General features: G+C 38.4%; 3 protein-coding genes, 1 non-coding gene and 2 pseudogenes across 6 annotated transcripts; 3 read left to right on the forward strand and 3 right to left on the reverse strand.

The window, feature by feature from the left end:
• The window catches only part of LOC143548607 (seipin-2-like), a 2153-nt pseudogene extending 1869 nt beyond the window's left edge, over positions 1-284 (forward strand).
• A 1407-nt stretch (positions 285-1691) lies between these two features.
• LOC143548613 (aquaporin NIP1-1-like) lies at positions 1692-3806 on the reverse strand. Its single transcript, XM_077039725.1, has 5 exons — positions 3630-3806; positions 3314-3538; positions 2267-2464; positions 2109-2170; positions 1692-2019 (listed from the first exon to the last, which is right to left on the reverse strand). The coding sequence occupies exons 1-5, from the start codon at positions 3804-3806 to the stop codon at positions 1854-1856; spliced, it is 828 nt and encodes a 275-aa protein (XP_076895840.1). The 3' UTR covers positions 1692-1853.
• A 12823-nt stretch (positions 3807-16629) lies between these two features.
• Positions 16630-18699, forward strand: LOC143548614 (seipin-2-like; annotated as a pseudogene). Its single transcript, XR_013137988.1, has 2 exons — positions 16630-17768; positions 18212-18699. The product of XR_013137988.1 is annotated as a seipin-2-like (transcript).
• A 1406-nt stretch (positions 18700-20105) lies between these two features.
• On the reverse strand, positions 20106-22220 carry LOC143548615 (aquaporin NIP1-1-like). Its single transcript, XM_077039727.1, has 5 exons — positions 22044-22220; positions 21728-21952; positions 20681-20878; positions 20523-20584; positions 20106-20433 (listed from the first exon to the last, which is right to left on the reverse strand). Exons 1-5 carry the CDS (start codon positions 22218-22220, stop codon positions 20268-20270), a joined length of 828 nt encoding a protein of 275 aa, XP_076895842.1. The 3' UTR covers positions 20106-20267.
• A 10614-nt stretch (positions 22221-32834) lies between these two features.
• Positions 32835-32908, forward strand: TRNAI-AAU (transfer RNA isoleucine (anticodon AAU)). The gene has a single exon. It is a non-coding gene; the product is annotated as a tRNA-Ile (tRNA).
• A 902-nt stretch (positions 32909-33810) lies between these two features.
• On the reverse strand, positions 33811-37785 carry LOC143548608 (BES1/BZR1 homolog protein 4-like). 2 transcript variants are annotated; one of them, XM_077039720.1, is made up of 3 exons: positions 37261-37776; positions 34815-35500; positions 33811-33980 (listed from the first exon to the last, which is right to left on the reverse strand). In XM_077039720.1, the coding sequence occupies exons 1-3, from the start codon at positions 37474-37476 to the stop codon at positions 33977-33979; spliced, it is 906 nt and encodes a 301-aa protein (XP_076895835.1). In that variant the 5' UTR covers positions 37477-37776; the 3' UTR covers positions 33811-33976. The 2 variants fall into 2 exon arrangements, with proteins under 2 accessions (XP_076895835.1, XP_076895836.1); XM_077039721.1 differs by lacking the exon at positions 33811-33980 and having other exon boundaries at positions 34811-35500; positions 37261-37785.
• Positions 37786-72089: the final 34304 nt, after the last annotated feature.

The following is a 72089-nucleotide window of genomic DNA, read 5'->3' on the forward strand; positions in this document are numbered from 1 at the left end:
TGTCGTTGAACAACGAGCCGAATTTGCAAAAGGGGGCGGTGTTCCTGAAATATACTCGGCAGTTATAAAACTGGAGTCCCGGTTTTCGTTCTTGAAGAGGATGTTGTGGTATTGGAAGTGGTTGATATATATGTGGATTAGTATGATGATGTTTACAGTGGAGTTGTTATTCACAGTGTTATGTTGTACGCCTGTTATATGTCCATGGGTACGGCGTGCGGGTGGTTCAGTTAATATCGCATCTCACAGTCATAACAAGCCTCCTGAATAAAAATGGTTGAAGCTAGTAAACATTGTCAAGGTTAAACATTTCATGTGGTTTTTGTATTTGTTTCCATATTTGTTATGCATATATAGGCAAAGTTTTAATTTTGGTTTATGTAAATTGATTTGTAAATTACTCAATTAGTTTATGTATATATCAATGTAACAGATTCATCTTGTAATATAATGGTTTCCAGTATATGTATATAATTTTTGTACATGTATATATAGTAGGCCGAGGTAGGTTCCACTACAAAGTGGTATTCCTTAAAACCGACTGTGGATCATCGATTAAAGAAATCAATGGTTGAGATCATCAAAGTGTAAGAAAGTAAAAAGCGCCAAGTATTTTAGAACAAATCTCCTAACTTTTTATATGATATTGTAATTTCAAAAAAAAATTAAACTATAATCGTGTTAAAGGAGACAACGCTTCATGTTAGCTTTGTGCATTTGTGCTAAATCCGAATGGAGAAGGGCAAATCTGGGCATCCAATTTATGGAGGAAAGACGAACTCTTGACGATCTCACGTACGGGCTTGTTGGTGTATCTTATGGTACCATACTCCCAAGCCCTGCTATGGCTCCTAGTATCGGTACGAGTACGAGTATGTAGACCTATAAGCCTGGGTATTGGTTAGACACGATAGCCGGGCCTAGGGTTCCGGGCTGGGTTCATTGATGCTCCTAAGATTGGGCTTCACCAAGATCATTTAAATGTGTAATAAAAAGGAGAAATGTAACTACAGTTCAATGATATCTTATACCCTGCAAACATGACATGACAATAAGTAAAATGGTTGATCCAATGGCAAAACGAAAATGACAACACGAATAGAGTTATATACATATTAATATATATATAAACAGTATATTAATCTTTTGTTCGTTTATATATATCATTTGACAGGGTTTATGCATGGTGTCTAATCTATCTTGAATATAAACCTACATGCATGTTCATAAATATATAGAAACACCACTCATGGCCGGTGAAAACTATATATGTACGCATATGATTTTAAGATGAAATAATTAAACAGTACCTTCTGGGAAAAAGGAAGAGTGATATGTTGTGAAGAAACTGATGCTGCATCTTTAATTTGATGTCAGGTGTCTCTTCCCCAACATCAATCTCGACCATCATCGCGAAACCTATGTATATATTCCTTAATGTTCAGTAGATGTGATCAGATGTTTGAGGGACAAAGCCATATTAAACTGTTTGGAATGGGATATATGATCAATACATAATAAAGTCAGACCGGCCTAGTTTATCACTTTATTCGGTAACAAAACACCAAAGGGCATGTGACATAGTGGTACGTATCGAATGTGTTAGTTCACATGTAGTTAAGAGCTAAGAATAGAGCTTGCATGTTGGAGTACTTGTTAAAATCAGCTTGAATGAAAGTTATTTATGAATAGACAACATATACTTCACATAAACAAAACAATAATAAATCACATATCAATAATAATAAGAACATCCAAAAGAATGGCAATCTTAAAATATGCAAATCCACTTTTTATAAAAACAAAAAAAGTGGTGTAACTATAGACGTTATGTATACATATCTTACATCCCACTAGCTAGAAGGTTTATCCGTGAACCTTATAGTATTATACGCCCATGCACCACCTATAGCGCCAACAGTTGGTCCCAAAATATAGACCCATAGCCCCTTGTACTCATTCCACACGAGCGCTGGTCCTATGCTTCTTGCCGGGTTCATTGACGCACCTGATACTGGCCTGTCATTAAAATATGTGTCTCAATACATAACTGTAATGGTTACTAGTTATGTACATAATAATGTATATCAACATGTAGAATATTGTACCCTGCAAATATGGAGTTAAGTAGAATAGTTGATCCAATGGCGACCCCTGCTAATTGTCCCGTCTAGATCAAAGACCATGATGTATCATTACATTCATTAGTAATGCTTGTAACTAAATTATCATAAATAGTAAGAAATTTTGAAAAAATTGTACTCACGGCTCGATCATCCGTGGCGACTGCGCTAATGACAAACATGAGGTAGAATGTGATAATAATTTCCATCACCAATGATTGAAAACTCGACCCGGGAGGGATATTTCCAATAAAAAGGTTGTTGGTATCGTCAAATATTAAGCGTAGGGTTCCACTCGCTACTATTGATGCAAGGATTTGAGCTATCATGTATCCGGGTACCTAAACAAACAGTAATAAAGCATTAAAGATCAAGATACGCTATTAGATAACCAAGTCGTTTTCGACAGCTGAATTTGCCAGAAATGCATAGGAAAGAGTCGTTAGCGACTTTTTAAAAACATATGTACTTTTTGTGGGAACTTGGAAGAACCGTACCCCATGAAACTCTTTTCGAAAAAGGCTCTGACAAATAAGAACCGTCGAAAGTACCGACTCATTTCCAACACATCCCATTTTCTTTGGACTTAAAGACCAAAAGAGGGTTGCGGCGCAGCTTGTTGCCCGTTTACCTGCCACTTTATTGTAATCGCTTTGTACTAACTTTTGGTGGTATTTCTAACACAACTTGTTCGTAAAAGGGTGACTCATCAGTCGTCACCAAGGGTTTTAGTTTTGTCATTAGAGCATCCACAACGCTGCATTTGTGGATGCTCGTTTGTGATGTGGTATGCAACAAACAGAGGGGGGTAAACGAGCCTGCATTGTGGCCTTTCGTTTGTGATGGTGGGTTTGTGACTTTAAACAAGCAGACGACTGGAGTGGTGAGGCGTGGTGTCTCATAACCCTCACATACACATACATATTTGTTATATATATACAAATTTAATATATTTTGTTAGGGTTTGTAGAGGTCTAGTGTTGTGGAAGAAAGTGATTGGTTTTTTAAGAAAAGATTTGAATCTTATGTAGCGGTATATAGGTTTGGCATTATGGATGCTCTTATTTTATAGCCGATTAGGGTTTTCTGCCGTGTTGTAATTAATTAATGTATTATACTATTATTATGTCATAGTTAAATACATATATCTAAAATAAATGAACATCAAATTGATGATCATAAGTAATCACCTCATTCCAAGGGAACCTTCCGAAAGTGGCCAAAGCAATGGTGACAGCAGGGTTCATATGTGCACCCGAGACATGCCCAACGGCATACACCATCACCATCACTGCCGCCCCCCATACTACCGCGATTCCAGGGTGACCCACCACATTGTTGGTGTCAATGTTCACCATGATCGCCCCACATCCTGCAAATACCAAGAAGAATGTAGCGAACAACTCTGCTAGCAACTGCCCAAAAAATCAATCATGAAATGGCCGTGTCAGTACAATTTTTACAATGATTTAAAGATTGTATTACGGATAAAAGAAAGAAGGTTACCTTCTGGGAGAAGTGAATATTAGAGAATATTATAGAATATAATGTCAGCGTATTGTGAAGCCTAATCAAATAAAAAGAAGGTGGTGTGATATCTTTAGTGTCATCTTTTGGTATGCCTACTACATGATGCTCATTAATAATATTAATGGCAGCTCCATCACTCTCCACCATGGCCATTGCACCTCAGAAGTTATTCTGTGTGTGAGAGAGAGAGAGAGGAGCTGAAAATAGAGATGGATTTTGGGCAAGAAAAAAACAGTGTATTTATAGGAGTTTATAGGAGTGTCAATGAACAGTAAAGAAAAAATTATATATATGTATGTAATAGTGGTTCTACCTGAATGATGTATGAATTAGTTGTGCTACTAAAAATAGAAATAAAAAAAATATGAGGATGAAAGTTAGAGGTAAAATGAGAGGAGGTGCCGACTGACAGGTGGATCCGAGTAAGTTTTGAAACATATTGAACATGGTTGAGCCATTACTATATTCTATTAATATTATATGGTATAATCAATTTATTTATTATAAACGAGCTACGTCTGGATAACGGGTAAGCGAACAACAAGCTGTGCCGCTCTCCCATTTTGAATCGCAAATCATATTCTACTAAATATAATTTTATCCATGTATTTTTTCTAACAACAAACATGTATTATTTCACACCGTGTTGGGATAGGAGATGCTAACCAATCAATAATAAACGGGGACGGTATTTTTGTATTTTTATTTCTAGTAATAATACAGAGAAATGAGAAATGTAAGAATTTGATATGTAATTAGTTTATAAATTTATTTACAAAATGTATATGAGGGATTTAGAAGTTTTGTCAATAGGCATAACTAATATCTGGCCTTCGCTGTTCGGATATATATTGTATTGATTATATAACTTTCGATTAGGTCTGGGAAAGGTTATTTTAGAAACTTGAAACCTAGCAGTATTATTCAAATTAAAACTTCTAACAAATGGTTCCATGATTTCAACTCTGGAAGTGAGTTTAATTTGTAGTATCATAATTTTGTGTGGACCAATTCTTTGTTTACCTTCGTATTTATATGAAGTTTCTTTTAATAAATATGAAAAATATAGTTTTTTTTACATTATAAAAAATTGAATTTACAAAATCATAGATAAATAATATTAAAAACAATTATCAGTTATAAACTCAATAAATTAAATAATAAAAAAAATATTGAGTATGTAACAAAAAAATAAACTAATTCCATCTTTTTTACAAAAAAAAAAAGTGAGTTTAAATAAGTTCATAAATCTCTAAATAGGAGATTTGAATATAACTTGAGTAAGCTGGATTTTCTTTTTGAACGACCAACTAAGTAACGCCAGATACTACGTACGCGGCCCCCATTGGCTAAAGGTAGCCCGAGTCGGCCACTAGTCCGGACGGACGAAGCCCCTAGCGGTCCACCTATTGAGGGATTCACCGGATAAAAGCCGACCCCCAAGCCCGCCAAATGGCACGACAGCGAGGAACAGGTAAAACCGGGTGAGATCAGGACTCGAACCCTGGTTTGCCAGGGTCATCCCTCATATCTCCCATATAAATTGGTGATAGTGAGGTTTGAACCCCCTACCTCTTACATGTAAAATGAGTGCTCTACCATTGAGCCACATCCAATTTATGAGTAAGCTGAATTAACTAGTATTGTATATAAATATTTTTTTTTCTTATTGGTGTTGATATACACCATAATGGTCTTTATAAGTCCACCAATATTTACTAGAATTACTAAAAATGTAATTTATATTAGTATTTTCACATGCAAGAATAAACTTCAAAATTTTTGAAAATAAAGTCAAAGTTAAAAGAAAACTGTGCTGAAACTTGAAAGGGTTTACTGCAAACAGTACTATAACGTAAAACATGATGATAGAGCATAATAGTCCCAAAAAACCTCACAGGGCCAAATAAACTTGTATCGGTTTCAAATTAGTAGACATTAATGTTTATTATTTACACTAACGTTTATTTCATGATTAATAAAGCTAAAAATCATATAAAGTTACGAACCTATTATTATACATAAATCGGTTATATAGCTATGTAACAATATACATACTCTCTTTCTCTCTCACATTTTAACTTATCATCACTTACAAGTGAATTATTGGATTCTTTAAAGACGTCCATTATTATCATATATATAATGTATTATCATTACGTTTTTTATATTGTTAATAGAGCTGTATCTTTAGTTAGAATAGACTTACATATGGTAAAAACTAAAAGTAATAAAACTTGTATTATCTTTTATTTTATATATATTTTTTATTTGTTATATAGAAGTCGCTAAACTCACATGACTTTTAGTTTACCAAAACCGACCTGCCGGCCGACCACGGGTTTAGACCTGTATCTTTGACTTTCTTGGCCTCATGTTGCTCGATAATGTTGAAAAAAATACATACATCAACATTAATTCTTTGAATTAATATATTTTAAAATAGCTCGTAAACATCAAGGCCTATTAGCTCAGTTGGTTAGAGCGTTGTGCTAATAACGCGAAGGTCATTTACTTTTTAGGAATATTTTGATTTTATAACTAAAATATAAGCTCTTAGTAAACACTTTACTAGTATTAAAACTGTCAAGTTAAATTGAAATTACTGTTACCTTGATCAACGACAAAACCACAGTTAATCATCAGCAGCAGGACCTTGGACTCTTGGTGATCAGGAATCTGTATGTCTTTGATGAGTATGCACAGAGAATCTCTTATCTATTTTCATGACCAACAAACATCTTCTCGAGTAGCACCCGCATGGCCACATCGCCAACACAAGACTACTAGACCCAATTTGTACTGACACTATCACTCACTTTTTTCATACCACCCCAAATATTAGTACCTTCTTCCATGTAAGTTCTTTATAACTCCTCATTGCTGAACCTTTAATGAAAAATTTAGCCATCCGGCCATGCTACTTAAAGTGGTCTTTTACATGCATGTGTTCACGTCTGTGAATGGTTACGTAAACATGTAAATTACTTAAATCAAAGTAAAAAGTAAGCAATGTATACTTAATTAATAAAATTGGGGAAAACCTTCAAGAGTTTGAAATTGGAGCTCCATACAATGGAATTCAGGTCTAGCACATAGGTCAAACCGTCTATGAGCTCATTAATACATTTACATACAATATTAGTGATAAGACCGTAACTTTAAACGTGGCGAGAGCTTTGCGCTTTGTAGTTAAGTTAGAAGATTTTCTAACTCATTTGCTTTTATGTCAATTCAAGTATCGGTCCACTTTCTCTTGATAGCATGTTATCTTGATGCCAAAATGCCATTAATACTTCTAACAGTATTCTAATACGGAGACATAAGATCAAATAGAAAACATGTTTGTTATGAGAAGGGTAAGAAACCAATTAAAATTCGGATAATAAATTAATTAAAAATGGTATTATGGTAATCATAAATCAAGATCCTATTTACATGAAAACTTTATTCGGCGCGCAGTTTCTATTCAATTGAATTCCTGGTTCTTGTTTCCTATTTTCATGCATGAATTAAACAATCAATATAAAAAATCAAACTAAAAGCATGAATATCTTTATTATCGTTCAATATTTAAGGTGTTGCTCTTATTAATAGTGTTGTTAATGAGTGTGTTGGTTTGATAAAATCCATCTTGTGTTGCTTTAATTCTCTATTTTCACCATCTTGTCTGAGTGACTATTCTTTTAATTGATGAGCGAGTGTGATGTTAACAAGCGTACAATTACCAAATGTGTTGTTAACGAATGTGTTGGCTTGTTAAAACCCATTTTAATCTTTTAGTTGTTTAACGAGTGTGCTGTTAATGAATGTATTGTTACCAAATGTGTTGTTTTCGAGTGTGCTATTAGTGTGCCTTGTTAAGATATTCAAACAAAATGAGAATTCCAGAAGAAGACAAATAAATGAAGACTCTAATGCCCTTCCTTATATCAAAAAACATAATCTCTTCCCAAATTAATTAGAAACTAAATCTTAACCTTAAATCTTGAAAATGAAAGGTCATGATTTATTCTCACGTATTTCACATAAATTATGTTTTCTACAATAACCACCCTCTCTAATACGTACATATAAAACATGTACCAACATGATAGAAACTACATACTCAACTACTAACATATGATCCTACACACTTATTCAAACAATTTTTATTATAAACAAACGGGTCAAAAATCAACAAATATGATCATATGTTATATAGCTAGGCAACTCTTTGGCATTTCTGATGTGGGTCGATTGGATTACAAATGACCAAGAAATTTAGGAGGAACGAATAGAACAAGTACACAACTTAATATTTCTGCTTGCATTAATAATGGAAGAAAGCCCATTAAATAGGCAAATACATGCAACAAATAAAACTAACTCTACGATAACATGGAAAGCAAATTTAACAAACGTGGGGTAGGGAGCATCCCCCACTACACCCATTATTATCTCACACTTAATTCAAATAACAAAACAAACAATAACTTGGCAGTTAACGACCCAACACCCATGCATGCTGACCCGTTTCCCGACCCGGTACATATCAAATTCATGGGTCATAATAGTAAACAACTAGTAACATCTACAACATGATTGTTATCAATTTATAAACACTTTACCATAACATACATAGTGACGGACCCAGGAAACTTTCTTATAAGGGTCAATTTTATTTTTTTGGGTTGGTGCTCAGTTATCAATCAATATATAATTTTTTTCGGCTTGGGTCGGTCGGGTCAAATCAATACTAAATTTTTCTTATCCAATTCGTTCGTTCTAGTCGGGCCATACAAAAAATATAATCAAACAAAATATCATATAATAAAAGGTACGTGTAACTTCATTTAAAAAGACATAAGTAAAACCGAATATATTTATATATAAAGTTGTTTAATACGGGTTTTTATTTTGTAAATATTAACCATAACATCTAATTTCTATTTCTAAGCAAGTTTTTCTCAACCAAACAAATAAAACAATTGTTTCACTTCTCATTATCCATTCGATAACCTAACCTAACAAAAAATCAGTGAAAAACAAAATGTCAAAGAAATGTCTATGGCTCAACAAAGTTCCCAAAATGTCTATCTCAATAAGTTAGATTCCTCACTTATTTCAGATCAGGCGAACCTTTTTATCAATCAATGATCAACCACCATCTGGCCAATTTAAAAGCGGATCCGACGACATATTTGAATAAAAGTACGTCGGCGACGCTATGGTCTTCAGGGTGTTCTCGTCGGTCTGCCACCAAGTCACCGTCGGAACCGACTTTTTTCTATTTTTTTTCTTGTTTTTCAACAAAGCTTGTGCGGCAATGGTGACTGCATGTATTCCGACGGTCTGCCACCGGAACTGTATGTATTCCGGCGGTTTTTGAATAAAATTGAATCTACCATTTTTTCCGACGGCCACTCTTATTCCCAATTACCCGCATGTATTCTAAATCCGGCAATAAAGTCAGATCTACCATGTATACTGGCGGCCTTATTTATTGGTACCTACACATTGAACCGCCACGGTGATGGTGGTCGAGGAGTGTTGAAGTTGTGAGGATACTTGAATAGTAGATGTGTGGTGGGGGTAAAGAAGAAATCTGTTGGTCGGAATTCTTTGTCGTTGGGTTTAAGGTGGGGTGTGCTCCTTCCATGGCTGGGTGGTCGGAAAGTTAACGGTGTTCACATGTGTTGCATACTTGAATAATAATAATAATAATAATAATAATAAAAAGGGAGGAATAAAATGGAGGTTTGAGTGTCTAACAAGGACAAATGGGGCATGCTCACTGGTTTAATAAAAGTTAGGTTGTCATATTAAAAAGGTTGGGACCGACATTATTTACTGTAGATATTTTGGGAATTTTTTAAACTCACGGACAAAACCTCGATATGCAAGAGTAAAAAGGATAATATGAGGATTTTTCCAAATTTTAATGCTTTAGAACAAGACTTTTTAATAGTTGTTTTTATTACAAAAGTATCCCTAGTCTAAAAAAAACTAAAAATTGCAAAGCTTATCATCTTTTCTAAAACAAACTCTTTGATTGGAAAATTTTAAAGGTGGGTTGTGAACAATCTTTTCATCATCTTTCTTCCTTCTATTTTCATTATTTAACAGGGTCGGGGTCGAAATTTTACATAGGCCAGTTAGAATTTTATTGTATATATAACCCTAAACCTTTTATTTCACAGGGGTCGGCCGACCCCCATAGCCTAAGCATAGGTCCGCCCTGAATATATGATGGTTTGGGTATAAATTATGTGTATATATGTGTTATTTCATGTATTTTAATTGTTTATATATAGCGAACACGATTACTTTGAGTTCTTGTATGATTGTAGGTGTTTGGAGCTTAAACGAGCTAAATCAGAGCCATCCAGCTGAAGATTAAGCAAGCTTCTAGAAGACGGAAGCATAGGGAAACATATATGGATGGTTAAGAAGGATTCGGGTATGGATTAGATGAGAAACCCGAAGCGAAAACTGAACAAGACGGATTACCGGATAAGTGTCTTTTAGTAAAACGGGCATATCTCGGCCTAGCTAGAAAATGATTTACGAAACTCATATACATGAATTTCAGGTTTCTCGAAGAGGCAAATCTGAATATGAGGCCAACGTACTTCGCGCGACGCGAAGCGAGGGTCAAAAACCCTTCGCGCTACACGAAGGGGCTTAAAAATGGGGAAAAGATGTAAGGCCCGTTCCCGGTAGCCCTACTTTAGCGTCGGATTTACTCATAAACACAGTTCTACAAATCAGAGTTTATTAAAACTTTTCGCGGAATTTAAAACATCAATCATTTTTTACAAAACATTAAATCTTTTCTTTGATACCAAAACCCAAAACATTATATTTAAAACATCTTTTCTTCTATATTCACATGCCAGCCGTTCAATCCATGCCATGTGCCATCCTCATGATAACTCTTCAGTCTGATCACCTGCGTGCATACTAAAAGTCAGCTACGCTGAGTGAGTTCTAGTTAATCAAGCAACTTATCATACAACCACTACATGCATCGTATACGTATCCGAAGACACGTAGCACACTATCTGACCTCCTCACCTTACCACTTAACCTCTTATTTACCCCTACCGCTTTGCCACTTTAATAACGAATGACGTTATGCCACTTTGCCACTTTAATAACGAATAACGTTATGCCACTTTTCCACTTTAATAACGAAGTCACGCATAGGCTTACCCTACCACGTACTATCGTCATGCCACTAACACCCTTACTAGACCCCTATCCACTTCTATCACACTCTACTTCTACTTGTCTATAACCCACTTCCTATCTGTACATTATTTACATAATAAGCAAGTCATATAATAGCATTCAAACACACTAATAACCACTTGGCAATCACTATCCTTGGCGATACGTGCAATATCCGAAGATCGTTCACGCACCAAAAAGAATTATATATTAGCTTCCTCGTATATCATCTATAACATACACTTACCACTTAAGGTAAGTGTATTCACACTTCACATCGAATATGGACACAGCCCCGAAAAACACAACAAGGAAAATGGGGCTAGAAACTCACCTGAATGCGATTACGTTCACCGTTTATAGTTATTTCTTTCTTGAGCTGTGCACGACTAACTGTATAACAATTACACGTATCAATTAACTATTACTACTTGTATCGTATTTCTATCTTAATATAACCCACAACGAACGGGGGTCCGGGGGCAGCGCCCCTGCCAGCGGGGTTCTAGGGGCGGCAGCCCCTAGCGGGGTCCAAGGGGCAGAGCCCCTGGCTGGGGTTAAAGTTATTATTCATTAACTGTCTTAACACATTTTCCATTAGGATTTTAAGTTATTATTCTATTCACCTACTCACTCGTTAGCCCGATTCGTGGTCTAGTACTGGATTACTTTTACTTAGCGTTTTAAGCGAACTTAACATTAAGCGAACTTAACATTAAGCAGACTTAACATTAAGCGAACTTAATCATTAAGCGAACTTAATCATTAAGCGAACTTAACATTAAACGAACTTATCACCAGGCGAACTTGTATAGGGCGAACTTATATGGGTGCGAACTTATCATGCACGCGAACATATAGGTTAGCGAACTTATCTACAGCAGCGACGGGTTCTGATTTTATCCCCATAAACATATCTGTCCCACCCGTAACCCTTCGATATGATGTTAATTAATCCCGTGAACATTCCCATGATCATTTTTTTGATAAGATTCGGCCCGAAAACGCACAAAGTTTGGACCTTTAAACTCAAAAACGTTCAATACTAGATCTAAGGTTTTCGTTGAACGAACCGTACGCGTTTATGGACTCATTAGGTTCGTTCTAACATCAAGTTTGCTACTTTAATACTCGTTTATACCCTATCTTTGCTAGGTTCGAGTTTCACGGATAACCATTCATAAAAACGGAAACTTTAAGGATAAAGGACATACCTTTACGTGTTTTTAAGGTTACGGTTAGCTTGGTGATGAACTACAATCTTGTATCTTGCTTGCACGCTCAAGATCTATTAAGTTATAGGCTCGGTTTGGTCTCGGATTGCTCCTTAGCTCGCGGCCGTATATGGTGTAGGAAGTATGTGTGTGTTTTTGAGTGTGTAGAGATTAGGATGGATAAGATGGATGGAATGGAAAGGATTAGGGTTTAAGGGGGTATTTATACTCCCTTAAGCCCATGGACCTAAGGCCCATATTTCCTTTTTGGTCCATAACTAATCCCATCTAATTATCCTACTTAGTCTTTCGTATTTTACTATTATTATTATTATCGTTCCACTAACTCGTTTATTTCACCCGACAAAATAATATATTAAATATTACTTTAGAAATTTCGGGATGTTACAAAAGAACCCTAACTTGATGTAATCAGTTTTGAGCCCCTATTTCGACCTATCCTTCATTCCAGCAATCAAAGAGAAGCCCTAGGACGATTTTCCACCATCCCGAAGCCTCCGGTTCCTCAGTTAATCGCATGATTCCATCCTTTCATCAGATAAGCGAATTCTTCGTGATGCCAATGTCAGGCTAAAACCATTGTATTCACTGTAGGCTAGGTTTTGTGTAAACTAACTTTGATCAGATTCTATGTTTTGAATGAGTATGAACTTGATTCAATGTCTTTAATCTCGACCCTTGACGCAAGTTTACCATAACAACTTGGTAAGTCTTTTCATTTCTATGATGCCACTTTCAACTTAGTTGTTTACATGAAAGGGCTATTTTAATCCATTTTAGCATTTTTATTCGTTTAAGCTTACTGTTTCGTTTAAGTTATGAGTTTCTATTTTTTTTATATCATTTCTGTGGTATTGGGTATGTGGTAACCAACCTCGGTCTCATACCGAGTCACGGACCGAACCGAAACTGAACTCCCATTTAAACTCTTTATTTAATTGATTTAATACAAGTTGCATGTAAGATTTAAGTTTTTAGGTTCTTTTATTTACTTTTTGTATTTGTTTTCATGATATGAATTTGTTGGATCCAAACTTGGTCGTATATCAAGTCTTGAACAAACCGAACTAAACCGAGTTCACTCTCTTAAAACACACTAGTTGTGTTTTGTGACACAAAATCTCATATTTTCTTTTAAGATCTTATTATAAACTGATTTATAAATATTTTCTGAAAATACCTGGTATGTCGGATCCAACTTGATCTTTTAACAAGCTTGGACCGATAAGACCGAACACCCGCTTAACATTAACGTTTAGAGTTTCTTCCTAATAGAACTTCTAACTTAGTTCAGTTGATGTTTTTAATGAGTTATCTCATAATATTTGTCACGTTGGAATATCGGTTTCGTACTTGACAACTTATCGAGACCCGAACCAACTAAGCCGAACACTCGTTAAAATCCCGTTTTGGTATTTATCTAACAAGGGGTCGTGAACTATTGCATTAAACCAATCCCCGCATATTTACTTAACCTTACTTAACAAAGGTTAAGTAAAACTTATAGATAAAGAACATAGACTCGATTTCAGGATAACTTACTTTTCAAACAGTCACTTTAATTACTTAAGTTTTCTTACACTTTAAACCCCAAAACTTTGTTTACTTATTTTATTTGTCATTTTTATTTTACTTTAAGTTTCTCAAGACATCCTACTAACTTAAGGACTTTTCAATCTAAGATTCGCTCGTTAACTCGTTGAGCTAGGGGTGTTCTTCGGGTTCGTTTTCGGGTTTTTCGAGTCGGGTTCTTCGGGTTTCAAAGTTTTAAATCTTGACCCGAAACCCAAACCGAATCTCTCACGAGTTTTTCGGGTTTGAGTAATTCGGGTTTTGGTTTTTTTGGTTTGGGTTAATCGGGTTTCAAGTATCCTAGAAAACAAAACAAAAAACAAAAAAATTTAAGAAACTATAATGCTAAAATTAAAACAACATATTATACTTTGCTCGTAATCAAATAATCAAATAATAAACCAACATAACTTGATAAAACACTATAAAAGAAGAGTAAAACTAACTCGAACAATAATCGTCTTCAACCGTGATTTGTTTGTTCGATTACGGTTGCTATTAGTAACAGACGGAAAACATAAATTAACAATAAACAATCGATCTATAATAGTTGTAATGACAACAATCGATTAGGACGATAATACTAAGCCTAGTATACCTAAAAATATATTTAATTTCAGAACTAAAAGTTTGTTCGGGTTATTCAGGTTGACCCGAAACTTATAAATCAAACCCGAGAACCAACCCGAATTACTTCGGTTCGGGTTCGGGTTAATCTTTTCTTGGGTTCGTGTTTTTCGGGTCGGGTTAGTTGGGTTCGGGTATATGTTTTCTCGGGTTGGGTTTCGGGTAAAAGTGAAAGCCCTACGTTGAGCTGTTTTTCTCAAGCTTTCTTTTAAATAAGTTCGTGTCACACCCTCAAAATCCACTAACGGAGTTTTACCGTCAGAGGGTGTGAACTAACAGGATCGGAATCATTAGTTATAATCAAACCCCATAAATAAAGTTTTCAAACCACGAAACATTAAGTTTAAATAAGTGCGGAAGCGTAAATTCATAAACCAAGTGTTGCGTCACGCAGGACGACTTAAAACCCAATTAATGACAGTTTAAAAACAAGTTTGCAAAAACGATAGTGTTCAATGAAATGCATGTTCCTATACCACGCGCCCGCCTCGGCTACCTGAGAATAGCATACTAAAAGTGTCAACACAGGGTTGGTGAGTTCACATATATAAATAAAGAAAAAAATGTTTGTGTTTAAGTGTTTGCGTTTTGCGTTTGCGTTACCAGATAGTGTTAAATCAATTATATATCAATAGGTAGCTAGCCTATAAGACAAGTATTTACTAAGTGTTTGACACCGAAGCTGACTGTTTATCAATTGCCTTGCCACCATGTCTACCACGACCATGGAAAATGTGTTAGCCAAGATTACACCCACTCGACCTGCCGTCGAGTTTAGAGTTGGGTGGGGTTTGTCAAACCCAGTAGTACTACTCAACAGTGACTCGCTATTATACAATACTAAACGGTTCGATGTTATGAAGGACTTTAGTTGGTTCGTTTGCCACTTAGCCTTACAAGTGATATATAACTAATAACAAAATCTAAAGCGTTTTGGAGTATGTTATCTCCCCCAAGTAAAAAGCGTTTAAAAAAGTAAAAGGGAAACGTGAAACTCACTGTTTGCGAACAATTCAAAAACAAGTCAACCGAGAGATGCGCGTCACAGGAAATCCTCACTAGCGCTCTAAAATAAGAATGAGATTTTCTAAGTGTTGGAACAATTATTGAGTCTCTAGACTCGGTACATAATACATATGCATGAGATACGTTTCGTGTTTCGTTTGTGAATTGTGTGTGACTCGACAAACACAATGGTGACACGTTACATGTGTAAACAACTACATAAGTATCAAGTACTAACATTGTACATTACTAGTAATTATTCCCCACAAGGGCAATTTAGTCAAAAACATATCAAATATCGATCAACCAACACGTTTCATGTATTTTCACATAGTTCAGCAGCTAGTTTTATCAAGACAGAATTCTACTTGGAAAGATTACTCAATTCAACATATCATAACACATCAATTAATTTACCAAAAATCGTCTGTCAGGTCATTTCGGATCGGATCTTAATCAATCATGTCATAACTCACACAAAATTAATCGTGTTGACAAGCGAGTTAATGACGGGTTACTATGTTTATAAAGATGACCGTTTGTTAAAGGCGGAATCAATAACAAACATACGGTTGCAGTGAATATTCAAAATACGAAGACACACGAAGGATTCACTCAAAAGATTTCCATTTATATAACGTTAATCATACAAAAGGATAATCGATTAGGGTTTAGGAGGAATCCTAGGACAGCCGTCACACACAAAATATTCTCTTAATTAATGTGTCGGTCTTATCCTCTCTGTATCTCGTGTCTCCTCCCTGGCGGCGTGCCCTAATTATTCTATTTATAGGCCTGCCAACCTAGGACAGCTGTCATTCCTTCTAGAAACCCTATCCGATAGTACATATTCAATTTACATATTCAAAAATTATACTAAGTGTAAAACAAGTCTTCCGGGTAGGCTTTTCATTAAACTTCAGTCTCCGAGTATGCAGTGTACTCGGCCTTCCTTCAGACTTGGTAAACATAGAAGTGTACTCGGAATCAGTTTCCGGGTAGACTTTACTTAGAGAATATTTTACTAAGTAAAATATTCACCGAGTAGACTTCAATCTTCTTGGACTTATCAAACTTTGCTCGACAAATCCTTACGAGCAACCTTGTTCTTCTATGATCCTGTTCGGCTCATTTTCAGTTGAATAACTTATTGATAAGGCGTACTCGGGAGTACATATCTTGCTTGAGCAGAACCTTACTCGATATAACTTAGAGATATTCCATCAATCCTCTTTTCAAATCTTCTTCTTCTTCTTCACCAAATCAATCAGCAAACCCTAAACCCTAGATGATTATTATTATTATATTCCAGCTCCACTTCAATGGAACTCCAATCAACCTCCCATAACATCAACACCAACGAAATCGAATTCCACGACGCACTCGACCACTTCCCGTTCGTCGACGCCTCAAATTCCTTCGATGAATCCATTTCTACTTCCAACGAAGATAAATCCACAGTTACCATCATACCTAATCACTCGCCGAACTCCACCTCATCATCTTCTTCCTCGGCCCTCCGCCAAGTTTTCCCGCCAAATCCCAGCAAGCCCTTGATAGAGAGTTTGAAGAATCATGAGAAATTAGATGTGGGTTTGCAGAATATTGAGAAATTGGATATGGGTTTGCAGAATAATGAGAAACTGGATGTGGGTTTGAAGAATAATGAGAAATTGGATGTGGGTTTGCAGAATATTGAGAATTTGGATGTGGGTTTGCAGAATATTGAGAATTTGGAGGTGGGTTTGAAGAATAATGAGAAACTCGATGTGGGTTTGAAGAATAATCACGAATTGGATGAGAATTTGAACTCCACGACGGTTAATCGGAGTTCAATTACGAGTATTAGTGACGACGAGTCTGTTACCGTTGACTCGCCAAATCCTACTCCAAATCTTGTTTTTATCATAACCCATCTGGTAATTAATGTTATCAGTTTTCAAACAAAGCTATTATTAAGCATCGTTAACTTCTCGGTTCGGGTAATTTATTCTTCATATATGTTATTCAACAACCCGTATAATATTATAAGACTTGGAAGATCTGGAATTTGGGGAATTTGTAATAACACAGGTGTTAAGTTAATTAACTATCTCGGGTTTCAAAACAATGAGTCTGCATTTATGTTATGTGTTCGAATCGGATATGGGTTGTTGTGGGTAGCTTACTGTGGGTTTATTTTAGTATTTTTGTTAGTTTCGGCTTTGGTTATTAGTGGCGTGATTGTTAAACGGGTCGTTGAGGAACCGGTGCAGATAACTGAGCAGTTGGTTTTTGATTATACGGAAGATGCTCCCGTGGCTTTTGCGCCTGTGGTTTCTTGTGCAGAGTCGGCTTTGTTGGTGCGTAAGGAAAATAGTAAGATTGGAACGAGAGTTGTACCGGTTGGTCATGAATTGAAGGCGACTGTCTCTTTGGTGTTGCCGGATCCGATTATAATAGAAAGCTTGGGATTTTTCAGGTATGTAATAATGTTACGAGCCTGGCTTTAAAATGCACGTATTAGGAATGCATAATGCGCGCATCACATGATGCGATCTTATGCGTGATGTGGTTGTCTTATGCATTGGTCGGTTTTTCCTTAGAGCGAACCAAAATAAGTTTTTGAACAGTTAGGTTTTTATAATCGGTTTGGTTTTGATTTTTTTTGTTGTTACCATTTGGGCTTGAAAGTTTTGAGCTGAAAAAAATGGCACAAAATATAGATTGAGTTTTTCGGTTATGGTTCGGTTAATTCAGCTCGGTTTGGTTTGGTTTTTCTGGTTATGGCAAAACCGAAACTGAACCGAGAAATCATTTAAAAAGAAAACGGAAAACAAAGCGTTGGTTTTTGTTCAGTTCGGTTACGCATAATTCATTTACTTTGAAGTCTTGAACTCATTGTTAATCAACTTGTTATTGAAGGTAAGGGTTGACTTTCTTTCAAGTGATAATACACTCCTTACAACTACAAGAAAGCCATCCATGTTGCTATTCAAAAGCGGCCCGATTCGGCTTCTTTCAACTTTTCTCAAATTACCTTCTCTTCTCACCGGCTATCCATCAGAAACGCAAACTTTGGACATAAATATCAACGGGTATACTGAAAAAGATACTCCTTTGTCATGCTTACGTGTTGTCGTTGAACAACGAGCCGAATTTGCAAAAGGGGGCGGTGTTCCTGAAATATACTCGGCAGTTATAAAACTGGAGTCCCGGTTTTCGTTCTTGAAGAGGATGTTGTGGTATTGGAAGTGGTTGATATATATGTGGATTAGTATGATGATGTTTACAGTGGAGTTGTTATTCACAGTGTTATGTTGTACGCCTGTTATATGTCCATGGGTACGGCGTGCGGGTGGTTCAGTTAATATCGCATCTCACAGTCATAACAAGCCTCCTGAATAAAAATGGTTGAAGCTAGTAAACATTGTCAAGGTTAAACATTTCATGTGGTTTTTGTATTTATTTCCATATTTGTTATGCATATATAGGCAAAGTTTTAATTTTGGTTTATGTAAATTGATTTGTAAATTACTCAATTAGTTTATGTATATATCAATGTAACAGATTCATCTTGTAATATAATGGTTTCCAGTATATGTATATAATTTTTGTACATGTATATATAGTAGGCCGAGGTAGGTTCCACTACAAAGTGGTATTCCTTAAAACCGACTGTGGATCATCGATTAAAGAAATCAATGGTTGAGATCATCAAAGTGTAAGAAAGTAAAAAGCGCCAAGTATTTTAGAACAAATCTCCTAACTTTTTATATGATATTGTAATTTCAAAAAAAAATTAAACTATACTCGTGTTAAAGGAGACAACGCTTCATGTTAGCTTTTGTGCATTTGTGCTAAATCCGAATGGAGAAGGGCAAATCTGGGCATCCAATTTATGGAGGAAAGACGAACTCTTGACGATCTCACGTACGGGCTTGTTGGTGTATCTTATGGTACCATACTCCCAAGCCCTGCTATGGCTCCTAGTATCGGTACGAGTACGAGTATGTAGACCTATAAGCCTGGGTATTGGTTAGACACGATAGCCGGGCCTAGGGTTCCGGGCTGGGTTCATTGATGCTCCTAAGATTGGGCTTCACCAAGATCATTTAAATGTGTAATAAAAAGGAGAAATGTAACTACAGTTCAATGATATCTTATACCCTGCAAACATGACATGACAATAAGTAAAATGGTTGATCCAATGGCAAAACGAAAATGACAACACGAATAGAGTTATATACATATTAATATATATATAAACAGTATATTAATCTTTTGTTCGTTTATATATATCATTTGACAGGGTTTATGCATGGTGTCTAATCTATCTTGAATATAAACCTACATGCATGTTCATAAATATATAGAAACACCACTCATGGCCGGTGAAAACTATATATGTACGCATATGATTTTAAGATGAAATAATTAAACAGTACCTTCTGGGAAAAAGGAAGAGTGATATGTTGTGAAGAAACTGATGCTGCATCTTTAATTTGATGTCTCCCCAACATCAATCTCGACCATCATCGCGAAACCTATGTATATATTCCTTAATGTTCAGTAGATGTGATCAGATGTTTGAGGGACAAAGCCATATTAAACTGTTTGGAATGGGATATATGATCAATACATAATAAAGTCAGACCGGCCTAGTTTATCACTTTATTCGGTAACAAAACACCAAAGGGCATGTGACATAGTGGTACGTATCGAATGTGTTAGTTCACATGTAGTTAAGAGCTAAGAATAGAGCTTGCATGTTGGAGTACTTGTTAAAATCAGCTTGAATGAAAGTTATTTATGAATAGACAACATATACTTCACATAAACAAAACAATAATAAATCACATATCAATAATAATAAGAACATCCAAAAGAATGGCAATCTTAAAATATGCAAATCCACTTTTTATAAAAACAAAAAAAGTGGTGTAACTATAGACGTTATGTATACATATCTTACATCCCACTAGCTAGAAGGTTTATCCGTGAACCTTATAGTATTATACGCCCATGCACCACCTATAGCGCCAACAGTTGGTCCCAAAATATAGACCCATAGCCCCTTGTACTCATTCCACACGAGCGCTGGTCCTATGCTTCTTGCCGGGTTCATTGACGCACCTGATACTGGCCTGTCATTAAAATATGTGTCTCAATACATAACTGTAATGGTTACTAGTTATGTACATAATAATGTATATCAACATGTAGAATATTGTACCCTGCAAATATGGAGTTAAGTAGAATAGTTGATCCAATGGCGACCCCTGCTAATTGTCCCGTCTAGATCAAAGACCATGATGTATCATTACATTCATTAGTAATGCTTGTAACTAAATTATCATAAATAGTAAGAAATTTTGAAAAAATTGTACTCACGGCTCGATCATCCGTGGCGACTGCGCTAATGACAAACATGAGGTAGAATGTGATAATAATTTCCATCACCAATGATTGAAAACTCGACCCGGGAGGGATATTTCCAATAAAAAGGTTGTTGGTATCGTCAAATATTAAGCGTAGGGTTCCACTCGCTACTATTGATGCAAGGATTTGAGCTATCATGTATCCGGGTACCTAAACAAACAGTAATAAAGCATTAAAGATCAAGATACGCTATTAGATAACCAAGTCGTTTTCGACAGCTGAATTTGCCAGAAATGCATAGGAAAGAGTCGTTAGCGACTTTTTAAAAACATATGTACTTTTTGTGGGAACTTGGAAGAACCGTACCCCATGAAACTCTTTTCGAAAAAGGCTCTGACAAATAAGAACCGTCGAAAGTACCGACTCATTTCAAACACATCCCATTTTCTTTGGACTTAAAGACCAAAAGAGGGTTGCGGCGCAGCTTGTTGCCCGTTTACCTGCCACTTTATTGTAATCGCTTTGTACTAACTTTTGGTGGTATTTCTAACACAACTTGTTCGTAAAAGGGTGACTCATCAGTCGTCACCAAGGGTTTTAGTTTTGTCATTAGAGCATCCACAACGCTGCATTTGTGGATGCTCGTTTGTGATGTGGTATGCAACAAACAGAGGGGGGTAAACGAGCCTGCATTGTGGCCTTTCGTTTGTGATGGTGGGTTTGTGACTTTAAACAAGCAGACGACTGGAGTGGTGAGGCGTGGTGTCTCATAACCCTCACATACACATACATATTTGTTATATATATACAAATTTAATATATTTTGTTAGGGTTTGTAGAGGTCTAGTGTTGTGGAAGAAAGTGATTGGTTTTTTAAGAAAAGATTTGAATCTTATGTAGCGGTATATAGGTTTGGCATTATGGATGCTCTTATTTTATAGCCGATTAGGGTTTTCTGCCGTGTTGTAATTAATTAATGTATTATACTATTATTATGTCATAGTTAAATACATATATCTAAAATAAATGAACATCAAATTGATGATCATAAGTAATCACCTCATTCCAAGGGAACCTTCCGAAAGTGGCCAAAGCAATGGTGACAGCAGGGTTCATATGTGCACCCGAGACATGCCCAACGGCATACACCATCACCATCACTGCCGCCCCCCATACTACCGCGATTCCAGGGTGACCCACCACATTGTTGGTGTCAATGTTCACCATGATCGCCCCACATCCTGCAAATACCAAGAAGAATGTAGCGAACAACTCTGCTAGCAACTGCCCAAAAAATCAATCATGAAATGGCCGTGTCAGTACAATTTTTACAATGATTTAAAGATTGTATTACGGATAAAAGAAAGAAGGTTACCTTCTGGGAGAAGTGAATATTAGAGAATATTATAGAATATAATGTCAGCGTATTGTGAAGCCTAATCAAATAAAAAGAAGGTGGTGTGATATCTTTAGTGTCATCTTTTGGTATGCCTACTACATGATGCTCATTAATAATATTAATGGCAGCTCCATCACTCTCCACCATGGCCATTGCACCTCAGAAGTTATTCTGTGTGTGAGAGAGAGAGAGAGGAGCTGAAAATAGAGATGGATTTTGGGCAAGAAAAAAACAGTGTATTTATAGGAGTTTATAGGAGTGTCAATGAACAGTAAAGAAAAAATTATATATATGTATGTAATAGTGGTTCTACCTGAATGATGTATGAATTAGTTGTGCTACTAAAAATAGAAATAAAAAAAATATGAGGATGAAAGTTAGAGGTAAAATGAGAGGAGGTGCCGACTGACAGGTGGATCCGAGTAAGTTTTGAAACATATTGAACATGGTTGAGCCATTACTATATTCTATTAATATTATATGGTATAATCAATTTATTTATTATAAACGAGCTACGTCTGGATAACGGGTAAGCGAACAACAAGCTGTGCCGCTCTCCCATTTTGAATCGCAAATCATATTCTACTAAATATAATTTTATCCATGTATTTTTTCTAACAACAAACATGTATTATTTCACACCGTGTTGGGATAGGAGATGCTAACCAATCAATAATAAACGGGGACGGTATTTTTGTATTTTTATTTCTAGTAATAATACAGAGAAATGAGAAATGTAAGAATTTGATATGTAATTAGTTTATAAATTTATTTACAAAATGTATATGAGGGATTTAGAAGTTTTGTCAATAGGCATAACTAATATCTGGCCTTCGCTGTTCGGATATATATTGTATTGATTATATAACTTTCGATTAGGTCTGGGAAAGGTTATTTTAGAAACTTGAAACCTAGCAGTATTATTCAAATTAAAACTTCTAACAAATGGTTCCATGATTTCAACTCTGGAAGTGAGTTTAATTTGTAGTATCATAATTTTGTGTGGACCAATTCTTTGTTTACCTTCGTATTTATATGAAGTTTCTTTTAATAAATATGAAAAATATAGTTTTTTTTACATTATAAAAAATTGAATTTACAAAATCATAGATAAATAATATTAAAAACAATTATCAGTTATAAACTCAATAAATTAAATAATAAAAAAAATATTGAGTATGTAACAAAAAAATAAACTAATTCCATCTTTTTTACAAAAAAAAAAAGTGAGTTTAAATAAGTTCATAAATCTCTAAATAGGAGATTTGAATATAACTTGAGTAAGCTGGATTTTCTTTTTGAACGACCAACTAAGTAACGCCAGATACTACGTACGCGGCCCCCATTGGCTAAAGGTAGCCCGAGTCGGCCACTAGTCCGGACGGACGAAGCCCCTAGCGGTCCACCTATTGAGGGATTCACCGGATAAAAGCCGACCCCCACGTCCGCCAAATGACACGACAGCGAGGAACCGGTAAAACCGGTTGAGATCAGGACTCGAACCCTGGTTTGCCAGGGTCATTCCTCATATGTCCCATATAAATTGGTGATAGTGAGGTTTGAACCCCCTACCTCTTACATGTAAAATGAGTGCTCTACCATTGAGCCACATCCAATTTATGAGTAAGCTGAATTAACTAGTATTGTATATAAATATTTTTTTTTCTTATTGGTGTTGATATACACCATAATGGTCTTTATAAGTCCACCAATATTTACTAGAATTACTAAAAATGTAATTTATATTAGTATTTTCACATGCAAGAATAAACTTCAAAATTTTTGAAAATAAAGTCAAAGTTAAAAGAAAACTGTGCTGAAACTTGAAAGGGTTTACTGCAAACAGTACTATAACGTAAAACATGATGATAGAGCATAATAGTCCCAAAAAACCTCACAGGGCCAAATAAACTTGTATCGGTTTCAAATTAGTAGACATTAATGTTTATTATTTACACTAACGTTTATTTCATGATTAATAAAGCTAAAAATCATATAAAGTTACGAACCTATTATTATACATAAATCGGTTATATAGCTATGTAACAATATACATACTCTCTTTCTCTCTCACATTTTAACTTATCATCACTTACAAGTGAATTATTGGATTCTTTAAAGACGTCCATTATTATCATATATATAATGTATTATCATTACGTTTTTTATATTGTTAATAGAGCTGTATCTTTAGTTAGAATAGACTTACATATGGTAAAAACTAAAAGTAATAAAACTTGTATTATCTTTTATTTTATATATATTTTTTATTTGTTATATAGAAGTCGCTAAACTCACATGACTTTTAGTTTACCAAAACCGACCTGCCGGCCGACCACGGGTTTAGACCTGTATCTTTGACTTTCTTGGCCTCATGTTGCTCGATAATGTTGAAAAAAATACATACATCAACATTAATTCTTTGAATTAATATATTTTAAAATAGCTCGTAAACATCAAGGCCTATTAGCTCAGTTGGTTAGAGCGTTGTGCTAATAACGCGAAGGTCATTTACTTTTTAGGAATATTTTGATTTTATAACTAAAATATAAGCTCTTAGTAAACACTTTACTAGTATTAAAACTGTCAAGTTAAATTGAAATTACTGTTACCTTGATCAACGACAAAACCACAGTTAATCATCAGCAGCAGGACCTTGGACTCTTGGTGATCAGGAATCTGTATGTCTTTGATGAGTATGCACAGAGAATCTCTTATCTATTTTCATGACCAACAAACATCTTCTCGAGTAGCACCCGCATGGCCACATCGCCAACACAAGACTACTAGACCCAATTTGTACTGACACTATCACTCACTTTTTTCATACCACCCCAAATATTAGTACCTTCTTCCATGTAAGTTCTTTATAACTCCTCATTGCTGAACCTTTAATGAAAAATTTAGCCATCCGGCCATGCTACTTAAAGTGGTCTTTTACATGCATGTGTTCACGTCTGTGAATGGTTACGTAAACATGTAAATTACTTAAATCAAAGTAAAAAGTAAGCAATGTATACTTAATTAATAAAATTGGGGAAAACCTTCAAGAGTTTGAAATTGGAGCTCCATACAATGGAATTCAGGTCTAGCACATAGGTCAAACCGTCTATGAGCTCATTAATACATTTACATACAATATTAGTGATAAGACCGTAACTTTAAACGTGGCGAGAGCTTTGCGCTTTGTAGTTAAGTTAGAAGATTTTCTAACTCATTTGCTTTTATGTCAATTCAAGTATCGGTCCACTTTCTCTTGATAGCATGTTATCTTGATGCCAAAATGCCATTAATACTTCAAACAGTATTCTAATACGGAGACATAAGATCAAATAGAAAACATGTTTGTTATGAGAAGGGTAAGAAACCAATTAAAATTCAGATAATAAATTAATTAAAAATGGTATTATGGTAATCATAAATCAAGATCCTATTTACATGAAAACTTTATTCGGCGCGCAGTTTCTATTCAATTGAATTCCTGGTTCTTGTTTCCTATTTTCATGCATGAATTAAACAATCAATATAAAAAATCAAACTCAAAGCATGAATATCTTTATTATCGTTCAATATTTAAGGTGTTGCTCTTATTAATAGTGTTGTTAATGAGTGTGTTGGTTTGATAAAATCCATCTTGTGTTGCTTTAATTCTCTATTTTCACCATCTTGTCTGAGTGACTATTCTTTTAATTGATGAGCGAGTGTGATGTTAACAAGCGTACTATTACCAAATGTGTTGGCTTGTTAAAACCCATTTTAATCTTTTAGTTGTTTAACGAGTGTGCTGTTAACGAATGTATTGTTACCAAATGTGTTGTTTTCGAGTGTGCTATTAGTGTGCCTTGCTAAGATATTCAAACAAAATGAGAATTCCAGAAGAAGACAAATAAATGAAGACTCTAATGCCCTTCCTTATATCAAAAAACATAATCTCTTCCCAAATTAATTAGAAACTAAATCTTAACCTTAAATCTTGAAAATGAAAGGTCATGATTTATTCTCACGTATTTCACATAAATTATGTTTTCTACAATAACCACCCTCTCTAATACGTACATATAAAACATGTACCAACATGATAGAAACTACATACTCAACTACTAACATATGATCCTACACACTTATTCAAACAATTTTTATTATAAACAAACGGGTCAAAAATCAACAAATATGATCATATGTTATATAGCTAGGCAACTCTTTGGCATTTCTGATGTGGGTCGATTGGATTACAAATGACCAAGAAATTTAGGAGGAACGAATAGAACAAGTACACAACTTAATATTTCTGCTTGCATTAATAATGGAAGAAAGCCCATTAAATAGGCAAATACATGCAACAAATAAAACTAACTCTACGATAACATGGAAAGCAAATTTAACAAACGTGGGGTAGGGAGCATCCCCCACTACACCCATTATTATCTCACACTTAATTCAAATAACAAAACAAACAATAACTTGGCAGTTAACGACCCAACACCCATGCATGCTGACCCGTTTGCCCGACCCGGTACATATCAAATTCATGGGTCATAATAGTAAACAACTAGTAACATCTACAACATGATTGTTATCAATTTATAAACACTACCATAACATACACAGTGACGGACCCAGGAAACTTTCTTATAAGGGTCAATTTTTTTTTTTGGGTTGGTGCTCAGTTATCAATCAATATATAATTTTTTTCGGCTTGGGTCGGTCGGGTCAAATCAATACTAAATTTTTTTTATCCAATTCGTTCGTTCTAGTCGGGCCATACAAAAAATATAATCAAACAAAATATCATATAATAAAAGATACGTGTAACGTCATTTAAAAAGACATAAGTAAAACCGAATATATTTATATATAAAGTTGTTTAATACGGGTTTTTATTTTGTAAATATTAACCGTAACATCTAATTTCTATTTCTAAGCAAGTTTTTCTCAACCAAACAAATAAAACAATTGTTTCACTTCTCATTATCCATTCGATAACCTAACCTAACAGAAAATCAGTGAAAAACAAAATGTCAAAGAAATGTCTATGGATCAACAAAGTTCCCAAAATGTCTATCTCAATAAGTTAGATTCCTCACTTATTTCAGATCAGGCGAACCTTTTTATCAATCAATGATCAACCACCATCTGGCCAATTTAAAAGCGGATCCGACGACATATTTGAATAAAAGTACGTCAGCGACGCTATGGTCTTCAGGGTGTTCTCGTCGGTCTGCCACCATGTCACCGTCGGAACCGACTTTTTTCTATTTTTTTTTTCTTGTTTTTCAACAAAGCTTGTGCGGCAATGGTGACTGCATGTATTCCGACGGTCTGCCACCGGAACTGTATGTATTCCGGCGGTTTTTGAATAAAATTGAATCTACCATTTTTTCCGACGGCCACTCTTATTCCCAATTACCCACATGTATTCTAAATCCGGCAATAAAGTCAGATCTACCATGTATACTGGCGGCCTTATTTATTGGTACCTACACATTGAACCGCCACGGTGATGGTGGTCGAGGAGTGTTGAAGTTGTGAGGATACTTGAATAGTAGATGTGTGGTGGGGGTAAAGAAGAAATCTGTTGGTCGGAATTCTTTGTCGTTGGGTTTAAGGTGGGGTGTGCTCCTTCCATGGCTGGGTGGTCGGAAAGTTAACGGTGTTCAGATGTGTTGCATACTTGAATAATAATAATAATAATAATAATAATAATAATAATAAAAAGGGAGGAATAAAATGGAGGTTTGAGTGTCTAACAAGGACAAATGGGGCATGCTCACTGGTTTAATAAAAGTTAGGTTGTCATATAAAAAAGGTTGGGACCGACATTATTTACTGTAGATATTTTGGGAATTTTTTAAACTCACGGACAAAACCTCGATATGCAAGAGGCAAATCTGAATATGAGGCAAATCTGAATATGAGGCCTACGTACTTCGCGCGACGCGAAGCGAGGGTCAAAAACCCTTCGCGCTACACGAAGGGACTTAAAAATGGGGAAAAGATGTAAGGCCCGTTCCCGGTAGCCCTACGTTAGCGTCGGATTTACTTATAAACACAGTTCTACGAATCAGAGTTTATTAAAACTTTTCGCGGAATATAAAACATCAATCATTTTTTACAAAACATTAAATCTTTTCTTTGATACCAAAACCCAAAACATTATATTTAAAACATCTTTTCTTCTATATTCACATGCCAGCCGTTCAATCCATGCCATGTGCCATCCTCATGATAACTCTTCAGTCTGATCACCTGCGTGCATACTAAAAGTCAGCTACGCTGAGTGAGTTCTAGTTAATCAAGCAACTTATCATACAACCACTACATGCATCGTATACGTATCCGAAGACACGTAGCACACTATCTGACCTGCTCACCTTACCACTTAACCTCTTATTTACCCCTACCGCTTTGCCACTTTAATAACGAATGACGTTATGCCACTTTGCCACTTTAATAACGAATAACGTTATGCCACTTTTCCACTTTAATAACGAAGTCACGCATAGGCTTACCCTACCACGTACTATCGTCATGCCACTAACATTCTTACTAGACCCCTATCCACTTCTATCACACTCTACTTCTACTTGTCTATAACCCACTTCCTATCAGTACATTATTTACATAATAAGCAAGTCATATAATAGCATTCAAACACACTAATAACCACTTGGCAATCACTATCCTTAGCGATACGTGCAATATCCGAAGATCGTTCACGCACCAACAAGAATTATATATTAGCTACCTCGTATATCATCTATAACATACACTTACCACTTAAGGTAAGTGTATTCACACTTCACATCGAATATGGACACAGCCCCGAAAAACACAACAAGGAAAATGGGGCTAGAAACTCACCTGAATGCGATTACCTTCACCGTTTATAGTTATTCCTTTCTTGAGCTGTGCACGACTAACTGTATAACAATTGCACGTATCAATTAACTATTACTACTTGTATCGTATTTCTATCTTAATATAACCCACAACGAACGGGGGTCCGGGGGCAGCGCCCCTGTCAGCAGGGTTCTAGGGGCGGCAGCCCCTAGCGGGGTCCAAGGGGCAGAGCCCCTGGCTGGGGTTAAAGTTATTATTCATTAACTGTCTTAACACATTTTCCATTAGGATTTTAAGTTATTATTCTATTCACCTACTCACTCGTTAGCCCGATTCGTGGTCTAGTACTGGATTACTTTTACTTAGCGTTTTAAGCTAACTTAACATTAAGCAAACTTAACATTAAGCAGACTTAACATTAAGCGAACTTAATCATTAAGCGAACTTAACATTAAGCGAACTTATCACCAGGCGAACTTGTATAGGGCGAACTTATATGGGTGCGAACTTATCATGCACGCGAACATATAGGTTAGCGAACTTATCTACAGCAGCGACGGGTTCTGATTTTATCCCCATAAACATATCTGTCCCACCCGTAACCCTTCGATATGATGTTAATCAATCCCGTGAACATTCCCATGATCATTTTTTTGATAAGATTCGGCCCGAAAACGCACAAAGTTTGGACCTTTAAACTCAAAAACGTTCAATACTAGATCTAAGGTTTTCGTTGAACGAACCGTACGCGTTTATGGACTCATTAGGTTCGTTCTAACATCAAGTTTGCTACTTTAATACTCGTTTATACCCTATCTTTGCTAGGTTCGAGTTTCATGGATAACCATTCATAAAAACGGAAACTTTAAGGATAAAGGACATACCTTTACGTGTTTTTAAGGTTACGGTTAGCTTGGTGATGAACTACAATCTTGTATCTTGCTTGCACACTCAAGATCTATTAAGTTATAGGCTCGGTTTGGTCTCGGATTGCTCCTTAGCTCGCGGCCGTATATGGTGTAGGAAGTATGTGTGTGTTTTTGAGTGTGTAGAGATTAGGATGGATAAGATGGATGGAATGGAAAGGATTAGGGTTTAAGGGGGTATTTATACTCCCTTAAGCCCATGGACCTAAGGCCCATATATCCTTTTTGGTCCATAACTAATCCCATCTAATTATCCTACTTAGTCTTTCGTATTTTACTATTATTATTATCGTTCCACTAACTCGTTTATTTCACCCGACAAAATAATATATTAAATATTACTTTAGAAATTTCGGGATGTTACAAAAGAACCCTAACTTGATGTAATCAGTTTTGAGCCCCTATTTCGACCTATCATTCATTCCAGCAATCAAAGAGAAGCCCTAGGACGATTTTCCACCATCCCGAAGCCTCCGGTTCCTCAGTTAATCGCATGATTCCATCCTTTCATCAGATAAGCGAATTCTTCGTAATGCCAATGTCAGGCTAAAACCATTGTATTCACTGTAGGCTAGGTTTTGTGTAAACTAACTTTGATCAGATTCTATGTTTTGAATGAGTATGAACTTGGTTCAATGTCTTTAATCTCGACCCTTGACGCAAGTTTACCATAACAACTTGGTAAGTCTTTTCATTTCTATGATGCCACTTTCAACTTAGTTGTTTACATGAAAGGGCTATTTTAATCCATTTTAGCATTTTTATTCGTTTAAGCTTACTGTTTCGTTTAAGTTATGAGTTTCTATTTTTTTTATATCATTTCTATGGTATTGGGTATGTGGTAACCAACCTCGGTTTCATACCGAGTCACGGACCGAACCGAAACTGAACTCCCATTTAAACTCTTTATTTAATTGATTTAATACAAGTTGCATGTAAGATTTAAGTTTTTAGGTTCTTTTATTTACTTTTTGTATTTGTTTTCATGATATGAATTTGTTGGATCCAAACTTGGTCGTATATCAAGTCTTGAACAAACCGAACTAAACCGAGTTCACTCTCTTAAAACACACTAGTTGTGTTTTGGGACACAAAATCTCATATTTTCTTTTAAGATCTTATTATAAACTGATTTATAAATATTTTCTGAAAATACCTGGTATGTCGGATCCAACTTGATCTTTTAACAAGCTTGGACCGATAAGACCGAACACCCGCTTAACATTAACGTTTAGAGTTTCTTCCTAATAGAACTTCTAACTTAGTTCAGTTGATGTTTTTAATGAGTTATCTCATAATATTTGTCACGTTGGAATATCGGTTTCGTACTTGACAACTTATCGAGACCCGAACCAACTAAGCCGAACACTCGTTAAAATCCCGTTTTGGTATTTATCTAACAAGGGGTCGTGAACTATTACATTAAACCAATCCCCGCATATTTACTTAACCTTACTTAACAAAGGTTAAGTAAAACTTATAGATAAAGAACATAGACTCGATTTCAGGATAACTTACTTTTCAAACAGTCACTTTAATTACTTAAGTTTTCTTACACTTTAAACCCCAAAACTTTGAGGCATTTTGTCAAGCAGTTGGTGTGCATCTTCAAACTTTTATGTTTTAAATAACAGACTGAAACATAAATCATGTTTTGAAACACCACCATAATCATCTTGACCATTGCATTTATAGGCTTGGGATAGTTCTTGAATACAAAAAAAAAAAAAAAAAAAAAAACCTTTAATACTCAATTAGTACCTTAACTGTCCACAGAGATGGGTTAGTTGGATGAGTATTACATGGTGATGACGTTTGCGGCGAATGTAATATTGTAAACGGTGGCAGATATTGATGCAGTGCAGTGGTGTAAACAGATGGATCGAGAGCAAACGATCTTTGTTTGTTTATTGTAGTTAACCTAGTCTATGTTGTTCAAAGAGTTGACTTTCAGAACTCAAAACGATTATTAAACAAATTAAAATTTAAAAAGGAGTTATTATTCTGTAATTAATGTAAACTTTTATTCAAATTACAAAAATAAATATTGGGTAAAGAAAATGGTTTTACCTTTATATTTTACAAAAAGGTATTTTTTTAGAGCATTGTCATCGTTAAATCGGTTGTTAACATAAAACTGAACGGATAAGAGGCAACTTAATCTTTAACTTTTGGGTTTGAAAGTTTGGGCCGCAGACGAGGAGCGGATGAGAGTATAGGTCCTCACTCTCTCTCTCTCTCAAACAATATATAATATAATATATACATATATAATTAATATTTTTAATAACGTTTTGTTTGTGGTTGTTGTAAAATTGGGTGTTTTTGAAAAAAAATATAGAATTTCATTTGGCTTTAAAGGTTTGTGGTGAATAGCTTTGAAGGTGCTCTTAGTCATAGAATTTCTATATATATTCTTAACATTTATTGAAACTTGTTATTAACTAAAAATGTTATATGTAATTTGTGTTTTATATATATTACAACCTCAAATTACAATAAAAGCAGTATGGTAGTAAAAAACCGTGAGTTGTTACATACTGATTTTTTTTAACGGCTAAATGTTATAATATACTAGATTGAACCATTGACCTTCTATTCTACACCATAACCACCTGACCACCCAACAAAGTGGAAATCAAGTACAAACTTTAATTTTCTAAAATACGTATGCTACATATTTTATAAAATAAAAAAACTATTGAAATTATATATAAATATTGCGGTGTAAGTTTATATCCGGTTTGAGATCTTTTAGACAATATAGTTTTATATTATATTATAAAAAGAAAATGTCATTATAAATACAATTGTATCTTTTAGAATATACAAATGTATCTTTGAATACAACAAAATAAAACATTTTTTTGTCTTTTGTTTTAATATCTAATTTAAAATATTATTTTTCGTCACTTGATCCCCAATTACTTGTTTACAAAACGTTTAAAACTTCTCCTTTTATGATATAATAGAAAGACTGCAAATAATATTTGAACAACAAGGCCTGTTAGCTCAGTTGGTTAGAGCGTCGTGCTAATAACGCGAAGGTCGCAGGTTCGAGACCTGCATGGGCCATTTATTAGATACTTTACATTCCTTTTGTTTTTTTGTATCTTCTTCTTGTTTATACATGGAGTTCCAGCTCCTCCCTCATATAATTTTTCATATCATGATGAGTCTATACTACATGAAAGGTAATAATTTGAAGAAGTTCTCCTTCGAATTATCAAAAGTATTGGTTTCAGCTTCGTGTTATTGATTTGATAATGGAATTACCATCTTAAAATCATTTGGCAACTTGGCATTGGATATATAATTATATAAACATGATTTCCATTGAATGGTCATAATATGAAGTTAAGTATTAACAAACTTGAGAACCCATGAAAGACACTATATAGTTAAACAAGGGGAGAACAAGTAACATATAACTTGTCGGTCACTGTAGACAATGTTAATGCTGGAGGTAAATCCTAAAAAGAAAGAGAGAGATTTCAAACAATTAATGAGATAAATCATAGTATCAAAAGAGAATCCAGGTGACTAGTTTTTTTTAGAGCATTTACGATGAAGTCTTCATCTACATCTATTTTTCGTTTTATAGAAAGGCGTTAATCTCGATCTTTAAAAAGTTAAAAGAGTATTTTGTCTATTTGCGTTTCTTTACCGGAATCTCCATCTCCAAAACTTATATCCACAATACTTGTTTTTATGTTTATATCTTTTATACAACCTTCGACTTTTCGAGCGCCTTAATTTACCGCACATTTTCAAAGATTAACATTAGTGAAAAAAAATATCTTGAGTTCGTAATGGGAGTAGTATCATACTTCAACAAAAGCTCTTTACCACTAATGCTCTTTAGTCATCTGTTGTATATAGTTTCTACTTTAGGCCTTTAGCACAAATCACATTACGTCTTAAGATTTACAAAAAATATATGAAATAAATATATGTAAATTCTTGGAATAAAAATAAATAAATTAGAAAAAATATATATAAATAGAAAAATTCTTGAATAAAGAGATACAGAAGCCATCACACATGAACTATGAATTTCTCTCCTTTTCTTGGGAAAAAAAATATAATCTTTTTTAAGAAAGAAAATCAGCTGATGATACATTGCAGATTCCACCATGTCCTTCATCTACAATAAAAAGAAAAAAAGAAAAATCATTCTAAATTCAAGACATTATTAAGAAAAAAAAAAGTCTCTACTTGTATACTTGATATATAAGTTGATTTGGGATATATTTTATCTTTAAATAGTAAAATAAGAAAACCAAATTAAAAAAAGAAACCGGTCAATCGAGCCAAAAGCGGCCCAAAATATTCTTTTAGTGCATAAAGTATCATTTTAAGAGATGCAAAAATCGGGTTCTGGCCCAAACCGGTTTGGGTACAGTAAAACGCAATCAACATCGGATTTTGGCCCAAACCTGTTCTGGTTGAAACCGATAAGGGAAAAGAATCGGTCTGGTTCCAAACCAGTTACGGATTAAATCGAGTTATAACCAGTTCTGTTCAGTTTTAACCTGTTTCAAACTGGCTTCAACAGAGGGCTTCTCAACTCGATTACAACTCTACGATTCGGGTCGGACCCAAACAGGTTCAGGTTTGGTCAAACCGGCCAAGAACAGTTTTTAGCCCAAACCAAATCAGGTTGAAACCGTTTTACAATGAAAAAGAATCAGTTCGGGTTTAAAACCGGATTATGACCAGCTTGATTCGATTTTAATCCGTTTCAAACAGACTTTAACATAGAGCCATAGAGGTTCCAAACCCGATAAAACCCTATGGTTCGAGTGCGGGCCCAAACTAGAATTTCTCAAACCGGTTTTGGTTTCCAACTCAGTCTTTTTGTTCACTGTCATAGTATCATGTAATTTAAATGTTTTCACTAAAAGTTACTTGGTAAAAAAAAAGTTATGGATTGACCCGACCCGACCGTTTTGCCACGTATCAAAAAAGTAATGGTTACCTAGTGCTAGGGTTCCCAAGGGTGAGCTCAAGGTCATCAGAAACACATTCTTCATGAATCCTCTCGCCTTCCCACGGTTTCACCAAACCTTTCATATGACTCCCAAATGCAAACTCAGACGAAACCGCATCCGACATAGGAACATCCGCGGTCTGGTCAAACACAGCAGGCGAGCACGTCCCGCTTTGACCCGGGGTCCACATCCGGGACCCACTACCCGACATCACTTCCTTAAACCCAAACGGGTTCGATGCCACAAGACTAAAAGTAGGCGACGAAGGCCCGTCTTGGGGCGTTTGGACCCCGGATAACCATCCTGACCCGGTTGGTGTTTGGTGGCCCGGACTTTGAGGAGTTGAGGATGGTAAGAACAATGGGTAGTGTTGTGGAACCCATGTGGGGTCTGTGTCGGTCATTCGTGGCGTTTGACACGTGGGTGAGGCTAATGGTGGTGTGACCGGGGCACTTATTGAACCGCCGGGTATGTAAATATGGTGCGGAAAGTTGGATGAAGGATTCGAACCAGATGAAAGATTTTTGAGCCATGGGATAAGAGAATTAGGGTCCGGGTTGCCATTAGTGGTATATAGAGATGAGATGGAGCTCGGGAAAGATGTCGGACTCGGGCTTAAACTGACTGATGCGGATCCACTTGTTACCTCCACGCGTGTTACGGGTTTGCAACCCTGCACAAGTATAAAAAAGGTAATCATGTTAAAAATATATATATATATATTCTAGTTCCAATATTAATGAAGATATTAATAATATGTTATCTAAGACCAAAGTGCAATCACTAATATCTTTTAGGAAAGTATTATTGAAAGAACACAGCATTTATCATTGAATCAACAGCTAGTGCAATTTTACAAAATAAATCAATATGAAATTATGAACTAAGTTTATAGCAAAAGTAATTCTGAGAAACTGTCTCTTGAATTACATAGTACATTTATCTTGAAGATAAGATGGTATATATTTCGGATACCCAAATTTTAAAAAAGAACTAGCATCTAAACACCTAAGGTTTATAGTGTTTAAACTAGTTGATGATAATTGAATAGCAGGATAACAACGTAACAATGTATCAAGATAACAACATATATAGCAGTGTATAACGATAACCATGAATTAGAATAATAGTGTATCTAATATCTGTATCATAAGAATATACCCATTGAGTTAACATTAAACAATATATTAGTATTATTGCCCGCTTTGCCACTCACTAGTTGCTCAATCTTTATAAAATACTAATGTCTAAACTATATTCATCTCCGGTAACTTTGAAAGACTTTACACAGATTAAATCACCTCGTGTTCATCTTGAATTAGTAGACTCCTAAACGTGCATTTACTATGTAATCAAAGAAACAAGTTATGATAAAGACTTTTGTTATAAACTTAAGATCGGACGCATGTTAACTTTAACATGTAGGATTGAATCTTTTATGTGAACTAGTTGAGTAGTTGTTAAAAGTTGAAACTTGTGTATTCATCCAAGATTTACTACAACTTCTACCTTTACCACTTAAGAATGTTCATTAGGTTTATAAATAATAGCTACGGTTTTCAAATGTCCTAAGAGCATCCACAACGGTGCCTCCTTTTCTTGTCCGGATCCGAGCTGGAGCATAGGTGGAGGAGAGCGAGAGACTTCCGCGGAGGTGGGGTCGTCCGCGATGGTCTACTGCCGTGGATGACTAAGGAAAATCTAGAAAAAAAATCATTTAAAACACTACATTTTTCTAAAAGCAATTAAGAATAAAGATGGAGAAAATTGACATCTTAGCGTGTTAAAAAAAATCGGTATAGTTAAAAGTCAGAGAACAACAACTAGTGTTGACATAAACAAACACAAGGAGGGTCACATTAGTTGAAAGTTTCGTGAAGCGTGTGAGTCCACGTGAAGAAACAAAGTAATGTATCCTACGCTTAACACGAATAATAATAATAATAATAATAATAATAATAATAATAATAATAATAATAATAAATTTAGGAGAAAAAGGAAAGCTATAGTCTCCATCATTGACGCTCATCACTAAATTACATACAGGTCAGCAGCTGAATCATGAAAACATGCGCCGTATGCTTAGCAACCACGTTACCTTGTCTCCTCAGACAAGTATCCAGATCCACACCAAAAGACCAGTCAAATCTCATCTTCACCGTTCATTCACTCCGATTCGTATAGACTCAAACTTAAAATATTATAATAATATGGATGACTGACTTGAGCGTCTAACGGTCATCCAGATAATGAATTGAGCGTTAAGAGGTGATCCAGATACTCTGGTCTCTCCCAACGAGTGTTCGTGTTTTATAGATCTGAGCCGAGCCGGAGAAGACAAGATGTGGTTGTGTTCATCTTCATCATCGTTGGAGCACTTGTCCAAACATATAAACCAGAAATAAATAAGATGTACAAATTAACTAAAATTACCTTACGATAGGTGGTACCGTCTTCTTCCACAATCCAACCAGCTTCATTACAAAGTGCTTTCAACACCTCGTTATTGTCACAGTGCTTTGGTAGCTTATAGTTTCCATAAACTCTCAGACCGGCAAATATCTTAGCGGCGATTGCACGCCGTCGTCTCTCTCTACGCTTGTTGTTCTCTCTCTCCTTCCACGTCGGCAACCTGGCACCCGACGTCATATATATATATATATAAAGAAATAATTAATCCTTCTCCGGATTATAATAAAACTATGATTCTGAATTAGAAAATGACTGTTGATCGAAAAATATGAAGTCGCCGGTGAGTGGTTGAGGGAATAACTGAGAAAGTGTGGGTTTGTGATTGGGAGAGAGAGAGAGAGAGAGAGTGAGATGTAACTAAAGGAGTTTGTGTGTAATTAATTGGCCATGTAGTTAAGGTGAATTACGGGAATGCCACTAGTGGGTTAGTATGGGACTTTCTGAAAGTGCGGGTGGTGCACGTGTTTAGCCTTCTAAAAATTAAGGGTGGAATGTGGATGCTTTATAAAGAAACCTTTTTTTATTGTCTATATCGGGGTGTTTAAAATATCCTAACCTGACCCGAACTCGATTAACCCGACCCGACTTGAATCCGAATAAGCTAATTTGGGTCGTGTTAAATAGGGGAAATATGTAAAAATTCAAAACTTTAAATACAATGATAAAAATGTGAAACAAGCACTATAAAGACAATATTGTAAGCTTTATAGATGAGTTAATTATTTTGTTTGTTCATGAACCGTTTGACGGAAAGTTCATTTATGTTATGTTCATTTAATTAAACGAACGAACATAAACACTTGTTTCACTCATTCATTTATGTTCGTGAACGTTTATTTAAGTTCATTCATGTTCGCTTACATATTAATAGAAAATTATCAAATATTATTTGCATTTAGAAATTATATCACCCTAATATGTTTCATATTTGTTTGTTTTTGTGTTTATTTAAATGTGTTCAATTATGTTCGTTTATGTATGTTTTTGTTCATTAATGTATGTCATATATGTTCCTTCATGTTCGTTTATCTTTGTTTAATTATGTTCATGAACTGTTCGTTTAGATTTTAAATACATGAACAAGAACATTTTTGGTTTTTAACTAATGAATATGAACACAAATATTTATTCGATTAAGTGTTCGTGTTTATTAAAAGTAAAATGATTGAACACGGACATGCCTTTATTCATGTCGGTTCGATTCTTTTACAGGCCTATATATGTAATTATAAGATACTTACTTGTAAAAGAAATTTAAAATTGAGTTGAATGAGAAATTTTGCAACCTATAAGTTACAAACACAAAAAACAACTTAAAATTATTAAGTAACATTGTCAACCCGATTAACCTAACTAACTCAGCCCGACTAACCCGAAACCCGAATAACCCGAGTAACCCGAACCTTAATAGGGTCGGGTTGCGAGTTAGATATTTTTTAAGGAAAACCCGACTAACCTGACCCGATTAACTCGAAACCCGATCGGGTTGACCCGATGAACACCCCTACTCTATAATGATTTTAACGCGTTAAGCTTGCCACATTTAAAAAACCCTCATGAGATAGGATTTTAACATGAGCCGTAAGACTCAAATATGAACCATTATGTACGCGTCGTTGGATCAGAAGGACAACTACTTTACCTTAAAAGTAAAATAAAGAGCGTGTTTTCCTTCTGGTAACTTTTTTATAGTTCATGTTTTATTTGCTTCAAGAGCTTCTATTTATTTCTTCATAGCTTCGACCACATTTTTTTGTTATCCTAAATGACTTGATGAAAATAATTTGGCTCGTCATTACATTTGATAGCCGCCAAGTAAGCTTTATGGGAATTAGAAAATTTATCATACGATAACTAATTAGAAAGAGGATCTATCGTAGAAGAATATCGCTTGTTTATTCAGCGTGAATGGTCAATTGACGGTGATTTTATATCAAAATGTCCAAACCATTTTGGATGAGAAATAATTCTTTTCTCTCTTGTGTGACCAGTGTTGCAAAAATCCCGACTAGGCACCGATTAATCGCTTGTTCCCACTTCACCGATTAATTTGGGCTAGTCGGCTAATTAATCGGTCAACGGTTAAATCCGGCCTAAATGAGAGGTTTTTGGTGAGATTCCAACAAAAATTTTCGGTTTCCGGCGATTCCAACCAAAATCAGCGATTTCAGGCGAGATTTCAGCCAATTTCCGGGCAAAATATGTTTGTGTATGTGTAAAACTGAAAATTACATATAAAATATGTGTGTGTATATAAAACTGAAAAATATACTTTAAAGTCCAATTCGATTAATCCCGATTAATCACTAGTCCCCACCGCCCGACTACCGAATAACAATTTTTACAACACTAGGTGTGGCTAATGCTTTCGATGTTATCAAAAAAAAATTACGTTACCCATAATTTCATTCTTGGTTTGTTGGGGTTCCAGGCTCGAAGCATGTGTTTGCTATTCTGGGTCATGGTTATCGGTTTCCTCTTCTTGATTCTTAGGCCTTACTAAGCCAATTATGAACCTTGAACAAAAGTCTATTTATGGGCTGTCATCCAAACTCCCATTATGTTGTTATGTTATTTCTTGCAAAAGTATACTAATCTTCTTCATCAATGGGTTGACGTTGAGGATTCATGGATTGTGACTTTATTGCCTCAAATGGAAATTTCTCTTCCTATAAATGAACATCACCAGGGGCGGACCCACATAGTGTGGATCGGGGTCCCGGGACACCAATGTTTTTTAAAAATTTATTAGAAGCGGTATATTAAATTTTTTGAGAACCCCATAAGATTTAATACTTGGAACCCATACTATTAATGTTGATGTGGTCTGGTGGAAAGTCCCTTGTTTTATCTTTGAAAGGTCATTGGTTCAAGTCTTACAAGGCTCAGTTTTTGGTTTTTTGTGTTAATTTTTAGTGTTAATCAATCATTTGATTGCTAATGTTGCAATGATAACTTTGGAAACATTCAAACACCTCTAAAATACATATCATTGTTTTCAACTTTATGCATGGTTTTCTTTAGAAACATTCAAACACTTTAAAATATCAGTTTTATTTTTCACTAGTTTAAGTTAATAGTTTTCAACACATGCTTATGAAAGGGTGGATCTAGGTTCTATCTCAAAAATGTTTAAGAAAGGGAAAACAAAGTGTTTATGTGTCAACCCGACCCATTTTGACCCGTTCAGGTAGTGATGATTGAAAAGAAAGTTTTATTATGATATTGTTTTTTATTATGTTCTTCGCCTCGACCCGACCTGAACAACGACTGACCCGAAAAATTTGAACACCGAAAATATGGGACCCCATTGGCAAAAAATCCTGGGTCCGCCACTGAACATCACAAGACTTAACAATTTTTCGATGATCACCATCATAAATTTATCTCTTCGTGCATTAAGGATACCCTACAAAAATCCTAGACCTCCCCTTACTTGAAATTCGTCTTCTCTTGTCTTTGTGCTCCGGTAATAAACTGAAGAAACACTAAGTGACCCGGTACAGATTATAGATAATCTGGGGGTTAAGTAATGTTTCCCACGGATGAGGTCTAGCTGAGAAGGCTGTTCTTCAGGAGACCTGCAAAACAAACACCGTAAGCTCGTCACTGAGAAGGGGGGGTTCCTCCTTGTGACCACCCTCCGGCGTGAGAATCAGACTAGGTTGCTCTGAATATAAGTGTATATTAAGAGATTGCTAGATAACTGGATAGCAGATGATCTTACCATTCCAAGATGTTGGAGTATTTATAGCCGAAGGTAGGTTTCCAAGCAGGTACAGCCGGCTGAATAGTATTCCTGTTCTACCAACAGTGGACTATGCACAGGCCATATTGGTTGGTGGGTAGGTTACGGCCAACAGTGACAAAGTCGGCTGCACTATTCCACCAACTGTAGATTATGCACGTCCCACCTACTGTGGATTGTACGCAGGCCATGCTGGTTGGTGAAAAGGTTACGGCCAATAGTAACACTATTCCACCAACTGTAGGCTGCGCATGTCCCACAGTAAGGGTTGGTGAGTAGGCAGCGGCTAATAGTGACAAACAGTACTAGAGGGTGCTCCTCCTCGCACTGTTGTCGGTGAGCTGTCACCCTGTGATTGGCTCATGGGTTGTTCTGGTCAGATCGTCTGTCCTATCCATACCTTGGTAGGTATAGTACAAAAGATCTTTCAGAATCATACAGACTGGCTCATTTAGGCGGGATTGTTCCCGCCTTGCTCATTCCTTCATGTGACTACTGAAGTATCTATTGTCTTGTGCGTGTAGCCCTGCTGTCTGCGGGTAGCCTTCCCTGATGGCTTGTATCCGCAACTGCGGGGAACAGGCGGGGTACTTCACCATTGGGAGGCTTTCCCTGCGTGTACAGCTTGCGTACTGCGCGTAAGGTTCTATGAGCATGGTGGGTCCTGCGGGAGCAGATGGTCTTTGCGCAGATGTCCCTGTTCAAGGTGAGTCTTGCGGGACCAACTGGGCTCTGCTGGGACCTACCTCTTCAAGTCCCCCCAGTCCAATGTTCTTCTCATGAATGTTCAATAAAGTGAGGTGAACTTTTGGACTTTAAGCAAGGGGTTTTGAAAAGGTTTTTAGTTTTAAGGTTCTCCGTGGGGATTCTTCCCGCGGATTTCCTAATGTCACTTGCAAAAATTCCCGATTTTTTTGCTTGATCTTTGGGTATGATGCGGGTAGGTATGTAACCTTCTCGCAAGTCAGGAGCGTTGAGTCTCACTTGTGTGGATTCTCCTTGAGGTTTTAGTGGTTTTGAACATAGTGATCAATTATGTTTAAACCACCAATTCCATCCTGGAGCCTCAAAACAATGTATTTCTCGACGTTCCCGCTATGCGGGGATGTTATTTCCGTTTCCACAAGCATTGCCCAAAAGATCCTTCTTGGTTTCAATTCCCTGCGGAGCGCTAGGTATGTGAAGGGTTTTGCCTTAACACTGTACCCGCGCTCGTCTTACAGTTACTTTACTTTCAAGGTACCCCTGGCGTCAATTCCCTGCGGGTGCTAGGTATGTGAAGGGTTTTGCCCTAACACTGTACCCGCACCCGCCTTATAGTTACTTTGTTGCCGGGGTTTTCTTGGCTTCAATTCCCTGCGGGTGCTAGGTATGTGAAGGGTTTTGCCTGAACACTGTACCCGCATCCGTCTTATGGTTACTTGGTTGCCAAGGTAAGGGGTATTTTCCCGCTTACTTTTGAATCTTTTTGAATTTTGAATTTTGAAATTCGAAAGGTTGGTAAGGATAAGAACAGTCCAGACATCTGAAACGTCGTGCGACGGTTTCTTCTGACTGTGTCAGGACGTGCAGGAAGTTATGGTGACGTGACAGAACATGGTCATTCCAGTCGCTTTTTCAGGCGCGTGGGCACGATTTTTCGGGCGCGTGGCCGCGAAATTACTGGCACGCGTCCTGTCAACAGCTGTTGCCAGCTTGCTTTTTGCCACGTGTCATAGTTTCATTGCACCTTCGATTTCTCTCTCCTCCGCATTAAATTCACCGCATTAATTGCGATTACTATATAAAGGGGGAGAGGGTTATTTGCAATTCACACTTTTCACTCTTCTCTTCATCTTTAAGGCGATTTCCGGCGAATACTCCTTTATTTAATCGAGCATTCTCTCGAAATCGTTTTCTTCTTCATCTGCAAGATGTCTTCACGTGATGCTGAAGCTGTGGCCGACGACAGGAGTACTGCTGGCGAGTGCCAGTGTGCTCTGCCCGGCGATCAGTACCGGTATGTTGTCAGGAAGTTCATGCTCGATCCCCTCGAGCCTGAGTTTCCTGAATCCCACCAGACCGTGTACGATGCCCCCAGAGGCAAGATCGGGGTTTATGCTGCATTTTTTGTCTATGGGAATCTTAGATTCCTATTGACAAAATTTGTTTACCGTGTCCTTGAGAGGCACGGTGTTCATTTGACCGAGCTGCACCCTATGGCGGTCGCCAAGATTCGCCACTTCGAGTGGGTGTGCCGGATTCTGGGCATCGAGCCCCATGTGGACCGCCTGATGACCTTCTATACCTGGAGGTGCATCCAGGGGTGGTACACCCTGACAACCCGTATCAAGGGCTTAAAGATTTGTGCGACCGAGCGCAGTCTCCGATCGTGGAAGCGGGAGTTCTTCTACATATCCGCCCGCGCCGTCCCCCTTGCCATGAAGTTTAAAAATGGCCAAGCAATTCCGAGCCTTCACGCCCCCAACTACCAGGAGGCGGAATGGTTCTCGAAGATATCCCTGGTCCAATCTCCGGTTTACCGGTTTGCGGAGTCCGGGATGGTGATGCTGGGGATGAGCCGGGTGTGGAAGGAGGCGTCTCAGGTTCCCATCCTTCTCGAATACGGTTTGAACTCTACTCCTTATGGTATGTCTTGTCTTTCTTGCTGATATGAGTTTGTCTTCTAACTGTTTCTTTTCTCTTAGAGGGGAACAATTTGGAGTCGCTCCTGTACCCGCGGGAAGCTGACGATCCTGTGCGGATGGGTACTCGTGCTCTTGATGAGAACGAGTTGCCCATCCTGGAGCAAACAGCGGATCGGTTTGTGGAGGTTTATCCGCTGGGCCACGAGATCCTGAGCCACCGGCGGCCAGGTAAGGCGTTATTCTCCCCTCCACCCCTCAGTGCTGTACCCGCTGCTGGAATTCCTTACACCCTGTCTTCTTCTTAGGAATCCGCAGATGGTCCTTCGTTAGTGCGGAAGAAGCGGGCTGCCGGCGGGAAAGGGAAGGAGAAGGCGGCCTCCACAGCCGATCCAGTGCTCCTATCTGACACTGAGTCAGATAGTGAAGAGGCGGGGGGGAAGCCCGGTGGTGAGAAGACCACTGTTCCGGAGGCTACGACTGTTACCTCTGGAGAACCAATGACAACCACGGTGACCGGCATCAAGAGACCGGCTCCATCGGGTTCGTCCCCGCCCGTCCGTACGTTCAAGCGGAAGAAACCCTGTAAGTACAACTCTTAGCTTTTATTTTCATAGTTTAATCTTCAAGTCTTTTTAACACTTTTCTTCTTTACGTAGGTGTGGATGTTGGCGCATTCCAGGGTGAGGGGCCGAGTACAACCTCTCCGCCAATGACGGTAGGCTTGGTCAGCCTACCTGAGGCGTCGACCCAGGCGCCTGCGCCTGCTTCCGCTGGTTCAGTTGCTCATTCTGAGCCGACTGTTCCAGCCGAGATGACGTCACCGCCGGCGGTGAGTGCAATTTTTACAGCATCGTTCACCGAGCCGGCGGTTACTGTTGCTGCTGACTCTTCGGCGGCGTCCGCGACGGACACCATGCCTCCGCCATCGACTGCGGCGGAAACCATGCCGCCTCCGCCATCGGCCTCGACGGCTGGACCTTCAGGTACGCGCGGGGCTTCTCGCCGATCTTTGCTACCTTCCCATCTGCCTGACCTTTTGGATGGATTTCCCTTAGGTTCAGGTGATGGGTTCGGTGGCTATCGGCCTGTGATCGACCCTACAGGTGCGTAGGGTTCTTTTGTCCTTTATGTAATTTTTATCATCTTTTCCTAACTGCTTTGTTTCTTTTGCAGTGTCGGATTCCAATGAAGTGTATGTTCCAAGATGGAACATACGCCGAGGAACAACCCTTCGTACACCTGTGGAGTGCGTGGAATGGGCTCGCCACGCTGCTCCCCATGGTGCGTTGGGGGAAGCCATGGTTAGCTACCAGGAGGGTAGGCTAACCAACGAGCTTTGGGTTCTCCTGGCCCGGATGCAGCCACGCGTCGAGCTGCTTTGTCGTGAAAACGACAAGTTGAAAGCAGCTCGTGTTAAAGAAATATCTCAGGCGCGTGCTCTCCGGGAGGAGAACCAAAAACTGACCGCGGTATCTGCGGAGAAGGAGAAGGCCTTCAAGGCCCTCGAGGTTGAGGTTCAAGCGCGACTCGAGGCCCGCTCCAAGGCTGCCCAAGCTGTTAACGAACAGCTTCGGCTAGCTAAGGAGACTGCGAGGAACGCGACCGAGAGGGCCACCAAGGCTGAAGCTGTTGCTGAGCCTCTCCGCCTGGAGAATGAAGAACTTAAAGCTAAGTTAGAGGCTCTTCAACAGGCTCATGATGCCTTGGCTATGGAGGATGCGAAGAAGCTTCAAGAGATCCTGGACCAGAGGGGTGTGCTTGCGCAGACCGAGCGGAAGCTTAAGGGCGTTGAAGAGGCCGCCGCAAAGGATGTGCTTCTCGCCAATCTTAATAAGAACGAAGCTGAACGCGCCTGCACCCAAGCTCTGGCTGCCAAGGAATGGCTTCTTCGAGAAGCGTTGCCTCAGGTATTTTAGCTTTATGTCGTCACGCTTTCCTTTGTAGAATAGTTCTTATACTTGTACATTTTTTGTAGGTTGTGCATCGGGTCTTTTCAGAGACATCTTACGACGATGCTATGAGCGCAGCTCTCAACGCTTCTCATGAGGATGGGGAACGGACCGGCTTCCTGCTTGGTCTAGGGTTTGCTGAGAAAGGCGTCCCGCCTTCCAACTTCCCTCTGTATAATGCGGATACCGAAACTATTTATGACCAAGCAGTGAACCATTATGCTGCCTTCCCGCATCCGGTGGTGGAGAAGGTAAATGAAATTGCTGCTGCTGATGATGGGCTTGCTGTCCTTAGAGCTTTCCTTGAACCGTCACACTCTGCTGATGGTGCGGGTCCAAGTGGGAGTGGTCCTGAAGCATGATCCAAAAGATCCCTTTCCACCACTAGCGTAGATATTTGCTCTTACTTCTTTTGTATGCGGGTATATACCCAGCAATGTTTGTAATATTCAAGTTGAAATAAAGAATGTGTTTGTCCTTTTCTTTATTTAACGCATGTTTACATTTGGCAATTTCTTTAGTACTTAGATAAGTTAACTTTTTGACATGGTAAATTATAAGTTTATTTTTTCTTTGGCTAAACTTACATTTATCCTGCGTGGAAGTTTTCCTTATCTTTTCCTTGAAATTTTCTAAGTGTTCAGAATAAGTTAACCCTTGAACGTGGTAGATGACAGGTTGAAGTTTTGCTTCCTTGTTTGTGATTGTGCGGGTAAGACCGTCACTTGCACTTACAAGGATGACTAAACTTGACTTACATCTGACCTGCGTGTAGGCTTTCCTTATTATTTAGTATAAGTTAACCTTTGAACGTGGTAGATGATAGGTTGAAGTTTTGCTTCCTTGTTCGTGATTGTGCGGGTAAGACCGTCACTTGCACTCACAAGGATGGCTAAACTTAACTTACATCTGACCTGCGTGTAGGTTTTCCTTAGAACTTTTTAACATTTTTAGCGTTGTGTTTATGCGGGTTTTGCCGCCTTCCACACGCAACTACTTACTTCTTCACGCATTGGTGCGGTGAATACCGGCACATGGAAAGTTCATAAGTTAAAGGCAAGGCTATCAACACATTGTGTAAGGAGAATCATTTCCATTAGAAGTGGCTCTAGGCCTTTTCTTTACAAGTTTGGAATTGATCTACATATAACATTTGCGTAATTGAGCTCCATTCCATGTTCTTGGGATAGGAGTGCCATCGAGCCTTTCAAGCCGGTATGCGCCTTTTCCCAGGACTTCTTTGATAATGTATGGCCCTTCCCAGATCGGGGCCAGCTTTCCTGAGCGCTCTTGGTTTGAAGCCTCGTTGTTACGCAGTATGTAGTCTCCTTCCTTGAAGTTGCAGAGTTTTACCCGCGTGTTGTAGTACTTTTGCATTTGTCGTTTGTAGTTCTCTTCACGCACTGCGGCTAAGTCTCTGCGTTCCTCGGTTAGCATAAGATCCAACCGTCTTTCCGCATCATTGTCTTCTGGCTGACTCAAGACCCTTGGTGAGGGTAGACCAATTTCGACCGGGACCATGGCTTCAGTGCCATAAGTGAGGCTGAACGGGGTTTCTCCCGTACTGGCCTTCTTCAGCGTTCTGTTTGCCCAAAGGACGTGCGGAAGCTCGTCCACCCAGCCGGATCTGTGCTCCGAGAGTCTTTTCTTTATGCCATCAACGATGCTTTTGTTTGCTCTTTCCACCTCACCATTACCTTGCGGGTGTGCCACTGAGGTAAAGGTGTGGGTGATTTGAAGTTCTTTTAGCCACTGTTGTAGCTTCTTGTCAGCAAAGTTGGTGCCGTTATCGCTCACCAAATTCTGTGGAAGTCCAAAACGACAAATTATAAATTCCCAAATAAATTTTTTGATATGCTTTGCGGTTGTTTGGGCTAAAGGTTTTGCTTCTATCCACTTGGTGAAGTAGTCGATGGCTACCACTAGGAACTGAACATTTCCTGCTGCTGTAGGAAATGGGCCTGTCACATCGATGGCCCACTTCTGAAATGGCCACGAAGAAGTGACTGGAACCAGTTCGTTTTTCGGGCGATGCGTGTTAGGTGCGTAAAGCTGGCAAGACCTGCATTTTCTGATGTATGCCAGTGCATCCGTATGCATCCCCGGCCAAAAGTATCCCGCGTTGTTTAGCTTGGCTACAACAGCGCGGGGACCTGCGTGTACCCCACAGATGCCTTCGTGTACTTCCCTTAGGAGGTAGTCGGCATCTTGGTTGTCCACGCATCTCAAGAGTGGGCCAAGAAAGTTACGTCTGTAAAGGATGTCATTGACGAGTTGATAATTCAGTGCTTTACAGCGTAGTTTTCTTGCCTGTGTTTTTGACTCTGGTAGTATTCCTGCTGCAAGGTAATTTATTATTGGTGTCATCCACGTTTCTGTACTGGTTTGGATGACACAAATTTCCTTGTGCGGGACTGATGGTGCTTCGAGGAGTTCAATGCGGATGTCCTTTCCCAAGTGGGTGAAGGCTAGTGATGCAAGCTTGCTTAACGCATCCGCAGATTTGTTTTCGCTGCGCTTGACGTGTATGACTTTACAATCACTAAAATTACGCATAAGGGTTTTTGCCTGGGCGAGGTACAGGGCCATGGTGTCGTTCACAGCCGTGTACGTCCCATTTATTTGGTTGGCCACCAGCATGGAATCCACGTGGGCTTCCAAGTTTTTCACTCCCATCTTACGCGCAATTCTCAAACCGGCCAAGAATGCTTCATATTCGGCTTCATTATTCGTACTTGGAAAATCCAACCGAATAGCGTAAGTATATTCTTGGCCTGCTGGGTTGGTTAATTTTAACCCTGCGCCTGAACCCTCGTTACTGGCTGCTCCATCAGTGTAGAGTCGCCAGACATCATTGACGTCCTGTGCTGGGGAGGGTTGAGCCTCCTCCTGGCACTCTTTCTCCCGCGAAGCGGGGACTTCTGCAATAAAATCGGCCAGGACCTGGCCTTTTATGGCTGGTCTTGGCTTGTACTTAATTGCATATTCTCCCAATTCAATTGCCCATTTGGCTAGACGTCCCGATAATTCGGGTTTGCCTAGAACGTTTGAGAGTTTGAAGTTGGTGAGAATGGTGATTGGGTGGCCCTGGAAATATCGTCTTAACCTGCGTGAAGCGTGTATAAGTGCTAAGACTAATTTTTCGAGGGTAGAGTACCGGGTTTCTACGTCTGTTAGTACACGGCTAACATAATAGATTGGCATCTGGATGCCCTTTCGTTCTACTAGCAGGACTGCCCCGGTTGCTCTATCTGTTGCGGAAAGGTATAGGATTAACTCCTCTCCCGCTTGTGGTGCTGTAAGTGTTGGGAGTTCGATTAGGCGTGACCGAATCTCCTGAAAAGCTGCTTCCGCTTCTGGTGTCCAGCGGAAGTGCGTTTTCTTCAAGCAGTTTCTCAATGTTGACACGAAAGGAAACGACTTATCCGCATGGTTTGCCAAGAAGCGATTAAGTGCGACTAGTCGTCCATTCAGTGTCTGAGCCTGTTTGATGGTGGTAGGTGATTCCATTTTAACAATGGCTTCGACCTTTTCAGGGTTCGCTCTAAAGCCATCTTTAGTAACAATGACTCCCAAGAACTTCCCTTCTTCCATCCCAAATGAACACTTGCTCGGGTTGAGCTTCATGTTTATCTTTCGGAGCGTGTTGAAAGTTTCTTCAATGTCTTTCAACATCGCCTCTGGCTCGAGGCTTTTGATGACCAAATCATCCATATAGACTTCCAAGTTTCTCCCGATTTGGGCATGAAACTCTTTGTCCATTAGTCGTTGGTACGTGGACCCTGCATTCTTAAGTCCGAATGGCATCATTTTATAACAAAATGTACCATCGGGCGTCCGAAATGCGGTTTTGTCCTGGTCATCAATGGCCATGTGGATTTGGTGGTACCCCTTATACGCATCCAAGAAGCATTTAAGGCGAAATGGTGCCAACGAATCCACTTTGAGATCAATTTCTGGTAACGGATAACAATCTTTGGGGCATGCTTTGTTCAAATCTTTGAAATCTATGCACATGCGCCATTGTTTGTCATTCTTCGGTACCATTACGGGATTTGCAACCCATGTTTGATATCTACTAACGCGTACGATGCCTGCGTCAAGGAGTTCCTTAACTTGGGTTCTACACGCGTTAGTTTGTTCAGGCCCCATTACTCTGCGCTTTTGTACGACTGGCGTAACAGCCGGATCGCACTTGAGCTTATGCTCCGCCTTACTTCGGGGTACACCAGTCATGTCAGCTGGTGCCCACGCAAAGATGTCAGCGTTTTTCTGCAGTAAGCGTTTGAGTAAGGTGCGGGTGGGATCAACGATTGTTGGTCCAATGGTAACGGCCTGGTCGGGGTATTTGCCATTGAAGGCCCATTTTTCTGGTTCAGTGATGGTTGGTTTAGCCTTTTTCGGTTTGGGTTTAGATGAAACAGATGCAATGCATACCTGGGGAATGCCAGAGATCATCGCTACACCCTCAGCTGTTGGCCATCCCATCATGCCGTGGACTGAAGATACCACGGCGTTGAATCTTGCCATCCCGTCTCTTCCGAATAGGATGTCGTACGTGTGATGTGGCTTTTTCATCACGACAAAATCCACGTCTTCTGTGCGTGAATGATTCCCATCAGTAAGAGTAACGGGGAAAGATAGGATACCCAGGGGTGTTTCTGTACTTCCGTCAAACCCTTCCATTGAAGCGTAGACCGTTTCCAAGCGTTCTTTGTCTTCATCATCCAGCTTATCAAAGAACTGCCTGTACATCACTGTCGACGAAGCGCCGTTGTCAGCAAGAGTGCGTGAAGTGATGTAGTGCCCCAGCTGGCTTCTGATGACGATGGGGCCTTCTTTGCTGGGGCCTCCTGGCACTCGCGGGAAGCGCACCTCAGCTTCCTTCCACGCGCATGGTTCTGCCACCCGTCTTTTTCTTCCTCTGACCTTGCCATGAACCATGTTGATGCTGATATCGATGGGCTTTCGTCCGTTACCTCTGTACCGGTTGTCATTCCTTCCTCCCTTCCTGATCGATGCCACAAGATGTGCAAGTCTTCCATCCTTGACAAATGTCTCAATAATATCCTTCAAGGATGTGCACTCTTCAGTACCATGACCCTTTGTCCCGTGGAAATCACAGGATTTGCTTTGATCCGCATTAGGTTTCTGCCGGATCAATGGGGCTTTAGGCCATGGCAATTTTTCCGTGGCAAATATCTCCGTGACGCTCTTCGTGAGTGGCGTCCACCGGTGTTTTCGGTTTGAAGGGTGTGTGTTGTCCCTTCCGCCAACAAGAGGGCGAGAGCTGGATGAGGTGTCAAAGTTTACCCTTGACTGCCAAATACCTAGCCTCCTCTTTTTGTTCTGTCGGGCGATCCGGACATTGTTCTCTCTGGTCCTCTGCGTGTAGAGGTGTGTACTCTGGGGAAGATCCCTTCCCAGTTGCTTTTCCGTCTCGGCAAAGCGCTTTGCCGCCGTCATGATGGCATCCCAAGTTGATGGCATGCCATCCTTACCCGTCAATGTGCGGATAAGTTCTGGGTATTCGGCGCCTTGGATGAAAGCGGCGCGAACCAGATCCTCACTTATGTTGCCGAGACTAAGCTTTTTAGAATTGAAGCGAGTGATGAAGTCTAGTAAAGATTCATCCTCCTCTCTCATGCAGTTGAGGATCGTCCACTGCTCTTCAGTGTACTTCCTCTGTTGGCTGAAATGCTGGCTGAACTTGTTCTGAAAGTCCGCCCAGTCATATATGTGGTGGATCGGTAAACGATCGAACCATGCCCTGGCCGCTCCGACCAGAGTCATCTGGAACATGTAGCACCACGTGGGTTCCGTCCAGTTGCTGACGGTAGCCCCCGCAATGAACCTGTTCAAATGGTCGTCTGGGTCGGATAGACCATCATAAGTGCCAATGTTGGACATTTGTTTGGCACTTCTTGGGGCGATTGCTTCCGCAATGTCCCTTGCGAACTTTGACTTCCCTGCATTTGTAGCAGTTGGTCTAAAGGTTTTGGAAAAGTCACGCGGGTTTCTCTCCGCGATTGGTTTAAAGGCTTCCCCAAAATTCCTTTTTGGTTGGACGTCCGTTTCCTTACGCTTCCCTTTCGCCTTATGGCGAGGGTTCGCGTCGGTGTCGGACTCCAACTCGTCGTCTGAGTACTCGCAGTCACTGCTCATATTGAGGTGTTGGCGAGTACTGGCGAATTCGTCAGCCTGTTGAACTGAACGCAAGCGTTCGTCCAATTCGGCTTGGAATTCTCTTTGCCGTGCTTCGGCCCACGCCTTCACTTGATCTAGTGTTTGGCGAGGGACCTTCGTTCGTTTTTCCAGTTGGGTATCGGAGAATCCCAATGGAATATTTACTCCACTTGCCCCGGCTTGGGTAGTCGGGGTAGTGTTCGTAAGGATTGTATAACCGCCGGTGTTCCCCCCAGTTGCTGGGGTTGTTCCCGGGGTTTCTTGGTCGGTTGCTGGCCTTTGAACCGGAGTAACGTTAATCATTTCTTCAGAAATTGTGAAAAAACTAAAATAGTTCTAGCTTTTATGCACGGATGGCGCCAATGAAGAAACACTAAGTGACCCGGTACAGATTATAGATAATCTGGGGGTTAAGTAATGTTTCCCACGGATGAGGTCTAGCTGAGAAGGCTGTTCTTCAGGAGACCTGCAAAACAAACACCGTAAGCTCGTCACTGAGAAGGGGGGGTTCCTCCTTGTGACCACCCTCCGGCGTGAGAATCAGACTAGGTTGCTCTGAATATAAGTGTATATTAAGAGATTGCTAGATAACTGGATAGCAGATGATCTTACCATTCCAAGATGTTGGAGTATTTATAGCCGAAGGTAGGTTTCCAAGCAGGTACAGCCGGCTGAATAGTATTCCTGTTCTACCAACAGTGGACTATGCACAGGCCATATTGGTTGGTGGGTAGGTTACGGCCAACAGTGACAAAGTCGGCTGCACTATTCCACCAACTGTAGATTATGCACGTCCCACCTACTGTGGATTGTACGCAGGCCATGCTGGTTGGTGAAAAGGTTACGGCCAATAGTAACACTATTCCACCAACTGTAGGCTGCGCATGTCCCACAGTAAGGGTTGGTGAGTAGGCAGCGGCTAATAGTGACAAACAGTACTAGAGGGTGCTCCTCCTCGCACTGTTGTCGGTGAGCTGTCACCCTGTGATTGGCTCATGGGTTGTTCTGGTCAGATCGTCTGTCCTATCCATACCTTGGTAGGTATAGTACAAAAGATCTTTCAGAATCATACAGACTGGCTCATTTAGGCGGGATTGTTCCCGCCTTGCTCATTCCTTCATGTGACTACTGAAGTATCTATTGTCTTGTGCGTGTAGCCCTGCTGTCTGCGGGTAGCCTTCCCTGATGGCTTGTATCCGCAACTGCGGGAACAGGCGGGGTACTTCACCATTGGGAGGCTTTCCCTGCGTGTACAGCTTGCGTACTGCGCGTAAGGTTCTATGAGCATGGTGGGTCCTGCGGGAGCAGATGGTCTTTGCGCAGATGTCCCTGTTCAAGGTGAGTCTTGCGGGACCAACTGGGCTCTGCTGGGACCTACCTCTTCATAAACCAAGCACCTAAAGGTTTTCATGTTTTTGTAATCTATTTGTTTTCGAAAGACCATCTCATATGGTGTTTTATTCTGGTAGCTTTTGTTGGTAAGCAGTTTTAGATGTATGTGACGGCTTGTGTATATTCTTTCCAAAATTTTCTTAGTAAACTTCCTTGAAAAGAGCTGTTTCAAGGAGATATCGGCGTTCCATTCGACCACTCTATTTTGTTCCGAAGTGTGCGGAAGTTCTAAGGCTGTGAGTAGTGAATGGGCTAAAACATGATGTGATGTGTGTCATTTGGCGCTCATTCAACAAATGGGAAATTTTTGTTGTATGGTGAAATGGTGTTGTAGCATATATATATATATATATATATATATATATATATATATATATATATATATATATATATCACATATAATATTATAATAATAATAATAAACACAAAACAAACACTGGTAACAAAAACCCGTCGCCGCTCCTATGTGGGGTGGGGTGGGGTGTTCCTCCAATTTGTCGCCCATTTACTCGCACCAGTACGCACAACCTAATAAAATTGCCTTTTGAGAGTAGAAGCCAACCCATCAATTGGTTCGAGATGAATTTGCCACCATTATCACAACATAACCGTTTAATTCATTTCTGACTATGTGTCTATTTCTTTAAGCAATTAGGGTTTGTGTTCGAGAAACCCAGCGTTGATAACATTTAAAATGTTAATACTAGAGGATATTTTGTTTTCTTTATTGATTATAAATTGTGATTGCAATGAATTAAATAAATGTAATCTTTGTTTTATTTGGTGTTATGTTTGGGACTTTGGGTGGTGTAATATATGTATTAGGTTGGTTACCTTTTTACTATTGAGAGCGTTGGCATTTTATAATAATACTAGTTTTTATCTCATGTATTAAGGGGTTGTTTTATATTGTTTGTTATAATATTTATTTATTTTTTGAATTTATATTTTCTTTATTGTATGAAAGTTAATAATATATTTATGGTTTGAAATTGTTTCACAAGTAAATGAGATATTATAATCTAGTTTAAAAGCTATATGGTTTTGATGAGACCCAAGACCCGTTTAGTTTTTACTATAAAATTGGTTTTTTTAATTATAAATAATATTAATGAAAGTTAATAATATACTTATGGTTTGATGAGCCCCAAGACCCGTTTATTTTTTTACTATAAAATTGGTTTTTAAATTTAAATAATATATATATATATCTTTTTTAAAATAAATAAGATATTAATTTTTAGTATATCCTATTTTATAGGATTTTTACATCAATAATTTGGTGAGAATAATTTTTTATTTAATGAGATGTTATAACCCGTTTAAATAATATATGGGTTTGGTAAGACCCATACCCATGAATTCGGGTCAAATGCATGAGAATCCTCCAGTTAAAAATCAAACAAATCTGGTGACTCCAAAAAATGGGGAGCGACCACATCATGACACGTAGGATTTTTATGTTTTCGTTTATATATATTATAGATTTGTTGGTAGTTCAAAAAACAAATAAATAAATATCAAACCTAAAACAACAAGCCTAGCCTAAGAATCAAACATAAAACAAGTTTGACTTCTTAAACAAAGAGAGAACATTATAAAGAAAGAAAAGGAAATATATCTCCAATACTAATTCAAAATCCAATATGGACTTGCTCGAACTGAATATAAGCTTAGTTCAGCTCGTATTGAAGTTTACTCTCCAAACAAACTATCCTATATTATAGTAAGTTCAAATGTTCGATCCCGACTTAAGTCTTGTCGAAGTTAAGTTGTTTGTTCGGTCTTGACGTAAGTGTGTATGTATGGCTTTAAAAACTCATTTGAATAACTGGCAGGCCATTTACTCACCATGTTATTTTTATTTCATTCCTCAATGAGGAAGCCATCATGAATGAGAATACCGCTTAGACTAACCTAGAATCCCTTATTTTTATTTACGGATTAAACTTGAACCGAACATCTCTCTTTATTTTAAATAAAATTATTGGAATTTGGATGTCTCGTCTCAGTAACTTGGCCAGAGAAGTGGGGATTATTGACACATAAGTGCATTTGCTCATTAGAAAACTTTTTATGATTAGTCAGAGGTTGTTTTGTTCATTCAGATTTGAATGAGTCAGATATAATGAGCATCTGTCTCATTCAACAACAGTAAGTCTAAATGATTCAGACTTAATTTTAACCATCCAGATGTTATTCTGTTTAAAACCAAACAGTCTGAATGAATCAGATGTTTATATCTGAATTGTTTCATTCATATGTAAACAAGCAGTTCCTTATATATTTTGTCAAACACCATTGTGAAAAATAGAAAGGGTACAGACGTAAATAAGCATAAAAAACACTCTGGATGAAAAGGGTGGGGACAGAATAATATCATCCACCCACGTGATGACGAAGATTAAGACAATAACATGCACGTGCATCTCAATTGTGATAACGCGTTTAGTCCATTTTTTCAATCAATTTTATTATAATTTGATGCTTTTAATTTATTTTAGAAAACGATAAGTATTATAACTATCTATTATAATTTAATATCCTCAATTTGTGACCTAATGTTAGAAGTTTTGGGTTCTTTTGGTAAGACCTAAGTTCGATTCGATCCTTGTTTTGTCACTTTTGGTGAATATTGGAAATGAAGTATTTAAGCTAATTCTTGCAAGGCTGCCAGTTCTAATCCCAACTCATCCGAGTTTTCGTCCTAACGTGTGTTACGTAAGTAAGTTTTGCTCTTTGCTGGCACAACAACTGTCAAGTGGCAGCCGACGGTATGGTTTATCAAGCCGGGAAAAGCACAAGCCAAACTCTGAAGCTAACGTGAAACTAGTTAAAACAACATGGTCTGGCTAGATTGAGACAACAGGGTTCTCCAAAATTATAAAGTGTAGTAACCCCCCCCCCCCCCCCAAAAAAAAAAAAAAAAAAGAAAAAGAAAAAAGCTACGTAGTATACTAGTATAATTTAATCTTCTTTTATTGTTTAGTTAATTTAATAATACAATACTAACAATTATTATTATTTGCTTAATGAACATTATACTAAATTATTATTCAGAGTCTACGGATACCCATGTGTTATGTTTTGTTTAAAAGTCAAATTAGTAGAAGTAAATGAATAAATCTAAGCTCTTATATGATAGATAATGATTTTTGCATTTTAATAATAACTATCATGTTTTGATAACGGCTTAATTTAGAGGTTTAGAGATGTTTGAGATTAAGTTTGAAACAGTTTATTTAAGTCAATAAAGTGTTTTCAAACTTAATTCCAAACATACTTTTAATATCGAAGACACTTTTCTAATTTTCTTTAATTTGCCTAAAAATCTTATAATAATCATACGTTTGATGACTATTTAAACTCTTAATATTCAATGTTTTCCTAAATTTTGCAAGCTAATTTATATTCTACATTTAAAAGTATTTTATTTTTATTTAGGTAATTTATATTACAAGCACATTACCAAAATCAACATACAAATATTGCTAACACAAGTTACAGTTGTACTTACATAGACCTTCACATAATTACATAGAATTCTAAATCAACATACAATTCTTTTGTATTTGATATAACTGTGTAGGTATATGTTGCATGGTGTAGTGATGTGTTGGCCTTAGGTACATTTTGGTTGATTTGTTTAGAATATTGATTCATGTATGGTGAAATCACAAAATTTATTGATTTGCTGTGTGTTGATTGGGGATGACACACAAATTGTTAGTACTTGGTATAGTTGATTTTTATATTTGAAGAATTTAAAAAATAAAGTATACAAAATTAAATTACTTGTCTAAAATAAACTACTTTATCAATTTACTAATAATACATATTTAGTTAAATTAAATGTGAACCAAAAAATAAAGGGGGAAAAGTTTGGTTCATCTTCTTTTTCTCATAGCAATAATATTTGTATATTCTCGTTTGATTAAATTGATCCTATGGTAATATATACGCACACTAATCTATACCAATATTTTAAAAACAAGGTTTAATTCATATTGAATTTGACTAGAAAAAATGGTACAACAAATTATACTAAGAGGTTTAACTAGGTTAGTTTACCTTGTAATTTCATATAAATGTAACTTTAATTTAAAAAATAATTCAGTAGTGTAGGGGTGAGTAAGATAAATGTTGGACCCTTGAAACCTGGTTACCAGATTCACACGATCCTTAATTAGACTTGAGTATACAATATGAGTCAGGTTAAGGGTATTTAAATTACACCTTAAAGGGTAAAAAAGTTTCAAGGGTCCGACCCTTATTTAAACCCATTGTCTGTTTACTAGTTTCTTGATATACATCGGATTCGCGATTCATCTGAAATTCAGGAGAGATTTATATTTCATATATGATTCATCCGAAATTTCCCAACTACTAAGAAAAATAAAAATAATTGGTCATACTACTGGAAACAAATATGTGAGAAGATGAATTGTTCTCTACATTTAATTTGTGAATGTGAATATTATTTACATCAGTTCAAATAGTTGATAAACTTTCAACGTTAGACTTTACTATGTTATTAAACGAAAGTATAGTTGTTTTAGGATTCATATATTAAAATCATGTATGAGGTATGAGATATGCAACTAGTAAATGCAGAAAAAGAGATGTGATTATTGCCTTGAAGTGTAAAGGGTTGGACCCGTGAAACCCTTATTTATACCCGACCCTTTTATTGTTTAGAGTGTAGGGTATCGGGTCCACATTTCTTCCTAAAAAAGGTAAAGGGTATGGGCCATGTATTAGGTAAAAGGGTCGGGTCTTACCATTTAAACAGTCCCATAGAAGTGTATTATTCCATAATAAAATATAAACCAAAAGTTAATCCATAATAACAAAACAATACAAAAACACTCGATTTTTAAAAAAATAATCCAAAAGTTTACTCGTTTCAATGTTAATTACTAGGTGCCTAGGTTTAAAGTAATTATTTAAAAAAATGGGTCGAAAAATAGCAAATATCTCTCGAGTTTTTAGAAGAAAACCATTTGTTCAATATTATAGAAAACTGCTCAAACATACCAGACTTAAAATACTGACAAGATAGGTGTTCGGTATCGCCGGTTCAACCAGCCGAAATAAACCGATTTAAAAACATTGATCCATACCTAATAAATAAAGTTATTATTTATTGTTAGGTGTCATAGTTTTATGAGTCCAATCTATCTTTTCACACTTCTTTTGTTTCACTTTTTACTTATTCATATATATATATAAAAATATTTAATATAAAGGATTCAAATAAAATATAATTATTTTGTGAGAATTGTGAGAAGACTATAAAATAAAGTACACCACCTAAATAGGATACTATACCATGTAAATAGAAAACTATACTACTTTTAGAAATTATCAATCTCAACCATTAGATCATAGATCAAATGGTCTACATCTATTATTATGCTTCTTACAAAACTATTGTTTTTTACGTTAACCCTACCATATATATATATATATATATACACACACACACACACACACATATATATGTGTGTGTGATTCATGAAAGAAATCATATTAATGTGAAGAGTGCGAGAAATAAATCTTGACCCTTAATTGTATTTGATCAATGTTCATTAATTAAAAAGACAAAAATGTAAATTTTAGAAAAATGTAAATTTTAGGTCTTTTTGTTAATTGACTTTAACATAAAAAAGGCAATTTTGTATTTTGTTGTATAGAATATTTTTAGAAACGTCATAAATGTATCCATTTAGCTCTTAACATTTCTTCAATTAAATATGTCATAAATGGATTTTATTGACTTCAACATATATATATATATAGATTTATAATTTGACGACAAGTTTTTTTTACATGCAATCTCACTATTCTTTTTATTGGCCTGAAGTTTTGATAAGGTAAATTAATTGGTTTTTTTATTGACGTCATTAAATGTAGGATAGACTTTGTTCAAGTGTAGAAACTCATGCCGTACTCCATGTTTATCTTTAATTAATAACAAGATTCTTTACCCGCGCGTTGCGGCGCGTGCGTGGTGGATATACGGCTAATTTCGTAGTTCATGACACACGTTTAGAATTGATAACATTTAATTACACAATTAGAATTGCTTTAATCTAACAACTTTTTAGTTATATGATAGCATACAACAAGGCAACTAAATAAGTGTGCTTGTTATTCCAAATCAAGTTTTTCATCTTTAGTTGGTCATACCCAAATATGTGTGTGCTAGTAATTCAAAATCAAGGTTTTGATCTTCAGCTGGCCAACTACGAATAGTCAGTCCGTGCACCTCCATTCAACCCCGAGACCGACTCCAAAGCACTTGAACTTGCTGTCTCATTTGAAATACTGTTCTGGCAGCCCACTACTAAGCGGCTGTCAAATACCTGAAATCGCACGACATGATATGACTCGAAACCGAACCCAAAAGCATGACGTTGCTATGCTCGTTTGGCAACCTACATCTTCTCCACACCCTGCAAAATACCCAAAGTTCTTGAAGTTAACTTTATATTTTAGAAGCTAAACATAACCATACGTATACATGACTGGTGATTCTTTTTCTAACATAGGAAATACTTTGATCTTCGAAACTATTGTTTATACTCATAATTTACTATGATAATTCAAAGTCGAAAAGTTTTTGGTCTAACAAAAAAAAAAGGCATTTAATTTCAGTGATCCCTACAACTACTGTTTTACTACTAAGGTTTATAAAGTATTAAACTACTAATTAGAAATAAAAATGTGTAAGAATTTAAAATAGACTCAGAAGATAGTGAAATACAAAACAGTGCAGGACATTGTGGTTTGATGTTCATAAAAGCTTAAATATAAAAATGATATTTGATACGCTAATGGAAAACATGAAAGCAAAAAAATACAGCAATTACTAAATGTTACATTGATTAATTGAATTAAACCTGGCAATTATAACTAATTGTACTTTGCAGATTCATCTATAAATGGATTACATATAGTAGAAGATCAGTAGTTAATGAAAAGTTTTGAGTAACTTATAGTTTTCTAAGTTGCTCAAGAGGTAAATGGTTGCTTGTATAACTCACTCCAGCCGACTTCCGAGAAACAGGGAACGAATTAACATTGATTATCTTTAACTCGACAACTACCCTCTTTATCTCTCACAAAAACCGAAACAAAAACTGACCCGCAAACAAATCTATCACGTTTAAGCCCTACAACTTTTACCATTTAACAGTCTAAACCATTAAGTTCCCAAATTGGCATCGGATGAATTTTACTTGTAATATCAAACGGGTCAATTAGGCCTATAAACGAACTGAACGTTCATGACCTCTTTGGTGGGAAGTTAGACGTTTATTTCATAAACAAACGAACATGAAGGAAAAAAGACACCAAATATGGATGAGTGTGAATTCTATTCCATTTAATTATTATATTACACATTGAAAGCATTATGTGTGATATTATATCACATATTTACAGATGCGAGCATATATGGGGCAAGTTATGCAACATCTGTTTTTTGTTTTAACAACACCTAGATTGGGTTGAAGCATTTAAATATAGCAAAGTTAACAACAAACAAACAAACTAAAACTGCCTAAAAGTAAATTTTAAAGCATATAACGTACCTAATTCCAACTGGTTCCCCACAGGAGCTCAAAAAGAATGTAGGATATAAATACTAATATTGGACTATGTAGGAATTATTTCAACTCTATGAATAATATTAATATTGGACTATGTAGGGATTTGAAGAGGTAGGTCCCAGCAGAGCCCAGTTGGACCCGCAAGACTCACCTTAAACAGGGACGTCTGCGCAGAAACCAACTGGATCCGCAGGACCAACCATGCTCAGAGACGTGACGTCCTTACGCGCAGTACGCAAGCTGGTCCCGCAGGAAATGCCTCCCAATGGTGAAGGACTCCGCCTGTCCCCGCAGCCTCGGATACAAGCCATTAGGGAAGGCCACCCGCGCAGCAAGGCTACACGCACAAGGCACTTAGCTCTCAATCATTCAGTGTCACCTGAAGGAATGAGCGAAGCCGGGAACAATCCCGCATAAGGGCGGGAGGGGGAATACTCCCGCCCAAATAAGCCAGTCCGTACGATACGGGAAGATCTTCTGTACTGTACCTGACGAGGTATGGGAAAAAGATCTGACTAAAGATACGACAGCTTATGGACAACAGTATGGCGAGCAGCATGCTCCTACACTGTATGTCACTATTAGTCGCTGCCTACTCACCAACTATTGTCATACCACGTGCGTAGCCGGCAGTTGGTAGAAAAGGAATAGTATACAGCAGGCCTGGTCGCTATCAGCCGCTACCTACCCACCAACTACCAGCAGGGCACGTGCGTAGGCTACTGTTGGTGGAACAGGAACACTGTTGCAGCCGGCCATACCTCCTTGGAAACCTACCTTCGGCTATAAATACCACAAATAGTATGACCATCTCATCCTATCATATCTTATCACATTATCATCATATTATACCTGATATCTGCTCTAGCAATCTCTTAATATACTTTTATATTTAAAGAGCAATCTAGTCTGATTCTCACGCCGGAGGGTGGTCACAAGGAGGAACCCCCCCCCCCCTTCTCAGTGACGAGCTCACGGTGTCTGTTTTGCAGGTTATCAGAAGAACCATCTTCAAAGGGTCTAACCCCTCGTGGGAAACAGCTATCCAACCCCCAGGTTACCAGTAATCTGTCCGGGGTCCGGTTAGTGTTTCTTCATTGGCGCCATCCGTGCATAAAGCTAGAACTACATTTTTCTCCAGTTTTTTCAAACTTCTTCAAAGATGGTTAGAGAAATTCCGGTAACCACAACCCCAGCTACTGGGGGGAATACCGGTAACACAGTTTTTACAAACACTACCCCGGTTACCCAAGCCGGGGCAAGTGAAGTAAATTTTACGAACACTACCCCAGTTACTCATGCTGGGGCAAGTGCAGTAAATGATCGCCTACTGGGATCCACGGATACCCAGGTTGAGAAACGAAGACTCCCCCGCCAAACTCTCGATGAAGTCAAGGCATGGGCGGAGGCACGACAAAAGGAATTCCAGGCCGAGTTGAACGAGCGCTTGCGTTCCGTACAACAGGCCGACGAATTCGAATACTGGGAGGATGACTCGGAGGAATCCGACTCCGACGCGAACCCTCGCCATAGGGCAAAAGGGAAGCGTAAGGAAATGGAATCCCAACCGAAAAGGCATTTTGGACAAGCCTTCAAACCAAAAAGCACAGGTGGAAGTCCACGAGACTTCTCCAAAACGTTCAGACCAAACATTGCAAATGCAGGAACGTCCAAGTTTGCAAGGGACATTGCGGAAGCAATCGCCCCAAAGAGTGCCAAACAAATGCCTAACATAGGCACATATGACGGTATATCTGATCCAGACGATCATTTGAACAGGTTCATAGCGGGGGCAACCGTCAGCAATTGGACGGAACCCACGTGGTGTTACATGTTCCAAATGACGCTTGTTGGGGCTGCTGGAGCTTGGTTTGATCGTCTACCGGTCAACCACATCTACGACTGGGCAGACTTCCAGCAGAAGTTTAGCCAACACTTCAGCCAGCAACGGAAGTATACCGAGGAGCAATGGACAATCCTCAAATGCATACGAGAAGAAGATGAATCTCTGCCAAACTTCATCACTCGCTTCAACTCAAAGAAGCTAAGTTTGGGCAATATCAGCGAAGATCTTGTTCGCGCTGCCTTCATCCAGGGCGCGCATGACCCAGAGCTCATCCGCACCCTAACGGGTAAAGATGGCATGCCATCCACATGGGATGCCATCATGACAGCAGCAAAACGCTATGCGGAAACGGAAAAGCAACTGGGTAGAGATCTCCCACAGAGCACAAACCTCTACACTCAAAAGACGAGAGAAGACAACGTCCTCACCGCCCGACTAAATAAATAGCGGAAGCTAGGCATTTGGCAGTCAAGGGTAAACTTTGACACCCCATCCGGCTTGCAACATCGATTGGGCGGAAGGGATAATGTACAGCCGCACCGGAACTCCAGATGGACGCCACTCACCAAAAGCCTCACTGAGATATTCGCCACTGAAGAGCTCCCGTGGCCAAAGCCTCCAATAATCCGACATCGTCACGATGCTGATCGGAGCAAATACTGTGACTTTCACAAGACAAAAGGCCACAACACTGAAGAATGCATAGACGTAAAAGACATGGTTGAAGCATTTGTCAGAGATGGGACGCTCGCGCACCTCGTGGCGCAATAAAGGCTGAGCAGACGGGTGCGTGTAGAACCCCAGCTGGGGAAAACACGAATAAAAATTCCAGCTTCAATGTCGAGACTACATGCTGCGTAAAGAACGAGATCCCGAACCAGGTGCGTATCGGCTCGATGGCACTCCCATCCCAACAACATGGAAGGGAGCTCATTTACACAGTTCGCATGTAAATCAATTCCAATTTGTAAAGAAAAGGCCAAGAGCCACTTCTAATGGAAATGATTCTCTTTAGAACATCGAAGCTGATGATTTTACTTTTCTGAACACTAATATGACGATATTCACATTGTGAAGTCGTTGCGTGGGAAGGCGGTCCTACCCGCACAAACCCAATAACAGGAAAAAACCTTCACGCAGGTCAGTTAAAGGGGAAGAGTTCAATTATCCCATTAAATGAAAGTGCCGGTCTATCCGCATGAATCATGAAAGGAAACTGAACACTAACCTATTGACAACCGCGCGTCGAACGGTTCAAAACAAAATTCTTAAAAGGATGAGGAAAACCTACACGCAGGTCAGATAAGGGTAAAGTTTTGCCATCCTACTAAGTGCAAGTGACGGTACTACCCGCACAATCATGAAAGAGGAAGCAAAACTTCACACCTATTATCAACCACGTTCAAAGGTTAACTTGTCCTCAAAGGATAAGGAAGACCTACACGCAGGTCAGATAAGGGTAAAGTTTTGCCATCCTACTAAGTGCAAGTGACGGTACTACCCGCACAATCACGAAAGAGGAAGCAAAACTTCATACCTATTATCAACCACGTTCAAAGGTTAACTTATCATCAAAAGATGAGGAAAACCTACACGCAGGTCAGATGAAGGTTAAAGTTTAGCCATCCTACTAAGTGCAAGTGACGGTTCTACCCGCACAATCACGAAAGAGGAAGCAAAACTTTAACCCATTATCAACCACGTTCAACAGGTTAACTTATTCTACACTTGGAAAATTGCTAATTTAAACTAAGTATGCAAGTCATAAGTTTATAAAGCAAGAAACCCAAAGGAAACCCATCCAAAAGGTCAGGCAGATGGGAAGGTGGCAAAGATTGGCGAGTACTCCCATGCGTACCTGATGGGCCGGCCGTCGGTGCCGATGGCGGGGGCATGGTGGCAGCCGCCGCAGTCGCTGCCGCAGAATCCGCAGCAATCGTAACCGCCGGCTCGGTGAAAGATGCTGTAAAAATCGCACTTACCACCGGCGGTGACGTCATCTCGGCTGGAACAGTCGGCTCAAGGGACTGAGCAACTGATCCAGCGGAAGCATGCGCAGGCGCCTGGGTCGTCGCCTCAGGTAGGCTGACCGAGCCTACCGTCATCGGCGGAGAGGTACTCCTCTGCGCTCCACCCTGGAATGCGTCAACATCCACGCCTGCACAAGAAGATAAGTGTTAACAATAAATTTATGAAGTATGATAAATCTACAAAAACAAGGATGTTTGTACTTACGGGTTTTCTTGAGCCTGAACGTACGGACGGGCGGGGACGAGCCTGATGGAGCCGGTCTCTTGATGCCGGTCACCGTCGTCGTCAATGGTTCTCCGGAGGTAACAGTCGTAGCCTCCGGAACAGTGGTCTTCTCACCACCGGGGTTCCCCGCCACCTCTTCACTATCTGACTCGGTGTCAGATAGGAGCACCGGATCAGCTGTGGAGGCCACCTTCTCCTTCCCTTTCCCACCGGCAGCCTTCCTCTTCCGCACCAGCGGAGGACCATCTGCGGATTCCTCAGAAGAAGACAGGACGTCAGGGATTCCAGCAGCGGGTACAGCATTGAGGGGTTGAGGATAGAGTATCGCCTTACCTGGCCGCCGTTGGCTCAGGATCTCGTGGCCCAGCGGATAGACCTCCACAAACCGATCCGCCGTTTGCTCCAGGATGGGCAACTCGTTCTCGTCTAGAGCACGAGTGCCCACCCGAACGGGACCGTCAGCTTCCCGCGGGTACAGGAGCGACTCCAAATCGTTCCCCTCTGAGAAAAAAAAAAAAAAAACAGTTAGAAGACAAACTCAAATCAGCAAGAAAGACAAGACATACCATAAGGAATAGAGTTCAAACCGTATTCGAGAAGGATGGGAAACCGGGACGCATCCTTCCATACCCGGCTCATCCCCAGCATCACCATCCTGGACTCCGCAAACCGGTAAACCGGAGATTGGACCCGGGATATCTTCGCGAACCATTCCGCCTCCTGGTAGTTGGTGGCGTGGTGGCTCGGAATTGCTTGGCCATTTTTAAACTTCATGGCAATGGGGACGGCGCGGGCAGAAATGTAGAAGAACTCCCGCTTGCACGATCGGAGACTGCGCTCGGTCGCGCAAATCTTCAAACCCTTGATCCGGGTTGTCAGGGTGTACCACCCCTGGATGCACCTCCAAGTATAGAAGGTCATCAGGCGGTCCACATAGGGCTCAATACCCAGAATCCGGCACACCCACTCGAAGTGCCGGATCTTGGCAATCGCCATCGGATGCACCTCGGTCAGGTGCACACCGTGCCTCTCCAAGACACGGTACATAAACTTTGTCAATGGGAACCTAAGGTTCCCATAAACAAAGAATGCAGCATATACCCCGATCTTGCCACTGGGGGCATCGTACACAGTCTGGTGGGGTTCAGGAAACTCAGGCTCAAGAGACTCAAGCATGAATTTCCTGACGACATACTGGTACTGATCGACAGGTAGAGCACACTGGCACTCGCCAGCAGTACTCCTATCGTCGGCTACAGCTTCAGCATCATGGGAAGACATATTGCAGAGAGAAGAAAACGATTTCGGGAAAATGCTTGCCTGAAAAGGGGAGTATTTGCCGGAAATCGCTAAAGAAGAAGAGAAGGGTGAAAGTGTGGATCACAAAGAACCCTCTCCCCCTTTATATAGTAATCGCAATTAATGCGGTGAATTTAATGCGGAGGAGAGAGAAATCGAAGGTGCAATGAAACTATGACACGTGGCAAAAAGCAAGCTGGCAACAGCTGTTGACAGGACGCGTACCATTAATTTCGCGGCCACGCGCCCGAATAATCGCGCCCAAGCGCCTGAAAAGCGTCTGGAATGACCATGTACTGTCACGTCACCATAACTTCCTGCACGTCCTGACACAGTCAGAAGAAACCGTCGCACGACGTTTCAGAGATTTGGACTGTTCCTATCTTTCCACCAACCTTTCGAATTTCAAAATTCAAATTTTGAAAATATTAAAAAGTAAGCGGGAAAATACCCCTTACCTTGGCAAACAAGTAACCGTAAGACGGATGCGGGTACAGTGTAAAGGCAAAACCCTTCACGTACCTAGCACCCGCAGGGAATTGAAACCAAGAAAAACCTTGGCAAACAAGTAACCATAAGACGGATGCGGGTACAGTGTAAAGGCAAAACCCTTCACATACCTAGCACCCGCAGGGAATTGAAGCCAGGTAAATTTTGGCGAACAAGTAACCGTAAGACGGATGCGGGTACAGTGTAAAGGCAAAACCCTTCACATACCTAGCACCCACAGGGAATTGAAGCCAAATATTCCTCGGCAACCAAGTAACTATAAGACGGGTGCGGGTACAGTGTAAGGGCAAAACCCTTCACATACCTAGCACCCGCAGGGAATTGACGCCAGGAATACCTTGGAAGTAAAGTAACCGTAAGACGAGCGCTGGTACAGTGTTAAGGCAAAACCCTTCACATACCTAGCGCTCCGCTGGGAATTGAAACCAAGAAGGATCTTCTGGGCAATGCTTGCGGAAACGGAAATAACATCCCCGCATAGCGGGAACGTCGAGAACTACGTTGTTTGAAGCTCCAGGATGGAATTGGTGGTTTTAACATAATTGATCACTATGTTCAAAACTACCAAAACCTCATGGAGAGTCCACACAAGTGGGACTCAACGCTCCTGACTTGCGAGGAGGTTACAGACCTACCCGCATCATACCCAAAGACCAAGCAGGAAACTCGGGAATTTCTGCAAGTGACAAGGACTTCCGCGGGAAGAATCCCCATGGAAAACCTTAAAAAACCCTTTTCAAAACCCTTTGCTTAAGTCCAAAAGTTCACCTCACTTTATTAAACACGCATGAGAAGAACATTGGACTGGGGGGACTTGAAGAGGTAGGTCCCAGCAGAGCCCAGTTGGACCCGCAAGACTCACCTTAAACAGGGACGTCTGCGCAGAAACCAACTGGATCCGCAGGACCAACCATGCTCAGAGACGTGACGTCCTTACGCGCAGTACGCAAGCTGGTCCCGCAGGAAATGCCTCCCAATGGTGAAGGACTCCGCCTGTCCCCGCAGCCTCGGATACAAGCCATTAGGGAAGGCCACCCGCGCAGCAAGGCTACACGCACAAGGCACTTAGCTCTCAATCATTCAGTGTCACCTGAAGGAATGAGCGAAGCCGGGAACAATCCCGCATAAGGGCGGGAGGGGGAATACTCCCGCCCAAATAAGCCAGTCCGTACGATACGGGAAGATCTTCTGTACTGTACCTGACGAGGTATGGGAAAAAGATCTGACTAAAGATACGACAGCTTATGGACAACAGTATGGCGAGCAGCATGCTCCTACACTGTATGTCACTAATAGCCGCTGCCTACTCACCAACTATTGTCATACCACGTGCGTAGCCGGCAGTTGGTAGAAAAGGAATAGTATACAGCAGGCCTGGTCGCTATCAGCCGCTACCTACCCACCAACTACCAGCAGGGCACGTGCGTAGGCTACTGTTGGTGGAACAGGAACACTGTTGCAGCCGGCCATACCTCCTTGGAAACCTACCTTCGGCTATAAATACCACAAATGGTATGACCATCTCATCCTATCATATCTTATCACATTATCATCATATTATACCTGATATCTGCTCTTGCAATCTCTTAATATACTTTTATATTTAAAGAGCAATCTAGTCTGATTCTCACGCCGGAGGGTGGTCACAAGGAGGAACCCCCCCCCCCTTCTCAGTGACGAGCTCACGGTGTCTGTTTTGCAGGTTATCAGAAGAACCATCTTCAAAGGGTCTAACCCCTCGTGGGAAACAGCTATCCAACCCCCAGGTTACCAGTAATCTGTCCGGGGTCCGGTTAGTGTTTCTTCAGGATTATTTCAATATGTAGGAGTGTATGGATAATTTCATTGTGTTGGTATGATTGCATTGTAGGATGAGCAGATTAAAAATAATCTTGGTGTAGGAATTAGGAATGAATTACTGCACTATGTGAGGAGATAAAAAAATCTTGGTGCAGGGATTATTGAACTGTGATATTCACCTACGCAAGTAATATAATTTAATTAAAAATAAAGAATGTAGAAAGAGCATATTAAAAATAATTTTGGTGTAGGAATTGTGAAGGAATTAATGCACTGTGTAGGTGAGTGTAGGATAATGAAATAAAAAAGAATCTTTGTGTTTTTTTTAATTTAACTAAAAACAAAAAAACTGAGTGGCCTGAAATTGATTTACGATTAAGATAAAAGAATTATAAGTGTAAACATAATTAACAAATAAATAAACTAATAAAGATGGAAATAGTTACCAAATAAAATAATTTGAAATTTTACTATTATACCTTTATAATTAACTAAAAGAAGAAATAAAAAGAGAAAATATGATTGGCTGCATTGATTTCTCACACTTTTTGCAATAACTTGATTTCTCTTCTGAACTTAACCACACACACACACACACACACACATATATATATAGAAAGAATTAGTATCATTACACAACTCTTAAATTATTTAAGAACTTGAAGGAACCCTTAAATATTAACATTTTTTATAAATTTTTTTGTATGCTAGTGTTATTTGAGTGTAGTTTTAAAACTTTTGATATCTATAATTACGATTACAATTATGAAAATTAGTGTTTACACACACATATCTAAACTTTTTTCTGCATATATGTAAATTTGTTATTACATAAATTTTACACATATGTAAACTTGTGATTTATATATGTAATAACAAATTTATATATAAAATATGGTAAAACTAATCTCAAACAATTTTAATATATGAAAAAAAATTGTAAAAATGTTTGGTTTTTATGAGTTCTTAGAAGTTCTTAACTTTTTTGGAGTTCTCAAATGATACTAACCCTATATAGAAAAGGGTTCAAATAAAAATAAAAAGTTTCCTAAGAATGGTAAGAACCAATAAATTTTTGACATGTGACATTACAACATATGGTGAAAGAACAAATCTAGGAAACTATGTCGGTTATAATGGTGAAAGAGTAATTCTTGGAAACTATGATGGTTTTTGGTAATTTTAAATCTCAACCATTGGTTGACATGATCCAATGGCTATGATTTATTCATAGTCTTTCTAGAAAACTACTTATTTTTAGAATAACTCTCCCATATATATATATATATATATATATGATTAGTATCATTACAGAGCTCTTAAATTATTTAAGAACTTGAAGGAACCCTTGAAAATTAACGTTGTTTACAAATTTTTTTGTATGCTAGTGTTATTTGAGTGTAGTTTTATCATTTTTTATATCTATAATTTCGATTACAATTATGAAAAATAGTTTTTACACATATCTAATCTTTTTTCTGCATATATGTAAATTTGTTATTACATAAATTTTACACATATGTAAACTTGTGATTTATATATGTAATAACAAATTTATATATAAAATATGGTAAAACTAGTCTTAAACAATGTTAATATATGAAAAAAATTAAAAAAATGTTTGTTTCTTATGAGTTTCTAGAAGTTCTTAACTTTTTTAAAGTTCTCAAATGATACTAACTCTCTCTCTCTCTCTCTCTCTCTCTCTCTCTCTCTCTATATATATTATGCACTCAAGTGGGATGTGTGTGTTGTTTGTGGTTTGAAATGAGTAAACTCCGAATGTAGATGTAGGGTGAGATGTGGTATCACCCATTTGGCATATATAGTCATGTGCCATGTTATAATTAATATGATTTTTCCTGTTTTTATATTTAACTTTGAAGTATATATATATATATATCTATTAGGTGTCGTATCCCTTCAAATAGTTTTTTATGTTTATTTGATACTTTATTTCAAATCGTTACTCCAAGTTTCTAATATCGTCTATTAAAGATTGAACAAGTTTCTTTTATTTGCAGCATACTTAAAAAATCAACCACCAATTTGGGTAGTAAAAGAGCCAATTTAACGAAAGAACACATACAAGAATCTTGTTTATTCTTTTACGTTCCTTCGCGTGTGTTTGCTTATACAAAATATTCTATACAATAACTTCAATAACATATTTATATTTAAACGAACTATTATGAAGAAATATGAGAGTTGCTCTATATATTTAATGATCAGACACGAAGAATAATAGTGGCGGACCTATTTGAAAGAATAGGGTGCCGCCCTCCGTAAATAACAAACTAGTGTTATTTATATGTTAAAAGGTCTGAAATTCTTATTATCGGCCACTATAAAATTGTTGTTAAGCCTTCAAATCGCCCTCGAGTCCTCCATCGCAAACATATATATGTAAAAGAAACCCGTTCATGTTTAAGTGTCCGTTTTCACACATTTGATTTGATTAAACTTAGATGAATGAAGGCGACGGGGCTCGTTTGTGTTCGTTATAACCCTATATTGTGAATTATTATAATGTGTGTGATGCAATATGGATAACCAATATCCTACCAAGTTAAATATCAAGTGTCCAATGGGCCTATCTGACATTAAAAGTTGTGACACAATTTTACATTACGATTTAGTTATTAAGGCACTTGTTTCATTGGGCTCATGCTTTTAGTTTCAGCCCAGAGTATATAACACGCGCCTGACATGATAATGGCCCAACCTAAACATTATTTAAGAATTCAAGCTACAAAGTTTTAGGTATGACTGACAAATGACAATACAACTTGCGTTTTAAAGTACGGTTTGGATGTTTATGACGCATGTGATCAAAAGTTTAAACTCGAGGTCAAAATAAGAAGTATATATGTCCTTTTCAACCATTGTACATGTGATTGTTATGGTGGTTAAATTTAATGTGTTGCTTTTTTACTTGTCTAACATGACATAAAATAATCAGTCTTTTTGATATTTATATCTAAAAATGTGTGATAAATGCTCGAGTCCGAGTTAACTAGTTTAATTAAACATGTCTACTTGTTAATCTACTTAATTATATAAAGTTTAAGACTCGTTTAACTCATATTTTAAAACCTACCAGCATGATAACAAGTTTACAACTAGACAAACACCTACACGTTTAGTTAAATAGGTTTAACAAGATATGTGTGGGCTTTGAGGTTAACTTTGGGTCAAAAAAACTCCACCCGTCAACTCAAAACTTGTTAATACGCCAACACAGCATAAATTACACTTTCGGACCAAATACAAAAGCGCAATGCCATTTAATAAAATATTAATATATAAATTCAGTTGGTTGAGAGGTCAATCTAAGGGTGGCAATTCTTTACATGACACAAAATTAATTATGGATTGGGTTGTCACATAGCTTGTATAATAAACATGTCATGTTCAGTTGGATATGTCTAGTTGTGTTCGGGTTAACATATTTGTTTTGTTTAGAACAAGTTGATCCGTCAATCTACTTAACTAAACATGTTAACGTACCATCCCGTTTATGACTCATTCCCTCATTTGTTACGATCATATTAGTTCATT

The sequence above is a fragment of the Bidens hawaiensis genome, unplaced genomic scaffold (assembly GCF_021521415.1).
Source record: "Bidens hawaiensis isolate Kalapana, Puna unplaced genomic scaffold, B.hawaiensis_p1.1 tig00015203_1, whole genome shotgun sequence".
Lineage (NCBI taxonomy): Eukaryota > Viridiplantae > Streptophyta > Magnoliopsida > Asterales > Asteraceae > Bidens > Bidens hawaiensis.

Bases quoted from the DNA above. Each gene is read 5' to 3' on its own strand.
- LOC143548613 (XM_077039725.1), bottom strand. From the start codon at position 3,806: ATGGCCATGGTGGAGAGTGATGGAGCTGCCATTAATATTATTAATGAG. The intron at 3,539-3,629 runs GTAACCTTCTTT...TTTTTTGGGCAG, and splicing joins ATATTCACTTCTCCCAGAAG to TTGCTAGCAGAGTTGTTCGC. The intron at 2,020-2,108 runs GTACAATATTCT...TTTTAATGACAG, and splicing joins CTTAACTCCATATTTGCAGG to GCCAGTATCAGGTGCGTCAA.
- LOC143548615 (XM_077039727.1), bottom strand. From the start codon at position 22,220: ATGGCCATGGTGGAGAGTGATGGAGCTGCCATTAATATTATTAATGAG. The intron at 21,953-22,043 runs GTAACCTTCTTT...TTTTTTGGGCAG, and splicing joins ATATTCACTTCTCCCAGAAG to TTGCTAGCAGAGTTGTTCGC. The intron at 20,879-21,727 runs GTGATTACTTAT...CTGTTTGTTTAG, and splicing joins GAAGGTTCCCTTGGAATGAG to GTACCCGGATACATGATAGC.
- LOC143548608 (XM_077039720.1), bottom strand. From the start codon at position 37,476: ATGACGTCGGGTGCCAGGTTGCCGACGTGGAAGGAGAGAGAGAACAAC. The intron at 35,501-37,260 runs GTAATTTTAGTT...ATACTTGTGCAG, and splicing joins ACGGTACCACCTATCGTAAG to GGTTGCAAACCCGTAACACG.